General features: G+C 43.3%; 1 protein-coding gene across 3 annotated transcripts; it reads right to left on the bottom strand.

Moving 5' to 3' along the window:
* Window positions 1-22581: 22581 nt before the first annotated feature.
* LOC124039492 (hepatocyte nuclear factor 4-gamma-like) lies at window positions 22582-58564 on the bottom strand. Of its 3 annotated transcripts, none has more exons than XM_046355513.1 (10): window positions 58302-58564; window positions 41417-41582; window positions 41096-41190; window positions 31689-31795; window positions 31286-31441; window positions 29533-29620; window positions 25495-25647; window positions 24937-25173; window positions 24671-24790; window positions 22582-23511 (listed from the first exon to the last, which is right to left on the bottom strand). In XM_046355513.1, exons 2-10 carry the CDS (start codon window positions 41575-41577, stop codon window positions 23468-23470), a joined length of 1161 nt encoding a protein of 386 aa, XP_046211469.1. In that variant the 5' UTR covers window positions 41578-41582; window positions 58302-58564; the 3' UTR covers window positions 22582-23467. The 3 variants fall into 3 exon arrangements, with proteins under 3 accessions (XP_046211469.1, XP_046211468.1, XP_046211467.1); XM_046355512.1 differs by lacking the exon at window positions 58302-58564 and adding an exon at window positions 48803-49171 and having other exon boundaries at window positions 25579-25647; XM_046355511.1 differs by lacking the exon at window positions 58302-58564 and adding an exon at window positions 48803-49169.
* Between the last annotated feature and the right edge of the window lie 13525 nt (window positions 58565-72089).

Here is a 72089-nt window from a genome sequence, read left to right on the forward strand (position 1 = left end):
TGCTCCACATACAGTCTTCTCTTCTAAACTCATCCATACTGTGCTCCACATACAGTCTTCTCTTCTAAACTCATCCATACTGTGCTCCACATACAATCTAATTCGTGCTGGTTAAAAAAAATCTCCACAGGCACAATGAGCTGAGAATCCTCAAACTTGCACACCTTTGATATATTTAAACAGTTGCATATTATCAAGATATCAAAGTGTCACCATCTAAAAGGTAAATCAAATCAAATCAAATGTATTTATATAGCCCTTCATACATCAGCTGATATCTCAAAGTGCTGTACAGAAAACAATAGAAAACAATAGGCCTACAGCAAATGCAGCATATGACCTTCATTTTTGACATGCAAATTGCATTTTTCGGTAGTGCTCAAAGTCATTCTGTGACACCAGCATTTATTTTTTTACTAGAAGCAATGAGCCCAACCAGTCCTCCATTGCAACAAAATGAACAACAGTGTAGGCTACTAAACCGTTCGTTTTTGGATTACGCTCAGCTAAAATAATTAGGCTGATCTATATTTCCATATTTCCTGAGTCCTATTCTTGAAAATTAAAATGAATTGGAATGACTGGAAATCTGACAGACATAGTTTATAATTAATATAAAGGAACAGCCTAATGACTGGACATCTGACAGACATAGTTTATAATTAATATAAAGGAACAGCCTAATGACTGGACATCTGACAGACATAGTTTATAATTAATATAAAGGAACAGCCTAATGACTGGACATCTGACAGACATAGTTTATAATTAATATAAAGGAACAGCCTAATGACTGGACATCTGACAGACATAGTTTATAATTAATATAAAGGAACAGCCTAATGACTGGACATCTGACAGACATAGTTTATAATTAATATAAAGGAACAGCCTAATGACTGGACATCTGACAGACATAGTTTATAATTAATATAAAGGAACAGCCTAATGACTGGACATCTGACAGACATAGTTTATAATTAATATAAAGGAACAGCCTAATGACTGGACATCTGACAGACATAGTTTATAATTAATATAAAGGAACAGCCTAATGACTGGACATCTGACAGACATAGTTTATAATTAATATAAAGGAACAGCCTAATGACTGGACATCTGACAGACATAGTTTATAATTAATATAAAGGAACAGCCTAATGACTGGACATCTGACAGACATAGTTTATAATTAATATAAAAGAACAGCCTAATGACTGGACATCTGACAGACATAGTTTATAATTAATATAAAGGAACAGCCTAATGACTGGACATCTGACAGACATAGTTTATAATTAATATAAAGGAACAGCCTAATGACTGGACATCTGACAGACATAGTTTATAATTAATATAAAGGAACAGCCTAATGACTGGACATCTGACAGACATAGTTTATAATTCATGTAAAGGAACAGCCTAATGACTGGACATCTGACAGACATAGTTTATAATTAATATAAAGGAACAGCCTAATGACTGGAAATCTGACAGACATAGTTTATAATTAATATAAAGGAACAGCCTAATGACTGGACATCTGACAGACATAGTTTATAATTAATATAAAGGAACAGCCTAATGACTGGACATCTGACAGACATAGTTTATAATTAATATAAAGGAACAGCCTAATGACTGGACATCTGACAGACATAGTTTATAATTAATATAAAGGAACAGCCTAATGACTGGACATCTGACAGACATAGTTTATAATTAATATAAAGGAACAGCCTAATGACTGGACATCTGACAGACATAGTTTATAATTAATATAAAGGAACAGCCTAATGACTGGACATCTGACAGACATAGTTTATAATTAATATAAAGGAACAGCCTAATGACTGGACATCTGACAGACATAGTTTATAATTAATATAAAGGAACAGCCTAATGACTGGACATCTGACAGACATAGTTTATAATGAATATAAAGGAACAGCCTAATGACTGGACATCTGACAGACATAGTTTATAATTCATGTAAAGGAACAGCCTAATGACTGGACATCTGACAGACATAGTTTATAATTAATATAAAGGAACAGCCTAATGACTGGAAATCTGACAGACATAGTTTATAATTAATATAAAGGAACAGCCTAATGACTGGACATCTGACAGACATAGTTTATAATTAATATAAAGGAACAGCCTAATGACTGGACATCTGACAGACATAGTTTATAATTAATATAAAGGAACTGTCATGTTTGTCATTTATTGTCATGTCTTGTCCCTGTGCTCCCCATGCTATTCGTTTCCCTCTGCTGGTCTTGTTTGGTTCTATCCCTCTCTCTCCCCCTCCCTCTCTCACTCTCTCGCTCTCTCTTCTCTCTGTCGTTCCGTTCCTGCTCCCAGCTGTTCCTATTCCCCTAATCATCATTTAGTCTTCCCACACCTGTTCCCGATCCTTTCCCCTGATTAGAGTCCCTATTTATTCCTTTGTGATCCGTTCCTGTTCCGTCGGTTCCTTGTATTGTATTCACCATGCTGTGATTGCGTTTCGCCCTGTCCTGTCGTGTTTTTGCCGTGATTGTGTATCACCCTGTCCTGTCGTGTTTTGTGCCTTCATCAGACGCTGCGTGTGAGCAGGTGTCTCAGTCGACTACGGCCTGCGCCTACCCGAAGCGACCTGCAGTCTGTGGCCGCTTCTCCAGTTGTTTTCCCCTCTACAAATCTAGAGGATTTCTGTTATTCCGTTTTGGACTTTAATAAACTCTGTTTCTGTTAAGTCGCGTGTGGGTCCTCTTTCACCTGCATGACAGAAGGAACCGACCAAGGAATGGACCCAGCGACTTCAGACGCTCGTTACACTGCCGTCGAGATCCAAGGAGCCATGCTCGGCAGACACGAGCAGGAATTGTCTGCTGCTCGCCAGGCCGTGGAAAACCTGGCTGCTCAGGTTTCCGACCTCTCTGGACAGTTCCAGAGTCTACGTCTCGTGCCACCTGTTACTTCCTGGCCTGCCGAGCCTCCAGAACCTAGGGTTAATAACCCACCTTGCTACTCCGGGCAGCCCACTGAGTGCCGCTCCTTTCTCACGCAGTGTGAGATTGTGTTCTCTCTCCAACCCAACACATACTCTAGAGAGAGAGCTCGGGTTGCTTACGTCATTTCACTCCTTACTGGCCGGGCTCGAGAATGGGGCACAGCTATCTGGGAGGCAAGGGCTGTTTGCTCTAACGATTTCCAGAACTTTAAAGAGGAGATGATTCGGGTTTTTGACCGTTCAGTTTTTGGTGGGGAGGCTTCTAGGGCCCTGGCTTCCTTATGCCAAGGTGAACGGTCCATAACGGATTATTCCATTGAGTTTCGCACTCTTGCTGCCTCTAGTGAGTGGAACGAGCCGGCGCTGCTCGCTCGTTTTCTGGAGGGACTCCACGCTGTGGTTAAGGATGAGATTCTCTCCCGGGAGGTTCCTTCAGATGTGGACTCTTTGATTGCTCTCGCCATCCGCATAGAACGACGGGTAGATCTTCGTCACCGGGCTCGTGGAAGAGAGCTCGCATCAACGGTGTTTCCCTGCTCCGCATCGCAACCATCTCCCCCTCTGGCTTTGAGACTGAGCCCATGCAGCTGGGAGGGATTCGCATCTCGACTAAGGAGAGGGAACGGAGGATCACCAACCGCCTGTGCCTCTATTGTGGAGTTGCTGGACATTTTGTTAATTCATGTCCAGTAAAGCCAGAGCTCATCTGTAAGCGGAGGGCTACAGGTGAGCGCAACTACTCAAGTCTCTCCATCAAAGTCCTGTACTACTTTGTCGGTCCACCTACGCTGGACCGGTTCGGGTGCTACATGTAGTGCCTTGATAGACTCTGGGGCTGAGGGTTGTTTCATGGACGAAGCATGGGTTCGGAAACATGACATTCCTTTCAGAGAGTTAGATAAGCCTACGCCCATGTTCGCCTTAGATGGTAGTCATCTTCCCAGTATCAGATTTGAGACACTACCTTTAACCCTCACAGTATCTGGTAACCACAGTGAGACTATTTCTTTTTTGATTTTCCGTTCACCGTTTACACCTGTTGTTTTGGGTCATCCCTGGCTAGTATGTCATAATCCTTCTATTAATTGGTCTAGTAATTCTATCCTATCCTGGAACGTTTCTTGTCATGTGAAGTGTTTAATGTCTGCCATCCCTCCCGTTTCTTCTGTCCCTACTTCTCAGGAGGAACCTGGCGATTTGACAGGAGTGCCGGAGGAATATCATGATCTGCGCACGGTCTTCAGTCGGTCCCGAGCCAACTCCCTTCCTCCTCACCGGTCGTATGATTGTAGTATTGATCTCCTTCCGGGGACCACTCCTCCTCGAGGTAGACTATACTCTCTGTCGGCTCCCGAACGTAAGGCTCTCGAGGATTATTTGTCTGTGTCTCTTGACGCCGGTACCATAGTGCCTTCTTCCTCTCCGGCCGGGGCGGGGTTCTTTTTGTTAAGAAGAAGGACGGTACTCTGCGCCCCTGCGTGGATTATCGAGGGCTGAATGACATAACGGTTAAGAATCGTTATCCGCTTCCCCTTATGTCATCAGCCTTCGAGATTCTGCAGGGAGCCAGGTGCTTTACTAAGTTGGACCTTCGTAACGCTTACCATCTCGTGCGCATCAGAGAGGGGGACGAGTGGAAAACGGCGTTTAATACTCCGTTAGGGCATTTTGAGTACCGGGTTCTGCCGTTCGGTCTCGCCAATGCGCCAGCTGTTTTTCAGGCATTAGTTAATGATGTTCTGAGAGACATGCTGAACATTTTTGTTTTTGTCTATCTTGACGATATCCTGATTTTTTCTCCGTCACTCGAGATTCATGTTCAGCACGTTCGACGTGTTCTACAGCGCCTTTTAGAGAATTGTCTCTACGTAAAGGCTGAGAAGTGCTCTTTTCATGTCTCCTCCGTTACTTTTCTCGGTTCCGTTATTTCCGCTGAAGGCATTCAGATGGATTCCGCTAAGGTCCAAGCTGTCAGTGATTGGCCCGTTCCAAGGTCACGTGTCGAGTTGCAGCGCTTTTTAGGTTTCGCTAATTTCTATCGGCGTTTCATTCGTAATTTCGGTCAAGTTGCTGCCCTCTCACAGCTCTTACTTCTGTCAAGACGTGTTTTAAGTGGTCCGGTTCCGCCCAGGGAGCTTTTGATCTTCTAAAAGAACGTTTTACGTCCGCTCCTATCCTCGTTACTCCTGACGTCACTAGACAATTCATTGTCGAGGTTGACGCTTCAGAGGTAGGCGTGGGAGCCATTCTATCCCAGCGCTTCCAGTCTGACGATAAGGTTCATCCTTGCGCTTATTTTTCTCATCGCCTGTCGCCATCTGAGCGCAACTATGATGTGGGTAACCGTGAACTGCTCGCCATCCGCTTAGCCCTAGGCGAATGGCGACAGTGGTTGGAGGGGGCGACCGTTCCTTTTGTCGTTTGGACAGACCATAAGAACCTTGAGTACATCCGTTCTGCCAAACGACTTAATGCCCGTCAAGCTCGTTGGGCGTTGTTTTTCGCTCGTTTCGAGTTTGTGATTTCTTACCGTCCGGGTAGCAAGAACACCAAGCCTGATGCCTTATCCCGTCTGTTTAGTTCTTCTGTGGCTTCTACTGATCCCGAGGGGATTCTTCCTTATGGGCGTGTTGTCGGGTTAACAGTCTGGGGAATTGAAAGACAGGTTAAGCAAGCACTCACGCACACTGCGTCGCCGCGCGCTTGTCCTAGTAACCTCCTTTTCGTTCCTGTTTCCACTCGTCTGGCTGTTCTTCAGTGGGCTCACTCTGCCAAGTTAGCGGGTCATCCCGGTGTTCGAGGCACTCTTGCGTCTATTCGCCAGCGCTTTTGGTGGCCGACTCAGGAGCGTGACACGCGCCGTTTCGTGGCTGCTTGTTCGGACTGCGCGCAGACTAAGTCGGGTAACTCTCCTCCTGCCGGTCGTCTCAGACCGCTCCCCATTCCTTCTCGACCATGGTCTCACATTGCCTTAGACTTCATTACCGGTCTGCCTTTGTCTGCGGGGAAGACTGTGATTCTGACGGTTGTCGATAGGTTCTCTAAGGCGGCACATTTCATTCCCTCGCTAAACTTCCTTCCGCTAAGGAGACGGCACAAATCATTATTGAGAATGTATTCAGAATTCATGGCCTCCCGTTAGACGCCGTTTCAGACAGAGGTCCGCAATTCACGTCACAGTTTTGGAGGGAGTTCTGTCGTTTGATTGGTGCGTCCGTCAGTCTCTCTTCCGGGTTTCATCCCCAGTCTAACGGTCAAGCAGAGAGGGCCAATCAGACGATTGGTCGCATACTACGCAGCCTTTCTTTCAGAAACCCTGCGTCTTGGGCAGAACAGCTCCCCTGGGCAGAATACGCTCACAATTCGCTTCCTTCGTCTGCTACCGGGTTATCTCCGTTTCAGAGTAGTCTGGGTTACCAGCCTCCTCTGTTCTCATCCCAGCTTGCCGAGTCCAGCGTTCCCTCCGCTCAAGCGTTTGTCCAACGTTGTGAGCGCACCTGGAGGAGGGTGAGGTCTGCACTTTGCCGTTACAGGGCACAGACGGTGAGAGCCGCCAATAAACGCAGGATTAAGAGTCCAAGGTATTGTTGCGGCCAGAGAGTGTGGCTTTCCACTCGCAACCTTCCTCTTACGACAGCTTCTCGTAAGTTGACTCCGCGGTTCATTGGTCCGTTCCGTGTCTCCCAGGTCGTCAATCCTGTCGCTGTGCGACTGCTTCTTCCGCGACATCTTCGTCGCGTCCATCCTGTCTTCCATGTCTCCTGTGTTAAGCCCTTTCTTCGCACCCCCGTTCGTCTTCCCTCCCCCTCCCGTCCTTGTCGAGAGCGCACCTATTTACAAGGTACATAAAATTATGGACATGCGTTCTCGGGACGGGGTCACCAATACCTAGTGGATTGGGAGGGTTACGGTCCTGAGGAGAGGAGTTGGGTTCCGTCTCGGGACGTGCTGGACCGTTCGCTCATCGATGATTTCCTCCGTTGCCGCCAGGATTCCTCCTCGAGTGCGCCAGGAGGCGCTCGGTGAGTGGGGGGTACTGTCATGTTTGTCATTTATTGTCATGTCTTGTCCCTGTGCTCCCCATGCTATTCGTTTCCCTCTGCTGGTCTTGTTTGGTTCTATCCTCTCTCTCCCCCTCCCTCTCTCACTCTCTCGCTCTCTCTTCTCTCTGTCGTTCCGTTCCTGCTCCCAGCTGTTCCTATTCCCCTAATCATCATTTAGTCTTCCCACACCTGTTCCCGATCCTTTCCCCTGATTAGAGTCCCTATTTATTCCTTTGTGATCCGTTCCTGTTCCGTCGGTTCCTTGTATTGTATTCACCATGCTGTGATTGCGTTTCGCCCTGTCCTGTCGTGTTTTTGCCGTGATTGTGTATCACCCTGTCCTGTCGTGTTTTGTGCCTTCATCAGACGCTGCGTGTGAGCAGGTGTCTCAGTCGACTACGGCCTGCGCCTACCCGAAGCGACCTGCAGTCTGTGGCCGCTTCTCCAGTTGTTTTCCCCTCTACAAATCTAGAGGATTTCTGTTATTCCGTTTTGGACTTTAATAAACTCTGTTTCTGTTAAGTCGCGTGTGGGTCCTCTTTCACCTGCATGACAGGAACAGCCTAATGACTGGACATCTGACAGACGTAGTTTATAATTAATATAAAGGAACAGCCTAATGACTGGACATCTGACAGACGTAGTTTATAATTAATATAAAGGAATAGCCTAATGACTGGACATCTGACAGACATAGTTTATAATTAATATAAAGGAACAGCCTAATGACTGGACATCTGACAGACATAGTTTATAATTAATATAAAGGAACAGCCTAATGACTGGACATCTGACAGACATAGTTTATAATTAATATAAAGGAGCAGCCTAATGACTGGACATCTGACAGACATAGTTTATAATTCATGTAAAGGAACAGCCTAATGACTGGACATCTGACAGACATAGTTTATAATTAATATAAAGGAACAGCCTAATGACTGGACATCTGACAGACATAGTTTATAATTAATATAAGGAACAGCCTAATGACTGGACATCTGACAGACATAGTTTATAATTAATATAAAGGAACAGCCTAATGACTGGACATCTGACAGACATAGTTTATAATTATAAAGGAACAGCCTAATGACTGGACATCTGACAGACATAGTTTATAATTAATATAAAGGAACAGCCTAATGACTGGACATCTGACAGACATAGTTTATAATTAATATAAAGGAACAGCCTAATGACTGGACATCTGACAGACATAGTTTATAATTAATATAAAGGAACAGCCTAATGACTGGACATCTGACAGACATAGTTTATAATTAATATAAAGGAACAGCCTAATGACTGGACATCTGACAGACATAGTTTATAATTAATATAAAGGAACAGCCTAATGACTGGACATCTGACAGACATAGTTTATAATTAATATAAAGGAACAGCCTAATGACTGGACATCTGACAGACATAGTTTATAATTAATATAAAGGAACAGCCTAATGACTGGACATCTGACAGACATAGTTTATAATTAATATAAAGGAACAGCCTAATGACTGGACATCTGACAGACATAGTTTATAATTAGTTTATACATTAGTTTATAATAAAGGAACAGCCTAATGACTGGACATCTGACAGACATAGTTTATAATTAATATAAAGGAACAGCCTAATGACTGGACATCTGACAGACATAGTTTATAATTAATATAAAGGAACAGCCTAATGACTGGACATCTGACAGACATAGTTTATAATTAATATAAAGGAACAGCCTAATGACTGGACATCTGACAGACATAGTTTATAATTAATATAAAGGAACAGCCTAATGACTGGACATCTGACAGACATAGTTTATAATTAATATAAAGGAACAGCCTAATGACTGGACATCTGACAGACATAGTTTATAATTAATATAAAGGAACAGCCTAATGACTGGACATCTGACAGACATAGTTTATAATTAATATAAAGGAACAGCCTAATGACTGGACATCTGACAGACATAGTTTATAATTAATATAAAGGAACAGCCTAATGACTGGACATCTGACAGACATAGTTTATAATTAATATAAAGGAACAGCCTAATGACTGGACATCTGACAGACATAGTTTATAATTAATATAAAGGAACAGCCTAATGACTGGACATCTGACAGACATAGTTTATAATTAATATAAAGGAACAGCCTAATGACTGGACATCTGACAGACATAGTTTATAATTAATATAAAGGAACAGCCTAATGACTGGACATCTGACAGACATAGTTTATAATTAATATAAAGGAACAGCCTAATGACTGGACATCTGACAGACATAGTTTATAATTAATATAAAGGAACAGCCTAATGACTGGACATCTGACAGACATAGTTTATAATTAATATAAAGGAACAGCCTAATGACTGGACATCTGACAGACATAGTTTATAATTAATATAAAGGAACAGCCTAATGACTGGACATCTGACAGACATAGTTTATAATTAATATAAAGGAACAGCCTAATGACTGGACATCTGACAGACATAGTTTATAATTAATATAAAGGAACAGCCTAATGACTGGACATCTGACAGACATAGTTTATAATTAATATAAAGGAACAGCCTAATGACTGGACATCTGACAGACATAGTTTATAATTAATATAAAGGAACAGCCTAATGACTGGACATCTGACAGACATAGTTTATAATTAATATAAAGGAACAGCCTAATGACTGGACATCTGACAGACATAGTTTATAATAATTAATGACTGGACAAAGGTTTATAACAGAACCTAATGACTGGACATCTGACAGACATAGTTTATAATTAGTTAATGACTACATCTGACAGACATAGTTTATAATTAATATAAAGGAACAGCCTAATGACTGGACATCTGACAGACATAGTTTATAATTAATATAAAGGAACAGCCTAATGACTGGACATCTGACAGACATAGTTTATAATTAATATAAAGGAACAGCCTAATGACTGGACATCTGACAGACATAGTTTATAATTAATATAAAGGAACAGCCTAATGACTGGACATCTGACAGACATAGTTTATAATTAATATAAAGGAACAGCCTAATGACTGGACATCTGACAGACATAGTTTATAATTAATATAAAGGAACAGCCTAATGACTGGACATCTGACAGACATAGTTTATAATTAATATAAAGGAACAGCCTAATGACTGGACATCTGACAGACATAGTTTATAATTAATATAAAGGAACAGCCTAATGACTGGACATCTGACAGACATAGTTTATAATTAATATAAAGGAACAGCCTAATGACTGGACATCTGACAGACATAGTTTATAATTAATATAAAGGAACAGCCTAATGACTGGACATCTGACAGACATAGTTTATAATTAATATAAAGGAACAGCCTAATGACTGGACATCTGACAGACATAGTTTATAATTAATATAAAGGAACAGCCTAATGACTGGACATCTGACAGACATAGTTTATAATTAATATAAAGGAACAGCCTAATGACTGGACATCTGACAGACATAGTTTATAATTAATATAAAGGAACAGCCTAATGACTGGACATCTGACAGACATAGTTTATAATTAATATAAAGGAACAGCCTAATGACTGGACATCTGACAGACATAGTTTATAATTAATATAAAGGAACAGCCTAATGACTGGACATCTGACAGACATAGTTTATAATTAATATAAAGGAACAGCCTAATGAGACATCTGACAGAATGACTAAAGGAACAGCCTAATGACTGGACATCTGACAGACATAGTTTATAATTAATATAAAGGAACAGCCTAATGACTGGACATCTGACAGACATAGTTTATAATTAATATAAAGGAACAGCCTAATGACTGGACATCTGACAGACATAGTTTATAATTAATATAAAGGAACAGCCTAATGACTGGACATCTGACAGACATAGTTTATAATTAATATAAAGGAACAGCCTAATGACTGGACATCTGACAGACATAGTTTATAATTAATATAAAGGAACAGCCTAATGACTGGACATCTGACAGACATAGTTTATAATTAATATAAAGGAACAGCCTAATGACTGGACATCTGACAGACATAGTTTATAATTAATATAAAGGAACAGCCTAATGACTGGACATCTGACAGACATAGACTTTATAATTAATATAAAGGAACAGCCTAATGACTGGACATCTGACAGACATAGTTTATAATTAATATAAAGGAACAGCCTAATGACTGGACATCTGACAGACATAGTTTATAATTAATATAAAGGAACAGCCTAATGACTGGACATCTGACAGACATAGTTTATAATTAATATAAAGGAACAGCCTAATGACTGGACATCTGACAGACATAGTTTATAATTAATATAAAGGAACAGCCTAATGACTGGACATCTGACAGACATAGTTTATAATTCATGTAAAGGAACAGCCTAATGACTGGACATCTGACAGACATAGTTTATAATTAATATAAAGGAACAGCCTAATGACTGGACATCTGACAGACATAGTTTATAATTAATATAAAGGAACAGCCTAATGACTGGACATCTGACAGACATAGTTTATAATTAATATAAAGGAACAGCCTAATGACTGGACATCTGACAGACATAGTTTATAATTAATATAAAGGAACAGCCTAATGACTGGACATCTGACAGACATAGTTTATAATTAATATAAAGGAACAGCCTAATGACTGGACATCTGACAGACATAGTTTATAATTAATATAAAGGAACAGCCTAATGACTGGACATCTGACAGACATAGTTTATAATTAATATAAAGGAACAGCCTAATGACTGGACATCTGACAGACATAGTTTATAATTAATATAAAGGAACAGCCTAATGACTGGACATCTGACAGACATAGTTTATAATTAATATAAAGGAACAGCCTAATGACTGGACATCTGACAGACATAGTTTATCAAATCAAATCAAATCAAATCAAATCAAATTTATTTATATAGCCCTTCGTACATCAGCTGATATCTCAAAGTGCTGTACAGAAACCCAGCCTAAAACCCCAAACAGCAAACAATGCAGGTGTAAAAGCACGGTGGCTAGGAAAAACTCCCTAGAAAGGCCAAAACCTAGGAAGAAACCTAGAGAGGAACCGGGCTATGTGGGGTGGCCAGTCCTCTTCTGGCTGTGCCAGGTAGAGATTATAACAGAACATGACCAAGATGTTCAAATGTTCATAAATGACCAGCATGGTCAAATAATAATAAGGCAGAACAGTTGAAACTGGAGCAGCAGCACAGTCAGGTGGACTGGGGACAGCAAGGAGCCATCATGTCAGGTAGTCCTGGGGCACGGTCCTAGGGCTCAGGTCCTCCAAGAGAGAGAAAGAAAGAGAGAATTAGAGAGAGCATATGTGGGGTGGCCAGTCCTCTTCTGGCTGTGCCGGGTGGAGATTATAACAGAACATGGCCAAGATGTTCAAATGGTTGAATAATAGTAAGGCAGAACAGTTGAAACTGGAGCAGGAGCATGGCCAGGTGGACTGGGGACAGCAAGGAGTCCTCATGTCAGATAGTCCTGGGACATGGTCCTAGGGCCCAGGCCAGTTGAAACTGGAGCAGCAGCATGGCCAGGTGGACTGGGGACAGCAAGGAGTCATCATGTCAGGTAGTCCTGGGGCATGGTCCTAGGGCTCAGGTCCTCCGAGAGAGAGAAAGAAAGAGAGAAGGAGAGAATTAGAGAACGCACACTTAGATTTACACAGGACACCGAATAGGACAGGAGAAGTACTCCAGATAAACAAACTGACCCTAGCCCCCCGACACATAAACTACTGCAGCATAAATACTGGAGGCTGAGACAGGAGGGGTCAGGAGACACTGTGGCCCCATCCGAGGACACCCCGGACAGGGCCAAACAGGAAGGATATAACCCCACCCACTTTGCCAAAGCACAGCCCCCACACCACTAGAGGGAAATCTTCAACCACCAACTTACCATCCTGAGACAAGGCCGAGTATAGCCCACAATGATCTCCGACACGGTACAACCCAAGGGGGGAGGAACCCAGACAGGCCGACCACAACAGTGAATCAACCCACCCAGGTGACGCACCCCCCCAGGGACGGCACGAGAGAGCCCCAGCAAGCCAGTGACTCAGCCCCCGTAACAGGGTTAGAGGCAGAGAATCCCAGTGGAAAAAGGGGAACCGGCCAGGCAGAGACAGCAAGGGCGGTTCGTTGCTCCAGAGCCTTTCCGTTCACCTTCCCACTCCTGGGCCAGACTACACTCAATCATATGACCCACTGAAGAGATGAGTCTTCAGTAAAGACTTAAAGGTTGAGACCGAGTTTGCGTCTCTGACATGGGTAGGCAGACCGTTCCATAAAAATGGAGCTCTATAGGAGAAAGCCCTGCCTCCAGCTGTTTGCTTAGAAATTCTAGGGACAATTAGGAGGCCTGCGTCTTGTGACCGTAGCGTACGTGTAGGTATGTACGGCAGGACCAAATCAGAGAGGTAGGTAGGAGCAAGCCCATGTAATGCTTTGTAGGTTAGCAGTAAAACCTTGAAATCAGCCCTTGCTTTGACAGGAAGCCAGTGTAGTGAGGCTAGCACTGGAGTAATATGATCAAATTTTTTGGTTCTAGTCAGGATTCTAGCAGCCGTATTTAGCACTAACTGAAGTTTATTTAGTGCTTTATCCGGGTAGCCGGAAAATAGAGCATTGCAGTAGTCTAACCTAGAAGTGACAAAAGCATGGATTAATTTTTCTGCATCATTTTTGGACAGAAAGTTTCTGATTTTTGCAATGTTACGTAGATGGAAAAAAGCTGTCCTCGAAATGGTCTTGATATGTTCTTCAAAAGAGAGATCAGGGTCCAGAGTAACGCCGAGGTCCTTCACAGTTTTATTTGAGACGACTGTACAACCATTAAGATTAATTGTCAGATTCAACAGAAGATCTCTTTGTTTCTTGGGACCTAGAACAAGCATCTCTGTTTTGTCCGAGTTTAATAGTAGAAAGTTTGCAGCCATCCACTTCCTTATGTCTGAAACACATGCTTCTAGCGAGGGCAATTTTGGTGCTTCACCATGTTTCATTGAAATGTACAGCTGTGTGTCATCCGCATAGCAGTGAAAGTTTACATTATGTTTTCGAATAACATCCCCAAGAGGTAAAATATATAGTGAAAACAATAGTGGTCCTAAAACAGAACCTTGAGGAACACCGAAATGTACAGTTGATTTGTCAGAGGACAAACCATTCACAGAGACAAACTGATATCTTTCCGACAGATAAGACCTAAACCAGGCCAGAACATGTCCGTGTAGACCAATTTGGGTTTCCAATCTCTCCAAAAGAATGTGGTGATCGATGGTATCAAAAGCAGCACTAAGGTCTAGGAGCACGAGGACAGATGCAGAGCCTCGGTCCGATGCCATCAAAATGTCATTTACCACCTTCACAAGTGCCGTCTCAGTGCTATGATGGGGTCTAAAACCAGACTGAAGCATTTCGTATACATTGTTTGTCTTCAGGAAGGCAGTGAGTTGCTGCGCAACAGCCTTCTCTAAAATCTTTGAGAGGAATGGAAGATTCGATATAGGCCGATAGTTTTTATATTTTCTGGGTCAAGGTTTGGCTTTTTCAAGAGAGGCTTTATTACTGCCACTTTTAGTGAGTTTGGTACACATCCAGTGGATAGAGAGCCGTTTATTATGTTCAACATAGGAGGGCCAAGCACAGGAAGCAGCTCTTTCAGTAGTTTAGTTGGAATAGGGTCCAGTATACAGCTTGAAGGTTTAGAGGCCATGATTATTTTCATCATTGTGTCAAGAGATATAGTACTAAAACACTTGAGCGTCTCTCTTGATCCTAGGTCCTGGCAGAGTTGTGCAGACTCAGGACAACTGAGGTTTGGAGGAATACGCAGGTTTAAAGAGGAGTCCGTAATTTGCTTTCTAATAATCATAATCTTTTCCTCAAAGTAGTTCATGAATTTATCACTGCTAAAGTGCAAGTCATCCTCTCTTGGGGAATGCTGCTTTTTAGTTAGCTTTGCCACAGTATCAAAAAGGAATTTCGGATTGTTCTTATTTTCCTCAATTAAGTTAGAAAAATAGGACGATCGAGCAGCAGTAAGGGCTCTTCGGTACTGCACGGTACCATCCTTCCAAGCTAGTCGGAAGACTTCCAGTTTGGTGTGGCGCCATTTCCATTCCAATTTTCTGGAAGCTTGCTTCAGAGCTCGGGTATTTTCTGTGTACCAGGGAGCTAGTTTCTTATGAGACATGTTTTTAGTTTTTAGGGGTGCAACTGCATCTAGGGTATTGCGCAAGGTTAAACTGAGATCCTCAGTTAGGTGGTTAACGGATTTTTGTCCTCTGGCGTCCTTGGGTAGGCAGAGGGAGTCTGGAAGGGCATCAAGGAATCTTTGTGTTGTCTGTGAATTTATAGCACGACTTTTGATGTTCCTTGGTTGGGGTCTGAGCAGATTATTTGTTGCAATTGCAAACGTAATAAAATGGTGGTCTGATAGTCCAGGATTATGAGGAAAAACATTAAGATCCACAACATTTATTCCATGGGACAAAACTAGGTCCAGCGTATGACTGTGAGAGTGAGTGGGTCCAGAGACATGTTGGACAAAACCCACTGAGTCGATGATGGCTCCAAAAGCCTTTTGGAGTGGGTCTGTGGACTTTTCCATGTGAATATTAAAGTCACCAAAGATTAGAATATTATCTGCAATGACTACAAGGTCTGATAGGAATTCAGGGAACTCAGTGAGAAACGCTGTATATGGCCCAGGAGGCCTGTAAACAGTAGCTATAAAAAGTGATTGAGTAGGCTGCATAGATTTCATGACTAGAAGCTCAAAAGACGAAAAACGTCATTTTTTTTTTGTAAATTGAAATTTGCTATCGTAAATGTTAGCAACACCTCCGCCTTTGCGGGATGCACGGGGATATGGTCACTAGTGTAGCCAGGAGGTGAGGCCTCATTTAACACAGTAAATTCATCAGGCTTAAGCCATGTTTCAGTCAGGCCAATCACATCAAGATTATGATCAGTGATTAGTTCATTGACTATAATTGCCTTTGAAGTAAGGGATCTAACATTAAGTAGCCCTATTTTGAGATGTGAGGTATCATGATCTCTTTCAGTAATGACAGGAATGGAGGTGGTCTTTATCCTAGTGAGATTGCTAAGGCGAACACCGCCATGTTTAGTTTTGCCCAACCCAGGTCGAGGCACAGACACGGTCTCAATGGTGATAGCTGAGCTGACTACACTAACTATGCTAGTGGCAGACTCCACTATGCTGGCAGGCTGGCTAATAGCCTGCTGCCTGGCCTGCACCCTATTTCATTGTGGAGCTAGAGGAGTTAGAGCCCTGTCTATGTTGGCAGATAAGATGAGAGCACCCCTCCAGCTAGGATGGAGTCCGTCACTCCTCAGCAGGTCAGGCTTGGTCCTGTTTGTGGGCGAGTCCCAGAAAGAGGGCCAATTATCTACAAATTCTATCTTTTGGGAGGGGCAGAAAACAGTTTTCAACCAGCGATTGAGTTGTGAGACTCTGCTGTAGAGCTCATCACTCCCCTAACTGGGAGGGGCCAGAGACAATTACTCGATGCCGACACATCTTTCTAGCTGATATGCACGCAGAAGCTATGTTGCGCTTGGTGATCTCTGACTGTTTCATCCTAACATCGTTGGTGCCGACGTGGATAACAATATCTCTATACTCTCTACACTCGCCAGTTTTAGCTTTAGCCAGCACCATCTTCAGATTAGCCTTAACGTCGGTAGCCCTGCCCCGGGTAAACAGTGTATGATCGCTGGATGATTCGCTTTAAGTCTAATACTGCGGGTAATGGAGTCGCCAATGACTAGAGTTTTCAATTTGTCAGAGCTAATGGTGGGAAGCTTCGGCGTCTCAGACCCCGTAACGGGAGGAGTAGAGACCAGAGAAGACTCGGCCTCTGACACCGACCCGCTGCTTAATGGGGAGAACCGGTTGAAAGTTTCTGTCTGCTGAATGAGCGACACCGGTTGAGCGTTCCTACAGCATTTCCTTCCAGAAACCGTGAGAAAGTTGTCCGGCTGCGGGGACTGTGCCAGGGGATTTATACTACTATCTGTACTTACTGGTGGCACAGACGCTGTTTCATCCTTTCCTACACTGAAATTACCCTTGCCTAACGATTGCGTCTGAAGCTGGGCTTGCAGTACAGCTATCCTCGCCGTAAGGCGAGCACAGCGGCTGCAATTAGAAGGCATCATGTTAATGTTACTACTTAGCTTCGGCTGTTGGAGGTCCTGACGAATCGTGTCCAGATAAAGCGTCCGGAGTGAAAAAGTCGAGGAAAAAATAAATATATGAACGGTAATTAAAAAGTGAAACCCGTAAAGTTGTCAGGTAGCAAAATAGGTTGGCAACAAAACGCACAGCAATTCGAAAACAAGCCTGCAAGTTGTGACCGGAAATGACGGAGTATGCATTAAACGGATAATTATATTTCATGTAAATTTATAATTCATGTAAAGGAACAGCCTAATGACTGGACATCTGACAGACATAGTTTATAATTCATGTAAAGGAACAGCCTAATGACTGGACATCTGACAGACATAGTTTATAATTCATGTAAAGGAACAGCCTAATGACTGGACATCTGACAGACATAGTTTATAATTCATGTAAAGGAACAGCCTAATGACTGGACATCTGACAGACATAGTTTATAATCTGAACAGCCTAATGACTGGACATCTAGACATAGTTTATAATTAATATAAAGGAACAGCCTAATGACTGGACATCTGACAGACATAGTTTATAATTAATATAAAGGAACAGCCTAATGACTGGACATCTGACAGACATAGTTTATAATTAATATAAAGGAACAGCCTAATGACTGGACATCTGACAGACATAGTTTATAATTCATGTAAAGGAACAGACTAATGACTGGACATCTGACAGACATAGTTTATAATTCATGTAAAGGAACAGCCTAATCGTTGTATTATCTGTATTGAAGTAGAAAGCAATGGGTAAGAAGAAGCCTTCATAACCCATAAACTAAAATGCAACATTTATGGCCAGGTATGTAAACTCTAGCATTGATTTATCCCGCAATCATTTTGATCAATTGGTAATATTCATTGTGGTCTTATTCTAATGCCTCTTAAGGGGAAAGTACTCTAAAAGTAACTAAAAGTAATCAGATTATGCTACTGAGTTTGGGAAATCCAAATGTTACTTACTGAAACTGTAATGGATTACATTTGGAAAGTAAGCTACCCAAGACTGAGTGTAAACATAACACACTAAAACATTCAGTATGGGTAGGGTTTATATGGAGGCACATTTATTTCTAGACTATTTTTGTTTTTTTCTCATTTTCTTTTAGATGAGGGGGCAAAATGAGCTTTCACTCAACTCACATCAACAAACAGAGCATAACCCAGACCAATCCAGGCATGGGCACACACCACATAACCCAGACCAATCCAGCCCTGGACACACACCATATAACCCAGACCAATCCAGGCATGGACACACACCACATAACCCAGACCATGGACACACACCACATAACCCAGACCAATCCAGCCATGGACACACACCACATAACCCAGACCAATCCAGGCATGGACACACACCACATAACCCAGACCATGGACACACACCATATAACCCAGACCAATCCAGCCATGGACACACACCACATAACCCAGACCATGGACACACACCACATAACCCAGACCAATCCAGCCATGGACACACACCACATAACCCAGACCATGGGCACACACCACATAACCCAGACCATGGACACACACACCACATAACCCAGACCATGGACACACACCATATAACCCAGACCATGGACACACACCACATAACCCAGACCAATCCAGCATGGGCACACACCACATAACCCAGACCATGGACACACACCACATAACCCAGACCATGGGCACACACCACATAACCCAGACCATGGACACACACCACATAACCCAGACCATGGACACACACCACATAACCCAGACCATGGGCACACACCACATAACCCAGACCATGGACACACACCACATAACCCAGACCATGGACACACACCACATAACCCAGACCATGGGCACACACCACATAACCCAGACCATGGACACACACCACATAACCCAGACCATGGACACACACCACATAACCCAGACCAATCCAGCATGGGCACACACCACATAACCCAGACCATGGACACACACCACATAACCCAGACCATGGGCACACACCACATAACCCAGACCATGGACACACACCACATAACCCAGACCATGGACACACACCACATAACCCAGACCATGGGCACACACCACATAACCCAGACCATGGACACACACCACATAACCCAGACCATGGACACACACCACATAACCCAGACCATGGGCACACACCACATAACCCAGACCATGGACACACACCACATAACCCAGACCATGGACACACACCACATAACCCAGACCAATCCAGCATGGGCACACACCACATAACCCAGACCATGGACACACACCACATAACCCAGACCATGGGCACACACCACATAACCCAGACCATGGACACACACCACATAACCCAGACCATGGGCACACACCACATAACCCAGACCATGGGCACACACCACATAACCCAGACCATGGACACACACCACATAACCCAGACCATGGGCACACACCACATAACCCAGACCATGGACACACACCACATAACCCAGACCATGGGCACACACCACATAACCCAGACCATGGGCACACACCACATAACCCAGACCATGGACACACACCACATAACCCAGACCATGGGCACACACCACATAACCCAGACCATGGGCACACACCACATAACCCAGACCAATCCAGCATGGACACACACCACATAACCCAGACCATGGACACACACCATATAACCCAGACCATGGACACACACCACATAACCCAGACCAATCCAGCATGGGCACACACCACATAACCCAGACCATGGACACACACCACATAACCCAGACCATGGGCACACACCACATAACCCAGACCATGGGCACACACCACATAACCCAGACCAATAAAACATTTATAAGAATAGTCGGGGAAAGGTCATGGAGCAAATGAAATATGGAACCTATCTATACAATTAATTAATAACAAATATCTCACATACTTTCTCATTCTCTCTGAACATATTGACACCTTGGCCATCTAGTGATTACAGAATTGATTTTTCTAAACAAACCACATGGGGGTGCCAGTACCCTTCATTTCTCTGCTGTGGGACAAGTGGTTGCTGGGTTCGTTCTATTACCTCTGTAAAGGTTTTCCTCCTCTTCCTCTGAAGAGGTGTAGCAAGGATCGGAACAAGATGCGGCGTGGTAAGTGTCCATGGTTTTTAATAAGAAAAAACTCAACATGAACACAAATACAAAATAATAAACGTGAACAAAACCGAAACGGTACCGTGTGGCGAACAAACACAAACACAGACACAGAAACAATCACCCACAAAACAACAGTGAAACCCAGGCTACTTAAGTATGATTCTCAATCAGAGACAACTAACGACACCTGCCTCGGATTGAGAACCATACTAGGCCGAACACAGAAAACCAACCTAGAAACACAAAACATAGAATGCCCACTCAACCCACGTCCTGACCAACTAAAACTAACAAACAACACAAGAACTAGGGTCAGAACGTGCCCCCCCCCCCCCCCCCCCAAGGTGCAGACTCCGGCCGCAAAACCTGAACCTATAGGGGAGGGTCTGGGTGGGCATCTGTCCTCGGTGGCGGCCCTGGCACTGGGCGTAGTCCACCATAGTCTTAGTCCACCTCTGTGGCCTCCTAGGAACGGCGACCCTTTCCGCCGACCCTGACCTAGAAACCCTAATAAATTGGCCCACAGGACTGAGGGACACCCCTGGACTTAACAAATTCCTCCGGACTGAGGGGCAGCTCAGGACTGAGGGGTAGCTCAGGACTGAGGGGTAGCTCAGGACGGAGAGGTAGCTCCGGACTGAGAGGTAGCTCAGGCTGGTTGACGGCTCTGGCAGCTCCTGGTTGGTTGACGGCTCTGGCAGCTCCTGGCTTGTTGACGGCTCTGGCAGCTCCTAGCTGGTAGCAGCTCTGGCAGCTCTTGGCTGACTGACGGCTCTGGCAGCTCCTGGCTGGCTGACTGCTCTGGCAGCTCCTGGCTGGCTGACGGCTCTGGCGGCCCCTGGCTGACTGGTGGATCTGGCAGCTCTTGGCTGACTGACGGCTCTGGCAGCTCTTGGCTGGCTGACGGCTCTGACAGCTCCTGGCTGGCTGACGGCTCTGGCGGCTCCTGGCTGGCAGACGGCTCTGGCGGCTCAACACAGACTGGCGGCTCTAGCAGCACTGGACAGGCGGGAGACTCTAGCAGCTCTGGACAGGCGGGAGACTCTAGAAGCTCTGGACAGGCGGGAGACTCTAGCAGCTCTGGACAGGCGGGAGACTCTAGCAGCTCTGGACAGATGGGAGACTCTAGCAGCTCTGGACAGGCGGGAGACTCTAGCAGCTCTGGAGAGACGGGAGCACCTGTAGCCAAAGGACGGAGAGACAGCCTGGTGCGGGGGGCTGCCACCGGAGGGCTGGTGCTGGAGGTGGCACTGGATGGACCGGACCGCGAAGGCGTACTGGAGATCTTGAGAGCAGGGCTGGCACCAGACGACTAGCACGCACTTCAGGACGAGTATGGAGAGCTGACCCAGGTGCCATCAAATCCCCGACACGCTCCGTCGGGCGAATGTCGTGCCTCATGCACCAACACAGCACCTCCCTCATAACTCTCTCCTCCAATTTCCCCATTAACTCCTTCACTGTCTCTGCTTCGCTCACCTCCAACACCGCCCTGACCGGCTCTGGTTCCATCCTTGGCTCCTTACGGTAAACAAGGGGAGTTGGCTTAGGTCTGACTCCTGACTCTGCCACAATACATTTTTGGGGCTGCCTCTCAGGCTTCCAGCCTCGCTGCCGTGCCAGCTCCTCGTGATGCCGCCTCTCTGCTTTCGCAGCCTCCAGCTCTGCTTTGAGTCGGCGATATTCCCCCTTCCTTTTCCATCCAAATCGTCCTCCCATGTCCATGAGTCTTGTGATGCTGGCCGCTGCTGCTGCTGCTGCTGCTGCTTCTCCTGCTGAACTTTGGGGCGGCGATTTTCCCCTGGCTTTGCCCAGGGTCCTCTCCCGTCTAGGATTTCCTCCCACGTCCAGGAGTCTTGGGTCTTCGGCCGCTGTTGCTGCTGCCTGTTACCGCGCCGCTTGGTCCTTGGGTGGTGGGTGATTCTGTAAAGGTTTTCCTCCTCTTCCTCTGAAGAGGTATAGCAAGGATTGGACCAAGATGCGGCGTGGTAAGTGTCCATGGTTTTTATATGAAAAAACTCAACATGAACACAAATACAAAACAATAAACGTGAACAAAACCGAAACAGTACCGTGTGGCGAACAATGAAAACAAACAAAAGCACAAGAACTAGGGTCAGAACGTGACAAACTCTGTATTTTTTCATAACTATGTCCATGTTCTTGCAAAAGCAGACAAAAGCAGAGGTTACAATTCAATGAAAATAGTGTTCTGTTATAATCACAATACACAGCTTACATTGTCTAAAGTGTATACACCATTTGACAGTCTAAAGAAGTTCAAGAAGATTCATTTGACAAATGCAACTGAATTTAATCACCAAATTTGACAGTTTTCATATAATAGCATATCATAACAGTAATCTCAAAAGACTTAAACCCACTGCAGAGTTGATTAAGAACTAAATATACAGTTAGTTATATTATTGACAAATACATTATGCTCCAGTAAAGCACCACACCACAAGCAACATGGCAACACGTGAACATCATGTGTTCCACACACAGTCCTAATCACTTTGAGAAACACATAGTATATATAATGTACACGGTGATAGAAAATCTCTCACTCCATCTTCAATGATGAGCCTATGGAAAGCTTAAATACATACAGTCATTTACACCATAATAACAGAGGCTCAGAGACTAGGAATAATCAAATGATTTATGGATGCGACAATTTACACAGATTATTCAATTTGTAGACTACCGAACTGGAGTGAAAACCTATGGCACTAAACAGGGTTGAAAACATCAAATATTTGACACCTTTACACACATAGGGCAAACTCAGGTTTTGACACTACTAGTGAATGCATGATTTACGAGTTACACATGGAATGTATATCTCAAATGAGTATTTTGCCCATCGAACAGACTTTCTGTAGTTTTTTGTAGTTGTTATTCGCGGGTCGGGTGCTGTACACTCAGGAGGAGGGGGAGGGATATGTCTTTGTGGGAGGCAGAGCCGGCAGGAAGGAGGGGCTTGAAGTTGACTTGATCATCTACGGACCCTGAGGAGGAGATGGGATAGGAGTGTCTGGAGACGCTGTGAAGAGAGAAGAGGGAAAGAAAGGGGGAGATGGGGGGAGACGGGGGAGAGAGAGAGAGATGAGCCACACCAGAGGGACAGAGGGAGAGATAGATGAGCCACACCAGAAAGAGAGAGAGAGAGAGAGAGATGAGCCACACCAGAGGGACAGAGAGGGACAGAACGAGACAGAGAGGCAGAGAAAGAGAGAGAAATGAGCCACACCAGAAAGAGAGAGAGAGAGAGAGAGAGAGAGAGAGAGAGAGAGAGAGAGAGAGAGAGAGAGAGAGAGAGAGAGAGAGAGAGAGAGAGAGAGAGAGATGAGCCACACCAGAGGGACAGAGAGGGACAGAACGAGAGAGAGAGAGAGAGAAGAGAGAGAGAAGATGAGAGAGAGAGAGAGAGAGAGAGAGAGAGAGAGAGAGAGAGAGAGAGAGAGATGAGCCACAGAGAGAGAGAGAAGAGAGAGAGAGAGAGAGAGAGAGAGAGAGAGAGAGAGAGAGAGAGAGAGAGAGAGAGAGAGAGAGAGAGAGAGAGAGAGAGAGAGAGAGAGAGAGAGAGAGAGATGAGCCACACCAGAGGGAGAGAGGGACAGAACGAGACAGAGAGACAGAGAAAGAGAGAGAGATGTGCCACACCAGAGGGACAGAGAGAGACAGAGAGAGAGAGTGAGACAGAGAAAGAGAGAGAGAGAGAGATGAGCCACACCAGAGGGACAGAGGGACAGAGAGAGAGAGAAAGAGGGAGAGATGAGCCACACGAGAGGGACAGAGAGGGACAGAGAGACAGAGAAAGAGAGAGAGATGAGCCACACGAGAGGGACAGAGAGGGACAGAGAGACAGAGAAAGAGCGAGAGAGAGAGATGAGCCACACCAGAGGGACAGAGAGGGACAGAGAGAGACAGAGAGACAGAGAAAGAGAGAGAGATGAGCCACACCAGAGGGACAGAGAGGGTAATATGGAGCAGTCATGGTTTCTTGCCAGTGAATGCCCATGAATCTTGCCTATCTGAAGAACAACTTCATGCATGCGTGTGTGTGTGTGTGTGTGTGTGTGTGTGTGTGTGTGTGTGTGTGTGTGTGTGTGTGTGTGTGTGTGTGTGTGTGTGTGTGTGTGTGTGTGTGTGTGTGTGTGTGTGTGTGTGTGTGTGTGTGTGTGTGTGTGTGTGTATCTTACCTATCTGAGAAGTGTGTGTAGCAGGCATGGCGCTGATGACCAGTGTCTGTCCAGTCAAAGGGTCCTGGGCTAACTGGGTGTGGCCTGGTTGGTGCAGGTGGGTGGGCTCTGATGCCAGACCTGGAGACAGGCAGACAAACCAGACAATCAGGACACAGGATAATATATTTACCATTAAATGTACACACTACTACTCACCTCCAAGTAGCGTCATAACATCTATATTTCTTAATAATATTATTAATATGATGTTATTATACAGCCACCTCCCAGCAGCATCTCCTGCAGTAGGTTGTCTATCTTGGCCAGACCACAGAGTTTAACAAACTGCAGTTGTTCTATCATCTGCCAGGTGATGGACTGTAGAGTAGGCAGCAGTAGCAGCAGCTCTCCGAACCTCCCTCTGGAGTCATACTGGCGGTCGTTAATATAGTCCTCTAGACTCATCTGGACCTGCAGACGCATCGCCTTGATCTTAGGCGGGTCACGCAGAGACTTGGCATCTGGACAGAAGGAGAGATGGACGGATGAAGGGATGGATGGAGAGGGAGAAAATGCATTGATGAATGATATGAAATGAATGTGTGAAGACTTTTGGTGTCCGGGTGGAACAAAAAGAACAGAGAACAGTCACGTGTCAATGATTAACAAAACCATTCAAATTAACTTTGTTCAGTTGAATAAATTAAGCTATTGTCTAGTGTGTGTGGTGTCTGTGATGTGTATGTATGGGTGTGTGTGGTGTGTGTGGGTGTGTGGTGTGTAAAAGTGTGAAAATACAGTATGGAAGGTTGCCTGGTTCGAGAAACGTTCAAGTGCTTTACCAGGGTCAAAGAAGACGAGTGCCTTGAGAGCAGCATACTCATTGTCGTCTATCTGGATGTCCTGGAAGGGCAGGACCAGCTCACCTAGAATACGGTTAGCTACGCGGCCGATCTCTGGCTCCGCACTGCTGCCATGGATCACACACCCATTACCTGGAGAGGGAGAGGGAGCTGTGTGTGTTTTGGGAGGGGGGTTGAGTGTGTGTTTTCCACGTGTTATAAGGGATGTACTGTTTGTGTGTGTCTGTTAGTGATTCGATTTTTTTGTTTACTTTTTGGTTGACAGCTAGTCTTTCTAGGGTCCGACACATAACGAATAAAACATTACAGACAAAAGCCTATACAATTTACATACAGTACATTTAAAAACATTAACATGTAGTGTGTGTGTGTGTGTGTGTGTGTGTTTGTGTTTGTGTGTGCATCTACACATACTGTACGTGTCAGTACATACACACAACCAGTAGGTCACATGTTAGTACATACACACAACCAGTAGGTCACATGTCAGTACATACACACAACCAGTAGGTCACATGTCAGTACATACACACAACCAGTAGGTCACATGTCAGTACATACACACAACCAGTAGGTCACATGTCAGTACATACACACAACCAGTAGGTCACATGTCAGTACATACACACAAACAGTAGGTCACATGTCAGTACATACACACAACCAGTAGGTCACATGTCAGTACATACACACAAACAGTAGGTCACATGTCAGTACATACACACAAACAGTAGGTCACATGTCAGTACATACACACAAACAGTAGGTCACATGTCAGTACATACACACAAACAGTAGGTCACATGTCAGTACATACACACAACCAGTAGGTCACATGTCAGTACATACACACAACCAGTAGGTCACATGTCAGTACATACACACAACCAGTAGGTCACATGTCAGTACATACACACAACCAGTAGGTCACATGTCAGTACATACACACAAACAGTAGGTCACATGTCAGTACATACACACAACCAGTAGGTCACATGTCAGTACATACACACAAACAGTAGGTCACATGTCAGTACATACACACAAACAGTAGGTCACATGTCAGTACATACACACAAACAGTAGGTCACATGTCAGTACATACACACAAACAGTAGGTCACATGTCAGTACATACACACAACCAGTAGGTCACATGTCAGTACATACACACAACCAGTAGGTCACATGTCAGTACATACACACAACCAGTAGGTCACATGGGGTAGAACGTTGTGCCGTGAGGTGTTGCTTTGTCTGTTTTTTTAAACAGGTTTGTAGTTCACTTGTGCTCAATGAAATGGAAGGGAGTTCCATGCACTCATGACTCTGTATAATACTGTACGTTTCCTTCACCTGGTAACTGTGAAAGACCCTTGTCTGGTGGGATAAGTGTGTGTGTCAGTGCTGTGTATAAGTTGACTGTACAAACAATTTGGAATTTCCAACACATTAATGTATATAATATATGTATGTTTCTTATAAAAAGTAGAAGTGATGCAGTCAGTCTTTCCTCAACTCTCAGCCAAGAGAGACTGGCAGCATAGTATTTATATCAGCCCTCTGATTACAATGAAGAGCAAGAGCACTCTGTTCAGGGCCAGCTGCAGCTTAACTAGGTCTTTCTTTGCAGCACTTGACCACATGACTGGACAATAATCAAGATAATATAAAACTAGGGCCTGCAGGACTTGTTTTGTGGAGTGTGATGTCAAAAAAGCAGAGCATCATCTCTTTAATACAGACAGACCTCTCCCTTTATTACAGACAGACCTCTCTCTTTAATACAGACAGACCTCTCCCTTTATTACAGACAGACCTCTCCCTTTATTACAGACAGACCTCTCCCTTTATTACAGACAGACCTCTCCCTTTATTACAGACAGACCTCTCCCTTTATTACAGACATACCTCTCCCTTTATTACAGACAGACCTCTCCCTTTCTTACAGACAGACCTCTCCCTTTATTACAGACAGACCTCTCCCTTTATTACAGACAGACCTCTCCCTTTATTACAGACAGACCTCTCCCTTTATTACAGACAGACCTCTCCCTTTCTTACAGACAGACCTCTCCCTTTATTACAGACAGACCTCTCCCTTTATTACAGACAGACCTCTCCCTTTATTACAGACAGACCTCTCCCTTTATTACAGACAGACCTCTCCCTTTCTTACAGACAGACCTCTCCTTTTATTACAGACAGACCTCTCCCTTTATTACAGACAGACCTCTCCCTTTATTACAGACAGACCTCTCTCTTTAATACAGACAGACCTCTCCCTCTATTACAGACAGACCTCTCCCTTTATTACAGACAGACCTCTCCCTTTATTACAGACAGACCTCTCCCTTTATTACAGACAGACCTCTCCCTTTAATAAGACAGACCTCTCACTTTATTACAGACAGACCTCTCCCTTTATTACAGACAGACCTCTCCCTTTATTACAGACAGACCTCTCCCTTTCTTACAGACAGACCTCTCCCTTTATTACAGACAGACCTCTCCCTTTATTACAGACAGACCTCTCCCTTTATTACAGACAGACCTCTCTCTTTATTACGGACAGACCTCTCCCTTTATTACAGACAGACCTCTCCCTTTATTACAGACAGACCTCTCCCTTTATTACAGACAGACCTCTCCCTTTATTACAGACAGACCTCTCCCTTTATTACAGACAGACCTCTCCCTTTATTACAGACAGACCTCTCCCTTTATTACAGACAGACCTCTCCCTTTATTACAGACAGACCTCTCCCTTTATTACAGACAGACCTCTCCCTTTATTACAGACAGACCTCTCCCTTTATTACAGACAGACCTCTCCCTTTATTACAGACAGACCTCTCCCTTTATTACAGACAGACCTCTCCCTTTATTACAGACAGACCTCTCCCTTTATTACAGACAGACCTCTCCCTTTATTACAGACAGACCTCTCCCTTTATTACAGACAGACCTCTCCCTTTATTACAGACAGACCTCTCCCTTTCTTACAGACAGACCTCTCCCTTTATTACAGACAGACCTCTCCCTTTATTACAGACAGACCTCTCCCTTTATTACAGACAGACCTCTCCCTTTATTACAGACAGACCTCTCCCTTTATTACAGACAGACCTCTCCCTTTCTTACAGACAGACCTCTCCCTTTATTACAGACAGACCTCTCCCTTTATTACAGACAGACCTCTCCCTTTATTACAGACAGACCTCTCCCTTTATTACAGACAGACCTCTCCCTTTATTACAGACAGACTCTCTCTTTCCTTTATTACAGACAGACCTCTCCCTTTATTACAGACAGACCTCTCCCTTTATTACAGACAGACCTCTCCCTTTATTACAGACAGACCTCTCCCTTTATTACAGACAGACCTCTCCCTTTATTACAGACAGACCTCTCCCTTTATTACAGACATACCTCTCCCTTTATTACAGACAGACCTCTCCCTTTATTACAGACAGACCTCTCCCTTTATTACAGACAGACCTCTCCCTCTATTACAGACAGACCTCTCCCTTTATTACAGACAGACCTCTCCCTTTATTACAGACAGACCTCTCCCTTTATTACAGACAGATCTCTCCCTTTATTACGGTCATTTGTGTCAGTGCAGTACATTTTGAGTGTCCTTCTCTATAAGCATGCTAAAACATTTGTGTCAGTGCATTAAATTGAGTCTGTTATTAATTTGTACAACGTGTGTGTGTTAGTACCTGCATTGTGTGTATGTACCACCACTTACTAACTCGTTATCTGGATAGTTTTACCATCTACAAATCATCTGTAGGGGCAATCCATTTCTTCTATGTATTTTCATCTCTGATAAGAAGTGTTTAAGTCAGAGGCCTCCATAGATAAAGCCTTGGTCAATGATTATCAGGGTATATTACAGTCTTGCAGGGCAACGACCTGTTATACTCAAAACAAGCTTGGCAAAGCAGTATGGCAGGTTTTGACGGGGTGTTACTGAGGCATAAATGAGAGGTGATTGGTCAGTTCTTACCAAGAAGCAGGACGTCCTTATAAGGCATTGACCTCTTGGCGACCCCAAGTAGAAGGTGTTCCCCTGCATGAGCTCTGAGCAGACTCACCTGGACAAACACACACACACACACACACACGAAACAAAACACACACACAGCATGAGAAACAAGGACACGAGTGACCAAACACCGGCTACAAAATCTCAGCCTCATTTGACTCTAAACCATTAGCTACGGACTGAAGCCAGAAACATTACTGTGTGTTTCTGGAAGGTCACAGGCACATTCAAAAGGCTTTAGTTGAGGCGTGGCAAAACTTTGACAACCACTGTTTTGTTTCAGTCCAGTGCCAGTCACTTCTTGGTAGTCATGTAGTTGTCTTAGCCTAGTCAGGTTGTGTACCTGGTCAGTCACTTCTTGGTAGTCATGTAGTTGTCTTAGCCTAGTCAGGTTGTGTACCTGGTCAGTCACTTCTTGGTAGTCATGTAGTTGTCCTAGCCTAGTCAGGTTGTGTACCTGGTCAGTCACTTCTTGGTAGTCATGTAGTTGTCTTAGCCTAGTCAGGTTGTGTACCTGGTCAGTCACTTCTTGGTAGTCATGTAGTTGTCCTAGCCTAGTCAGGTTGTGTACCTGGTCAGTCACTTCTTGGTAGTCATGTAGTTTGTCCTCAGCCTAGTCAGGTTGTGTCACCTGGTCAGTCACTTCTTGGTAGTCATGTAGTTGTCTTAGCCTAGTCAGGTTGTGTACCTGGTCAGTCACTTCTTGGTAGTCATGTAGTTGTCCTAGCCTAGTCAGGTTGTGTACCTGGTCAGTCACTTCTTGGTAGTCATGTAGTTGTCCTAGCCTAGTCAGGTTGTGTACCTGGTCAGTCACTTCTTGGTAGTCATGTAGTTGTCCTAGCCTAGTCAGGTTGTGTACCTGGTCAGTCACTTCTTGGTAGTCATGTAGTTGTCCTAGCCTAGTCAGGTTGTGTACCTGGTCAGTCACTTCTTGGTAGTCATGTAGTTGTCTTAGCCTAGTCAGGTTGTGTACCTGGTCAGTCACTTCTTGGTAGTCATGTAGTTGTCCTAGCCTAGTCAGGTTGTGTACCTGGTCAGTCACTTCTTGGTAGTCATGTAGTTGTCTTAGCCTAGTCAGGTTGTGTACCTGGTCAGTCACTTCTTGGTAGTCATGTAGTTGTCCTAGCCTAGTCAGGTTGTGTACCTGGTCAGTCACTTCTTGGTAGTCATGTAGTTGTCCTAGCCTAGTCAGGTTGTGTACCTGGTCAGTCACTTCTTGGTAGTCATGTAGTTGTCTTAGCCTAGTCAGGTTGTGTACCTGGTCAGTCACTTCTTGGTAGTCATGTAGTTGTCCTAGCCTAGTCAGGTTGTGTACCTGGTCAGTCACTTCTTGGTAGTCATGTAGTTGTCTTAGCCTAGTCAGGTTGTGTACCTGGTCAGTCACTTCTTGGTAGTCATGTAGTTGTCCTAGCCTAGTCAGGTTGTGTACCAGGTCAGTCACTTCTTGGTAGTCATGTAGTTGTCTTAGCCTAGTCAGGTTGTGTACCTGGTCAGTCACTTCTTGGTAGTCATGTAGTTGTCTTAGCCTAGTCAGGTTGTGTACCTGGTCAGTCACTTCTTGGTAGTCATGTAGTTGTCTTAGCCTAGTCAAGTTGTGTACCTGGTCAGTCACTTCTTGGTAGTCATGTAGTTGTCTTAGCCTAGTCAGGTTGTGTACCAGGTCAGTCACTTCTTGGTAGTCATGTAGTTGTCCTAGCCTAGTCAGGTTGTGTACCTGGTCGTCCAGGGACAGCTCTCCGAAGGCAGGAATGTACTTGGCCCATTCCACCAACACAAGCAGCTGTTGTCTCATGGAGTCACAGACATCCCCCACACCAGCTGACTTCTGTTCTGACACATCTACTGCACCCCTGGGACTGGATACATTGATCTAGAGAGAGAAGGAAGCTGTCATTCAGATGAATGGAGACTCTCATGATGATTTTAACCACCTTCTACATGATTGCTTAGAGCAATTGTATTTGTCCTCTGTGTGTGTGTGTGTGTGTGTGTGTGTGTGTGTGTGTGTGTGTGTGTGTGTGTGTGTGTGTGTGTGTGTGTGTGTGTGTGTGTGTGTGTGTGTGTGTGTGTGTGTGTGTGTGTGTGTGTGTGTGTGTGTGTGTGTGTGTGTGTGTTACATGTTGAGACAGGGACTCCGCCTGGGCAAGAACAGTGATAGGTAGGAGATCCTGATTGTCCTGAATGCTTCTTCTGGAGCTGATACGATCTCTTTCATTCTGAACCGCTGAAATACACACACACACACGCACACACACACACACACACACACACACACACACACACACACACACACACACACACACACACACACACACACACACACACACACACACACACACACACACACACACACACACACACACACACACACACACACACACACACACACACACATCAGATGAGATATATCACTATGATATTACTGTGTTAACATTTCCCACAGCTAGGGTGTAAGACTAACAACCACATGGATCTGGATAGATTCAAGTCCCCCCTGAATTTGCTGATACCATCCTAGAAAAAGAGCTGTGTAGAGAGGTGAAGTCAAACGTTAACCAATAGCAGCCTTGAACAACATGTCATTAAACCCTATGCCAAGGTTATAGGGCCCATAAACACACACACGCACACACACACAATCCTTCTCTGATACACCTCATAAACACAGCGTTCTCTGAATAATTACTTCTGGTTAATAACATAGTTAGCTTCAGCCTCCCAGCCACCCAGCATCCATCAGCAGCATACCACCCTGCATACCACTGCTAGCTTGCTTCTGAAGCTAAGCAGGGTTGGTCTTGGTCAGTTCCTGGATGGGAGACCAGATGCTGCTGGAAGTGGTGTTGGAGGGCCAGTAGGAGGTACTCTTTCCTCTGGTCTAAAAAAAATAATATCCCAATGTCCCAGGGCAGTGATTGGGGACACTGCCCTGTATTGGGTGCTGCCTTTTGGATGGGACGTTAAACGGGTGTCCTGACTCTCTGAGGTCATTAAAGATCCCATGGCACTTATCGTAAGAGTAGGGGTGTTAACCCCGGTGTCCTGGCTAAATTCCCAATCTGGCCCTCGAACCATCACGGTCACCTAATAATCCCCAGTTTACAATTGGCTCATTCATCCCCTGTAACTATTCCCCAGGTCGTTGCTGCAAATGAGAATGTGTTCTCAGTCAACTTACCTGGTAAAATAATGGATGAATAAATACAAATAAATACATTTCAGCCTCATAGCCACCCAGAGTTACTTTCAGCCTCACAGCCTCCTAGAGTAGGTTTAATAAGACTCCCAACCAAGCAGCATCCATAGTTTCAACCTCCCAGCCACTCGTATCCATAGTTCCAGCCACTCATATCCATAGTTTAAGCCTCCCATCCACCCAGTAACCATAGTTTCAGCATCCAAGCCAACCAACATCCATAGTTTCAGCGACCCAGAATCCATATTTCAGCCACAGAATATCCACAGTTCCAGTCACCCAGCATTCAAAGTTTCAGCCTCCCAGCCACCCAGCATCCATAGTTTCAACTTCCCAACCACCAAGTATCTATAGTTTCAGCCTCCCAGTCACCAAGCATCCATCATTTCAGCCTTCCAGCCACCCAATATCCATCGTTTCAGTTTACCAGCCACCAAAGCATCCATAGTTTCAACATCCACCACCCAGTAGCCTCCCAGCCACCCAGTTTCCTTCATATCAACCTCCCAGCTACCCAATATCCATAGTGTCAGCCTCCCAGCCACCCAGCAGCCATAACTTCAACCTCCCAGACACAAAGTATCCATAGTTTCAGCCTCCCACTCTCCCAGTATCCATAGCTTCAGCCTCCCAGTCACGGAGCATTCATAGTTTCATTATCAAATCCACCCAGTATCCAAAATGTAAGCTTCCCAGTCACCAAGCATCCACAGTTTCAACCTTCCAGCATCCCAGAATTCATAGTTTCAGCCTCCCAGCATCCATAGTGTCAGCTTCCCAGCCACCAGCATTCAGTTTCAGCCTCCAATCCACCCAATATCCATAGTTTAAGCATCCCAGTCACCCTGCACTCACAGTATCAGCCTTCCAGCCACCCAGCATCCATAGTTTCGGCCATCCAGTATCCATAGTTTAAGCTTCCCAGTCACCCAGCATCCATAGTTTCAACCTCCCAGCCACCCTGTATCCATAATGTCAGCCTCCCAGCCACCCGGTATCCATAATGTCAGCCTCCCAGCCACCCTGTATCCATAATGTCAGCCTCCCAGCCACCCTGTATCCATAATGTCAGCCTCCCATCGACGCAGTATCCATAATTTCAACCTCCCATCCACCCAGTATCCATAGTTTCAGACTCCCAGCCATCCAGCATTCCTAGTTTCAGCCTCCCATCCACCCAGTATCCATAGTTTCAGCCATCCAGCCACCCAATATCCATAGTGTCAGCCTCCCAGCCACCCAGTATCCATAGTTTCAGCCTCCCAGCCATCCAGCATTCCTAGTTTCAGCCTCCCATCCACCCAGTATCCATAGTTTAAGCCTCCCAGCCACCCAGTATGCATAGTTTCATCCTTCAAATATCCATCATTTCAGCCTCCCAGCCACGAAGCATCCATAGTTTTAGCCTTCCAGCCACCCATCATCCATAGTTTCAGCCACCCAGAATCCATATTGTCAGCCTCCCAGCCACCCTGTATCCATAGTTTCAGGCTCCCAGCAACCCAGCATCCAAATATTCAGCCTACCAGCCACCCAGCCTCCATAGTTTCAGCCTCCCAGTATCCATTTTGTCAGCCTCCCAGCCCACCAGCATCCATAGATTCAACCTCCCAGCTACCCAGTATGCATAGTTTCAGCCTCTCAGCAACCCAGAATACATAGTTTCAGCCTCTCAGCAACCCAGAATACACAGTTTCAGCCTCTCAGCAACCCAGAATACATAGTTTCAGCCTCTCAGCAACCCAGAATACACAGTTTCAGCCTCCCAGTATCCATCGTTTTAGCTTCCCAGCCACCCAGCATCCATACGTTCAACATCCAAGCCACCCAGAATACATAGGTTCAGCCTTCCAACCACCCAATATGCATATTCCAACCACCCAATATCCAGCCTCTCAGCAGCCAGTATCCATATTTTCAGCCACGCAGTATCCATAGTTTATACATCCCAGCTACCCAGCATCCATAGTTTCAGCCTCTCAGCAACCCATATCCATAGTTTCAGCCTCCCAACCACCCAGAATCCATAGTTTCAGCCTCCCAGACACCCAGTATCCATAGTTCAGCCTCCCAACCACCCAGAATCCATAGTTTCAGCCTCCCAGACACCCAGTATCCATAGTTTCAGCCTCCCAACCACCCAGAATCCATAGTTTCAGCCTCCAGAATCCATAGTGTCAGCCTCCCAGACACCCAGCATCCATAGTTTCAGCCTCCCAGCCACACAGCATCCATAGATTCAACCTCCCAGCCACCCCAGCATCCACAGTTTCAGCTTCTCAGCAATCCAGTATCCATAGTTCAGCATCCCATAGTTCAGCATCCCTTGTCCATAGTTTCAGCCTCTCAGCCACCCAGATTCCATAGTTTAAGCCACCCAGCATCCGTAGTTTCAGGCTCCAAGCAACCCGGTATACACATTGTCAGCCTCCCAGTATCCCAGCTACACAGTATACATAGTCTCAGCCTCCCAGCCACCCAGTATCCATAGTTTCAACCTCCCAGCTACCCAGTATCCATAGTTTCAGCTTCCCAGTATCCATCATTTCACCCTCCCAGCCACCCAGCATCCATAGTTTCAACATCACAGCCACGCAGTATACATAGTTTCAGCCTCTCTCCCAGCCTCCCAGCAACCCAGAATACATCGTTTCAGCCTCCAGGGATCCATTGTTTTAGCTTCCCAGCCACCCAGCATCCATAGGTTCAACATCCCAGCCACCCAGTATACATAGTTTCTGCCTCCCAGCCACCCAGCATCCATAGTTCCAGCCAGTATCCATATTTTCAGCCTCCCAGTATCCATCGTTTTAGCCTCCTAGCCTCCCATCATCCATAGTTTATACCTCCCAGCCACCCATCATCCATAGTTTATACCTCATAGCCACCCAGCATCCATAGTTTATACCTCCCAGCCACCCATCATCCATAGTTTATACCTCCCAGCCACCCATCATCCATAGTTTATACCTCCCAGCCACCCATCATCCATAGTTTATACCTCCCAAACACCCAGCATCCATAGTTCCAGCCTCCCATCCACCCAGAAGCCATAGTTTATACCTCCCAGCCACCCATCATCCATAGTTTATACCTCCCAGCCACCCATCATCCATAGTTTATACCTCCCAGCCACCCATCATCCATAGTTTATACCTCCCAGCCACCCATCATCCATAGTTTATACCTCCCAACCACCCAGAAGCCACAGTTTCAGCTTCCCAACCACCCAGCATCCATAGTTTCAGCCTCCCAACCACCCAGAAGCCATAGTTTCAAACTCCCATCCACCCAGCATCCATAGATTCAGCCTCCCAACCACCCAGCATCCATAGTTTCAGCTTCCCAGTATCCATCATTTCACCCTCCCAGCCACCCAGCATCCATAGTTTCAACATCACAGCCACGCAGTATACATAGTTTCAGCCTCTCTCCCAGCCTCCCAGCAACCCAGAATACATCATTTCAGCCTCCAGGGATCCATTGTTTTAGCTTCCCAGCAACCCAGCATCCATAGGTTCAACATCCCAGCCACCCAGTATACATAGTTTCTGCCTCCCAGCCACCCAGCATCCATAGTTCCAGCCAGTATCCATATTTTCAGCCTCCCAGTATCCATCGTTTTAGCCTCCTAGCCTCCCATCATCCATAGTTTATACCTCCCAGCCACCCATCATCCATAGTTTATACCTCATAGCCACCCAGCATCCATAGTTTATACCTCCCAGCCACCCATCATCCATAGTTTATACATCCCAGCCACCCATCATCCATAGTTTATACCTCCCAGCCACCCATCATCCATAGTTTATACCTCCCAGCCACCCAGCATCCATAGTTCCAGCCTCCCATCCACCCAGAAGCCATAGTTTATACCTCCCAGCCACCCATCATCCATAGTTTATACCTCCCAGCCACCCATCATCCATAGTTTATACCTCCCAGCCACCCATCATCCATAGTTTATACCTCCCAGCCACCCATCATCCATAGTTTATACCTCCCAACCACCCAGAAGCCACAGTTTCAGCTTCCCAACCACCCAGCATCCATAGTTTCAGCCTCCCAACCACCCAGAAGCCATAGTTTCAAACTCCCATCCACCCAGCATCCATAGATTCAGCCTCCCAACCACCCAGCATCCATAGTTTCAGCCTCCCAACCACCCAGAAGCCATAGTTTCAAACTCCCATCCACGCGCCATTCATAGTTTCAGTCTCCCAGCCACCCAGAAGCCATAGTTTCATCCACCCAGGATTCATAGTTTCAGCCTCCCAACCACCCAGAAGCCATAGTTTCAGCCACCCAGGATTCATAGTTTCAGCCTCCCAACCACCCAGAAGCTATAGTTTCAGCCACGAAGGATCCATAGTTTCATCCACCCAGCATTGACAGATTTAGCCTCCTCCCAGCCACCCAGCATCCTTACAGTGGTTCCTCCTTTAAAAGTTGTGTTATACTGCAGCACACCTTGTAGGCTGCTGCAGCATTCTGTGGCATATTATTTTATTTGTCAGCCATTGATTCTGTTAATAGGTTAAACATTTCACTTTAAATTCCACGTATCCTGAAAATGACATCTGCTGCTTTAGATCGAACTGTCATATCTCAGTTATTGTTTTCATAGATACAAAAAATAAGCTATTTTCTTTACTTTCAGAGTGCGAGCTGATCAAGGGGTCTGTCAGGATTTGGCCAGAGTTGTTTTTGGTCACTAGATGCCCCCATTGTGCCTTTTGACCTTTTGTTTTCCCTTGATCCCCATTATTATTTGCACCTGTGCCTCGTTTCCCCTGATTGTATTTAAACCCTTTGTTTTCCTCAGTTCTTTGCTCTGTGTTTGTATGTTAGCACCCAGCCCTAGTACTCTGTGAACTCTTGTTGATCCCGGTGGACTCTCTTGTGGAATTTTGTTTTTTGTTCTTGTTTGTTTGTTTTTGAGTATCTTTTGAGGCTTTTTTGTGCTATACCTTCCACCTTGTGGATTTACCTTTTTTATCTTGGAGGATTACCTTTGTTCTTGTGGAATTCCTTTTGAGGTTGTGGAGTTACATGTTTTCCTGAAGAACTTCACTTTTTACCTCATTAAATACACCGTCTCAAGTACTGCTGTGTCTGCCTCATCTTCTGGGTTCTGCTGACTATTCGTGGCTCAGTTGGTTTAGTGACTGTTTCTCACTCCGGAGACCTGGGTTCGCAACCGGGTCCTGACAGGGTCAAAACTTTAGATATTGCCAGGTGTATGTTCACTGTCTGAGGAACAGGCCATGGAAGCTTTATTTCTGGCAAAAGTGTCCATAACCAGAAGTAAACTGTTCAGTGTTCTTTTTCTCTCTTCCTCTCCGCCTGTCTTGTTGTACATGGAACTTGTCTCACATTCATTCATTAAAAAACCCTTAAGATGTCAGCTGCTAATTTTCAGATTTACACCACAAACACTCAGCCATTTTCACTGAACTATCAAGCCCCTGTTGCTACCAAGTCATGATTTCCCTGGGGGTTGGCCTTGCAATAACCAAGTGGTGAGACACAACGCCCTCTATGTTTAAATGCTTCAGGTACACTCAGATAGGTGTCTACATCACATACAGTCAGTACCCACTCACAGAGGCACACACAACTTGCATTTCTATAAACTCTGACCAAACACTGTGTTCATTCTTCATGGAGGAAGACCACAGGACCACAGAGATTAGGTCTAAAGAGATGCCTTACATTGACACACAGATAGAGATGTAGTAGTCCCAGCGTTAATGATCTAAGGTCAGTGTTGCATTTCACCTCCTGATGATTATGATTACTGACTGTGTTAGAATAAAAAATATAAAAAGCTTAATTATGCCCTCTCTCTATCCATCTGTCTCTTGTCTGCAGGTATGTTTTGATGTGAGAGAGGATGCCAACCCCCAGTCCCGTCATCGCCACCTCACCCGCTACTAAGATAACCTGCGGGCCAACTGGGAGCCCCGGGCTGGTTAGGAGACACCACTAGAGACACTATTATGTAATTGTGATGAACTGAGAGAATAGGGTAGCACTGTGATTCATTAATCGTATGCTGTCTTCCCTGCTCCTCTGTTTTACCTCTTTCCTTTTCTGTCTTCTACTCCTCTCTCCCCACCTCCTCTTGTGTTTATAATGCACACCATATGTGCATTGAAGTACAGATTGAACTTGTATTTATAATATAATATTACAATTATAATATTTATAATGCATGTATTATGTATTTATAACACTTGGATAATGAACTCCTTTCAATAAAGCGTTTCACATTCTCCACTGGTTGGAATTAAGTATCGCATTGAAATACTATCCTGTGTCCTCAGATTAATACAGATGAAGGGAGTTAGATATGTATAGGAAATGTAGTGTACTGTTTTTATCTGTATGTATGAATTACAAATCAGCCTTTACTTAAACCATGTTTCTAGTCTTTTGCATATTTACAATGTGTAATCATTGATGTCCCAGGAGCAGGAGTGGTAAACCCTGTTGAAGTGTATAATTGTAATACATACTGTACATGCAGACACAGCATCATTCAAAGAATGGAGTTTGATTCACCTGGTATTGGATATGACTGAAAAAAGAATGTCTCACAGAGATTCATACCTGAACCGCACCTTTATTTGCCAAGGAAGAGTACATGATCAGTGAATATATTCAATGTACAGGCTACACTGTGGGGGATCTCATGCGTGGTAATAACTACAGTACATGTATATAGGACTTGCATCTTTGGCAAAATAAAGTTATTATATTTACTCAATCCATAGGCTTCATTAATGTCAATCAGACTTGAAGTCGATACATCAACTATGATTGCTGAGGTTCATATGTTCTGAACTAATATTCATACCAAACGTTTTTGGGTCCATACACAGATCAGCTACATACTGTAGCTCGCTACACATCCATAGGCATAGAGTTATTGTAATCCTCCACTACACAATAAGAAAATAAATAGTTAGTTAGCTTAGTTACTTCAGATGCATTGCATGGCAAATATCAGCAAGGCAAGCTAACACAATTGTACATTCAATTTGCAGTAAATGCTTTAGCTAGCTAGATTCTTTACATCCACTATTTTAGAAGACGACAGCCTGGTTTGCTGGTTTTCTCAGGAGTCCCTAAAACATTAAACAACACAAATTACAATTTCATACTCATGTCATAACACTAGCTAGCTAGCTGGCTAATGTTAGCTAGTCAGCTAACTTGCTAAATAGCGATTTTTGTAAATTAACTTAATGAAAAGAAATATGCACAATCGTTTGTCTCTACATTAACTTACATATTCCTCTCAATTCTACATTTTTTGCTTGACTTGTTATGGCATTATAATTACTTACATTTGCTTCCACCATAATGTTTTGTCAGCCATCTTCGCTGAAGAAAGTCACCAGCGATGGATGGCTCACATCAAATTTGTCATTGGAACCACTCGATATGATTGGTCATATGAAATCCTTGGGACCCAAATGCATAACGAGTGCTCTAACTCCCCCTTGCGGTGGTCTGGAACAATGAAGCCATGACGCTGGATACCTCTAAGTCCCGCGGTGTAAGTTTGCAACTTTTAAAGGAGGAACCACTGTAGTTTCAGCTTCCCAGCCACCTAGTATACATAGTTTCAGCCTCCCAGTATCTATCGTTTCAGCCACCCAGTCACCCAGTATCTTTAGATTCAGCCTCCCAGCCACCCAGCATCCATAGTTTCAGCCTCCCAGCCACCCAGAATCCATAGTGTCAGCCTCCCAGCCACCCAGCATCCATAGTTTCAGCCTCCCAACCACCCAGCATCCATAATGTCAGCCTCCCAGCCACCCAGCATCCATAGTGTCAGCCTCCCAGCCACCCAACATCCATAGTTTCAGCCTCCCAACCACCCAGCATCCATAGTTTCAGCCTACCAACCACCCAGCATCCATAGTTTCAGCCTCCCAACCACCCAGCATCCATAGTTTCAGCCTCCCAACCACCCAGCATCCATAGTTTCAGCCTCCTAACCACCCAGCAACCATAGTTTCAGCCTCCCAGTATCCATAGTTTCAGCCACCCAGTATCCATAGTTTCAGCCTCCCAACCACCCAGCATCCATAGTTTCAGCCACCCAGTATCCATAGTGTCAGCCTCCCAGCCACCCAGCATCCATAGTTTCAGCCTCCCAGTATCCATAGTTTCAGCCTCCCAGTATCCATAGATTCAGCCTCCCAGCCCTGATTCCCTCCTCACACTGACTGCTTCACTTTTCCTCTTGTAATATGTTGAATTTACAAGTACAGAGTTAGTGCTGGGCTGGAACAAAAGTCTGTATTGGCCAACCTTCTTTCTTCATGCCAGCTCTGAAACACTGGTGGAGCCTGCAGAACCGACACTGATTCCTCTTGTCCTTGTCGACCACACACTGACGGTTAAACCTGGAGACGCACAGACAGATACACATACAGGATCCCTGTCAATATCTGAATACTATGGGCCTTCCTTGTAGTTCTGTACATTCCAGCATTACCAACTAGTGACTTCTCTACTTGCAGCAGCGTAAGGATTACTGTGACGTTAACATCTCATATTATGTCTGTTGTTATCATAGACATAGGCTCTGGTGAATGCAGCTGTATGCTGAACACACACACACACACCTACCTGCAGGAGTAGATGTGGTTCTTGCGTATGGAACGTCTGAAGAACCCTTTACATCCGTCACAGCTGGAGGCTCCATAGTGTTTCCCTGTAGCTTTGTCTCCACAGATAGCACAGTTACCGTTCACTACATCTGCCTGGGACAGGCCCGGCTCCGCTGGCATACTGTCTAGAACACACACATTACCCAAAGATTGGGTTAGTCTGCTGAGCTTAAGTCTAGGTGTTAGTGCAGGGGAGCTAATGCACATTTTATGGTCACAGTAAAGGTTGCACGCACGAGCGCACGAGCGCATACATTTACATTACATTTACATTTAAGTCATTTAGCAGACGCTCTTATCCAGAGCGACTTACAAATTGGTGCATTCACCTTATGACATCCGCACATCCTTCTGGCATCAGAAAAACCTCTTCAGTTCAAATAGGGAAATCAGTCGTTTTGTGCATGGGAAATCAAGGCGTCTTGGCAGAGGAAGAGAAGGACAGGGACTCTATAGCTTTGTGCTAGCTGACTGCTATCGGCCTATTACAATATGGGGGGGACAGTGGAAACTAGTTTAGGACAGCTTTGGGTGCTTTCATCTGGTTTATTTGTTGAAATTGTGGTGTTGAGGTTGTGCCTAGTGGTTAGTGGTTATGTTTTTATTCTTCTTGTTTTATTTGTCATGTACATTTATCTTCCTGTTTGTGTGTGTCACGCCTTGGTCTTAGTATTTTGTGTTTTCTTTAATTATTTGTTCAGGCCAGGGTGTGACATGGGGTTATTGTATTGTCGTATTGGGGTTTTTGTAGGCATTGGGATTGTGGTTGATTAGGGGTGTGTCTAGTATAGGCTTGGCTGCCTGAGGCGGTTCTCAATCAGAGTCAGGTGATTCTTGTTGTCTCTGATGGGGAACCGTATTTAGGTAGCCGGGGTTTCACTGTGTATTTCGTGGGTGATTGTTCCTGTCTCTGTGTAGTGTTCACCAGATAGGCTGTAATTAGGTTTTCACATTCCGTTTGTTGTTTTGTATTTGTATAAGTTATTTCATGTATCGCGATTCATTTATTAAAGACATGAGTAACCACCACGCTGCATTTCAGTCCGACTCTCTTTCGACAAACGAAGAACGCCGTTACAGTGTGAAAATGTTTGTACTCGGGGCACTATTGGGAATGACACTCTGGTCTCCCTAAATAAATACAAGTTCATACAAAATGTGAGATAAATATGAAAGACAGCAATCATTTTAAACCACATTCCAAAACCATGTTATCTAGGTTTTTTTGTATCTACATGGCATCATGTCAAATCAAATCCAAGTTTATTTGTCACGTTCGCCGAATACAACAGTGAAATGCTTACTTACAGGCTCTAAACAATAGTGCAAAAAAAGGTATTATGTGAACAATAGGTAAGTAAAGAAATATAACAACAGTAAAAAGACAGGCTATGTACAGTAGCGAGGCTATAAAAGAAGTGAGGCTACATACTGACACCGGGTGGTCAGGCTGATTGAGGTAGTATGTCCATGTAGATATGGTTAGTGGCTATGCATATATGAGATACGAAGTCAAGAGAAGGGGCCTCAAAACTCTAGAACCAGGCCAAGTCACAACCCCTGCAGACCCAGACTGAGAACAAGAACCAGTATATTGAGACAAAGACCAAGGCCACATGTGGTCTGAAGTGTTCTCAAGACCAAACCCATCAGATCACATTACAACAAAGATAACAAACTCAGGAATATATCTAATCTAAAGTCATTTGTCCATTCATATCTCTACTCACACCAGACATATTCCTGCATACACCAACCATGTCCAAGGTGGAAGAATACATCTTGACAATGCCAAAGAGAATAAAGTAAATGTTTGACCAACTTCCCTTTAATATTCCTTTTATCAGTCGTGTTGAGATGACATCAGTGGATGTCCCAACTTCTTTTCATACTGCAGGCCCACAATAAACCTGCCTTTATGACGCACTGCAGATCCCTATCGAAACAGACCTCTTATCATTCATGGATTATGAATGAATGGATAAATACAATATTCAACTATTCAAGTGCATTAGGGATTGTGAGTGTATAAGCAGAATGACACATGACAATCATCAATGTTATTCAGACAGGTGAAGCTGCTCTAATTTAGCCCCATGGAGCTGAATGGCAAAAATAATTGTGTGCATATTTTGGCAATTTGATTGTGTTCTCCACACCACATTTTAAGCCATCAGTGTGCATTACAGAGCAATTATCTATGGAAATACAGCCATGGAGCTGGTTGGCGGCCATATTGGAAAACTGCCGCCCTAGAAAATCAAATCACATAGTATTTATCACATGCTTCTTAAACAACAGGTGCAAATGCTTACTTAATTAATGCTTACATTACAACAATGCAGAGAGACGAATTATGAGGAATAAATACACAATGAAAAATTATAAGTTGGCTATTTACACAAGGTACCAATACCGAGTCGATGTGCATAGGTACGAGGTAATTGAGGTAATATGTACGTGTAGTTAGAGGTAAAGTCACTATACACAGATAATAAACAGAGAGTAGCAGTGGCGTATAAATGGGAGTGGGGGGGTCAATGCAAATAGTCTGAGTAGCCATTTGATTAGCTGTTCAGGAGTCTTATGGCTTTGGGTAGAAGCTCTTAAGAAGCCTTTTGGACCTAGACTTGGCGCTCCGGTACCGCTTGCTGTGCGGTAGCAGAGAGAACAGTCTATGACTAGGGTGGCTGGAATCTTTGGCAATTTGTAAACACAGCCTGGTATAGAGGTCCTGGATGGCAGGAAGCTTGGCCCCCGGGATGTACTAGGCTGTACACACTACCCTCTATAGTGCCCTAAGGTCAAGAGGCCAAGCAGTTGCCATACCAGGTGGTGATGCAACCAGTCAGGATCCTCTCAATGGTGCAGCTATAGAACATTTTGAAGATCTGAGGACTCATGACAAATCTTGTCACTTTCCTGAGGGGGAATAGGCAATTTCGTACCCTATTCACGACTGTCTTGGTGTGTTTGGACCATGATAGTTTGTTGGTGATGTGGACACCAAGGAACATGAAGCTCTTAACCTGCTCTACTTCACCCCGGATGATGAGAATGGGGCGTGCTCAGCCCTCCTTTTCCTGTAGTCCATGATCATCTCCTTTTGTCTTGATCACATTGCGGGAGTGTTTGTTATCCTTGCACCACACTGCCAGCTCTCTGACCTGCTCCCTATAGGCTGTCTCATTGTTGTCGGTGATCAGGCCTGTTGTGTAATCGGCAGTCCTGTAGCTTAGCATCTGCGTCATCTGACCACTTCCGTATTGAGCGAGTCACTTGTACTCCTTGCTTTAGTTTTGCTTCTAACCAGGAATGAGGAGGGTAGAGTTATGGTCAAATATTTGCCAAATGGAGGGCGAGGGAGAGCTTTGTATGCGTCTGTGTGTGGAGTAAAGGTGGTCTAGAGATATATTCCCTCTGGTTGCACATGTAACATGCTGGTAGAAATTAGAAAAAATTGATTTTAGCTTCCCTGCATTAAAGACCTCGGTCACTTGGAGCGCCGCCTCTGGATGAGCATTGTCTTCTTTGCTTTTGGCCTTATACAACTCTTTGAGTGTGGTCTTAGTGTCATTGGTTTGTTGTGGTAAATAGACAGCTACAGAAACATATAGATGAAAACTCTCTTGGTAAATAGTGTGGTCTACAGCTTATCATGAGATAATCTACATCAGGTGAGCAAAACCTCGAGGCTTCCTTAATATTAAATTTCTTGCACCAGCTGTTATTGACAAATAGACACAGACTGCCACCCCTTGTCTTACAGCTGATCTATCTTGCCGATGTACGGAAAACCCAGCCAGCTGTATGTTATCCATGTCGTCGTTCAGCCACGACTCGCTGAAACATAAGATATTATAATTTTTATGTCCCATTGGTTGGATAGTCTTGATCAGAGCTCATTCAGTTTATTATCCAATGATTGCACGTTGGCTAATAGGACTGATGGTAGAGGCGGATTACCCACTTTCCGTCGGAAAGGCAAGGCACCCCGACCTACGTCCCCAATATTTTAGTTTCTTGTTCATGCGAATTTGAGCTTTGTCCGGTGTCTGAATTCAATCCTTTGCGTCTGACTCGTTAAAGCAAAAATCTTCATCCAGTACGAGGCCTACCACCGTTGTGCCATCAGCAAACTTAATGATGGTGTTGGAGTCGTGCGCTGTCGCGCAGTCGTGGGAGAACATGGAGTACGGGAAGGGACTAAACATGCACCCCTGAGGGGCATCCGTGTTGAGGGTCAGCGTGGCAGATGTGTTGTTGCATACTCTCACCACCCTAGGGGTGGCCCATCAGTAATTCCAGAATCTAGTTGTAGAGGTAAGGGTTTAGTCCCAGGTTCCTGAACTTAGTGATGAGCTTGGAGGAACAATGAGCTGAGGTCAATTAACTGCATTCTCATATAAGTGTTCCTCTTGTCCAGGTGGTAAAGGGCAGGGTGGAGTGTAAAAGAAAGTGCATGGATCTGTTGAGGTCGTATGTGAATTTGAGTGGATGCAGGGTGTCTGGGATGATGGAGTTGATGTGAGCCATGACCAGTCTTTCAAAGCATTTCATGGCTAGAGATACAATTTAAGTCGGAAGTTTACATACACCTTAGCCAAATACATTTAAACTCAGTTTTTCACAATTTCTGACATTTTATCCTAGTAATAATTCCCTGTCTTAGATCAGTTAGGATCACCACTATATTTTAAGAACGTGAAATGTCATAATAATAGTAGAGACAATTATTTATTTCAGCTTTTATTTCTTTCACCGCATTTCCAGTGGGTCGGTGTAACGGCTGTTTGAAGAAGAGGACTAAGGTGCAGCGTGGTACGTGTTCATGATGTTTAATAAAACTGAACACTAGAACAAAAAAACAACAAAGCGGAACAAACGAAACACAGGTGGGAAGAGGCTACCGAAGTATGGTTCTCAATCAGAGACAACGACTGACAGCTGCCCCTGATTGAGAACCACGCCTGGCCAAACACAGAAATAGAAAACATAGAATGCCCACCCCAACTCTAGCCCCCTGACCAAACCAAAATAGAGACAAAAAGGATCTCTAAGGTCAGGGTGTGACAGTCAGAAGTTTACATGATTTATTTTAGCTTTTATTTATTTCATCACATGGGTCAGAAGTTTACATACACTCAATTAGTATTTGGTAGCATTGCCATTAACATTTTTTCCTGGTTAAAATGTTTTGTGTAGCCTTTCACAAGTTTCCTAAAAATAATTTGGGTGAATTTTGTCCCATTCCTCCTGACAAAGCTGAAGCTGGTGTAACTGAGTCAGGTTTGTAGGCCTCCTTGGTCACACATACTTTTTCAGTTCTGCCCACAAATGTTCTATGTGATTGAGGTCAGGGCATTGTGATGACCACTCCAATACCTTGAATTTGTTGTCCTTAAGCTATTTTTCCACAATGTTGGAAGTCTGATTGGGGTCATTGTCCATTTGGAAGACCCATTTGCGACCAAGCTTTAACTTCCTGACTGATGTCTTGAGATTTTGCTTCAACATATGCACATCATTTTCCAACATCATGATGCCATCTATTTTGTGAAGCGCACCAGTCCCTCCTGCAGCAAAGGACCCCCACAACATGAAGCTGCCACCCCCCGTGCTTCACAGTTGGGATGGTGTTCTTCGGCTTGCAAGCCTCCCCCTTTTTCCTCCAAACCTAACGATGGTCATTATGGCCAAACAGTTCTATTTTTGTTCCATCAGACCAGAGTACATTTATCCAAAAAGTACGGTCTTTGTCCCCATGTGCAGTTGCAAACCGTAGTCTGGCTTTTTCATGGAGGTTTTTGAGTAGTGGCTTCTTCCTTGCTGAGTGGCCTTTCAGGTTATGTCAAGATAGGACTCGTTTTACTGTGGATATAGATATTTGTGTACCAACAAGGTCCTTTGCTGTTGTTCTGGGATTGATTTGCCCTTTTCGCACCAAAGTACATTAATCTCTAGGAGACAGAACACATTTCCTTCCTGAGCAGTATGACACCTGCGTGGTCCCATGGTGTTTATACTTGCGTACTATTGTTTGTACAGATGAACGTGGTACCTTCAGGCATTTGGAAATTGATTCCAAGGATGAACCAGACTTGTGAAGGTCTACAATATTTTTTTCTAAGGTCTTGGCTGATTTCTTTTGATTTTCCCATGATGTCAAACAAAGAGGCACTTATTACACCTCCAATTGACTCAAATTATGAATTGACTCAAATCAGTAACTTCTAAAGCCATGACATCATTTTCTGGAATTTTCCAAGGTGTTTAAAAGCACAGTCAACTTAGTGTATGCAAACTTCTGACCCACTGAAATTATGATACAGTGAATTATAAGTGAAATAATCTGTCTGTTGTTAGATTAGTTGTGTAGAAATTAGTTGTGTCGTGCACACAGTAGTTGTCCTAACCGACTTTCCAAAACTATAGTTTGTTAACAAAAAATTTGTAGAATTGTTGAAAACGAGTTTTAATGACTCCATCTTAAGACTATTTAAACTTCTGACTTCAACTGTACACCTGTTCTGAAAGGCCCCAGAGTCTGCAACACCACTAAGCAACAAGCACCAGTGGAGATTGGACTATCTGTCCACAGAGCTGGGTTTTACAGAAGAGTGGCCAGAAAAGAGCCATTGCTTAAAGAAAAAAATAAGCAACATGGTGTTCGCCAAACGGCACGAGGGAGACTCCCCAAATCACTGTGTTTAACTTGTGTAAAAAGATACTTTGAAAGTGAAAATATTCCAATTTTACTGCCATTTCTGTTGATGTTTTTTCATCATTGTTGTGCTCATCAAGGTAAACACAAAGACTATTTGGTTTTTGTTGTTGACCAAATTTGCTCCTCTAAAACCAATAGAAAAATGTTAAGCTATTTGAAGCCATGTAGACCCAACACAAGGGAAGCCATGACCCAAAATGCATTATCACCATCGACCTTTAAGGCCGACGCAAGCGTTTGCTGAAATGGCACTATATCAGGTTTTGTTCAGCTAGACAAATTATGCAGGTGTGCCAATTTTTACGCTTTTATACCAAATTGAACAATTTGGTCTTTTTTTGGGAGCTTATCTACTGAACTAAATGTACAATATCACATTAGAATGTTTATATTCAAGCTTACAAGGAAAAAGGTCAAGTTGACTTTCGGCTTTTTACTGAAGTCAGAATTCAGATATTGTATTTCTACTAATCATTTATTGACTGCTGGTAGAGGGATCAGGATGAAGCATAGCTGATGTTACATTTCAGAAGACACAAAATGACCACACAGATATGTTGCTAGCACCTGTTAACTTGTCATTTTAGCAGACCGTGTGTGTGTGTCCAGTCCACTCACCTCCCCCACCATAGAGGATGTCAGCGTGTTCGAAGCCCAGGCTGCTGTACGTTGGGTCCAGTCCCTCACTGTAGTTGGCTACATCCATGTCCAACAAGGATTTACTCACTGACACAGACGGATACTTCAACCCTCACTTTCTATCCCTCTGTCACTGTCCCTCTCTCTCCCTCTTTCTCTCTCGAACTCTTTTCCTCTGCCTCCCTTTTCTCTGTCTCCCTTTAATTTGTTCTAATGTATTTTCCTGGCACTATTTCTATTCCTTTACCACTTCCTGTCTGCCTCGGTCTCCCTGCCCTTCTCTTCCTCTCTCTTTTTCGTATTCCTCTGTCACATTCAGTTCTTCCACCGTCTGGAGTGTAGAAGGTAAACTAAATTTGTTGGGGCCCTGGCAAAGCCATTTGATCACAGGGATGGGGCTTTTCTGAGGCATATTGGCAAGTTTGACAGGGTGGAGACGATGTCATTAAGAGGGTGTGTGGGCATGTGTGTTAGTGTGTGTCGACAGTATGCTGTGGCCTACAGTGTCTGCCTAATCAAATCAATAGTCAAGCAATACAACAGCCTCTACCATGATCACATCTAATCTTCAGGGAGGCAGAGCACAGAGAAAAACACCACGGAAAACTTCCATTGATTAATCAGACTCTCTAAGTGAAGCTCCATTGACTCCCATTAACTTCCGTCTATGGAAGCCACTGATCAAATCCTTCTGTACAGACAACACATAGTTTTCCCCCTACTCCTACTACCAGTCACATAGTTTCACTGCACTAAATACAGTGCCTTGCAAAAACATTTACCCCCCCCTCGCATTTTTACAATTTTGTTGCATTACAATCTGCAATTTAAATACATTTTTATTTGATTTTCATGTAATGGACATACACAAAATAAATTGGTGAAGTTAAATAAAAATTTAAAATAAAATAAACTGAAAGGTGGTGATGGGTGCATATGTGTTCAGCCCCTTTGCTGTGAAGCCCCTAAATAAGATCTGGTGCAACCAATTACCTTCAGAAGTCACATAACTAGATCAAGTCCACCTGTGTGCAATATAAGTGTCACATGATCTCAATATATGGTACATTTGTTCTGAAAGGCCCCAGAGTCTGCAACATCACCAAGCAAGGGGCACCACCAAGCAAGCGGCACCATGAAGACCAAGGAGCTCTCCAAACAGGCCAGGGACAAAGTTGTGGAGAAGTACAGATCAAGGTTGGGTTATAAAAATATATCAGAAACTTTGAACATCCCACGGAGCACCGTTAAATCCATTGTAAAAAAAATGGAAAGTATATGGCACCAGAACAAACCTGCCAAGAGAGGGCCGCCCACCCAAACTCACAGACCAGGCAAGGGAGGGGGGGACATTAATCAGAGGCAACAAAGATATCAAAGATAACCCTGAAGGAGCTGCAAAGCTCCACAGCAGAGATTGGAGTATCTGTCCATAGAACCACTTTAAGCCATACACTCCACAGAGCTGGGCTTTACGGAAGAGTGGCCAGAAAACAAAGCCTTTGCTTAAGAAAAAAATAAGTAAATACGTTTGGTGTTAGCAAAAAGGCATGTGGGAGATTCCCCAAACATATGAAAGAAGGTTCTCTGGTCAGATGAGACAAAAATTGAGCACCCAATACATCTCATCACCCGAGAACACCATCCCACCATGTTTTTCATCGGCAGGGACTGGGAAACTGGTCAGAATTGAAGGAATGATGGATGGCGCTAAATACAGGGAAATTCTTGAGAGAAACCGGTTTCAGTCTTCCAGAGATTTGAGACTGGGACGGAGGTTCACCTTCCAGCAGGACAATAACCCTAAGCATACGGCTAAAGCAACACTCGAGTGGTTTAAAGGGAAACATTTAAATACCTTGGAAATGCCTAGTCAAAACCCAGACCTCAATCCAATTGAGAATCTGTGGTATGACTTAAAGATGTCTGTACACCAGAGGAACCCATCTAACTTGAAGGAGCTGGAGCAGTTTTCCATTGAAGAATGGGCAGAAATCACAGGGGCTAGATATGCCAAGCTTATAGAGACATACCCCAAGAGATTTGCAGCTGTAATTGCTGCAAAAGGTGGAACTACAAAGTATTGACTTTGGGGGGGTGAATAATTATGCAAGTTTTCTGTTTTTTTTTGTCTTATTTCCTGTTTGTTCCACAATAAAAAAATATTTTGCATCTTCAAAGTGGTACAGTGTTGTTTAAATCAAATGATACAAACCCCCCCCAAGATCTATTTTAATTCCAGGTTGTAAGGCAACAAAATATGAAAAATGCCAAGGAGGTGAATACTTTCGCAATCCACTGTAGTTGTTAGAGAATATATGCAATCTGATTGAGGTACTATAATGGACATAAAATAATTGAATGACCTGCATCATTCAGTTTATGAGTGGGGCAAAAGGCATGAGGGTAGTGAGTAAAGTGTAGAGATATATAGCTGGTTGCTGTGCAATTAGTTAAGAGCGAGTGAGAGAGAGCGTGAGTGTGAGAGAGAGAGAGAGAGAGAGAGAGAGAGAGAATGAGAGAGTGTGAAAGAGAGAGAGAGCGAGAGAGAGAGAGCGAATGTGAGAGAGAGAGAGTGAGAGAGAGAGACAAAGAGAGAGAGAGCGAGAGATAGAGCGAGAGCGAATGAGAGAGAGAGAGAGAGAGAAAGATAGAGAAAGAGATAGAGCGAGAGAGAGAGCGAATGAGAGAGTGAGAGCGAGAGAGAGAGCGAATGAGAGAGTGAGAGCGAAAGAGAGAGCGAATGAGAGAGTGAGAAAGATAGAGAGAAAGAGAGATAGAGCGAGAGAGAGAGAGAGAGAGCGAATGAGAGTGTGAGAGAGAGAGAGAGAGAGAGAGAGAGAGAGAGAGTGTACACTGACCCAATTTTCCCTCAGATTACACAGATCCACAAATAATTCGAAAACAAACCCAATTTTGATAAACTCCCATTTCTATTGGGTGAAAAAATACCACAGTTGTTATGCAGGTGAATGAGGACCCAAAAGCGACTTGGCGAAAACAGAGTTTTTAATCCAGTAAGAAACTTTACAAAACAAAAGGCATAATACTACTCGTAAAGACGAGAACAGACTGGAGACTTGATCGAGAACTGCAGGTTGCCTCGGGAAGGCACTTGAACCTAGCAGACTCAGACACCTGCTCACCACGCAGCATCTGAGGGAAACACGACACGACAGGGCAAAACATAGACACAGCACGGTGAATTATAGATGAGGATCCGACAGGGCAGGAACGGAAAACAAGGAGAGAAATAGGGACTCTAATCAGGGAAAAGGATCGGGAACAGGTGTGGGAAGACTAAATGATTGATTAGGGGAATAGGAACAGCTGGGAGCAGGAACGGAACGATAGAGAGAAGAGAGAGCGAGAGAGTGAGAGAGGGAGGGGGAGAGAGAGGGATAGAAAGAGGGAAAGAACCTAATAAGACCAGCAGAGGGAAACGAATAGAAGGGGAAGCACAGGGACAAGACATGATAATTAATGACAAAACATGACAACAGTGTACCGTCACAGCAGCAAGATTTGTGACCTGTTGCCACAAGAAAAGGGCAATCAGTGAATATAAACCAGTATTATGTTTATTTTCCCTTTTGAATTTTAACTATTTGCACCTCATTACAACACCTTATATAAACATAATATGTCATTTGAAATGTCTTTATTCTTCTGTGAGTGTAATGTTTACTGTTAATTTTATTGTTTATTTCACTTTTGTTTATTATCTACTTCACTTGCTTTGGCAATGTTAACCAACATATGTTTCCCATGTCAATAAAGAGAGAGTCTGTGTGTGTGTGTTCGAGTGTGTGTGTGTGTGTGTGTGTGTGTGTGTGTGTGTGTGTGTGTGTGTGTGTGTGTGTGTGTGTGTGTGTGTGTGTGTGTGTGTGTGTGTGTGTGTGTGTGTGTGTGTGTGTGTGTGTGTGTGTGTGTGTGTGTGTGTGTGTGTGTGTGTGTGTGTGTGTGTGTGTGTGTGTGAGCGAGAGAGAGAGAGTGCGAGAGAGAGAGAGAGTGCGAGAGAGAGAGAGTGCGAGAGAGAGAGAGAGAGAGAGAGGAATTGAGAGAGATAGAGATAGAGAGAGAGAGCGAGAGAGAGAGAGTGCGAGAGAGAGAGAGGAAGAGAGAGAGAGAGAGGGAGAGAGAGAGAGATAGAGAGAGAGAGAGAGAGAGAGAGAGAGAGAGCGAGAGAGAGAGAGAGGAAGAGATAGAGAGAGAGGAAGAGAGAGAGAGAGAGAGAGAGGAAGGGATAGAGATAGAGAGAGAGAGAAAGAGGGGACATTGACCATGAGCCAAATTATGATTTTTCAAAAGACAAATCATAAGGAAATAAATATCACTTAAAATCTTAAAACTTCACTATCCAACCAGTCCTTGTGTATAGCTTAACACTATTACAGTGAAATATGGGGACTACTATTACAGTGAAATATGGGGACTACTATTACAGTGAAATATGGGGACCACTATTACAGTGAAATATGGGGACCACTATTACAGTGAAATATGGGGACCACTATTACAGTGAAATATGGGGACCACTATTACAGTGAAATATGGGGACTACTATTACAGTGAAATATGGGGACTACTATTACAGTGAAATATGGGGACCACTATTACAGTGAAATATGGGGACCACTATTACAGTGAAATATGGGGACCACTATTACAGTGAAATATGGGGACTACTATTACAGTGAAATATGGGGACCACTATTACAGTGAAAATATACATCATGGGACAAAACACCCACAGAAGAACATTTGCATACAGGGCTGAACTAGGAAGACTTCCTCTTCTACTGCCCTTTGAAAGAAAGTTGTGCAAATTCAGGGTGCACCTAGCCCAATCACATGAAGGATCATACAAAAACAGACCATTTATATTCAACAGTCTCTGCCCAGAGAGTGACCCCTCAACAAAACCGGCCCAAAAACAAAACATTGACCGGAATGATCTGGTCACATTCAGGTTGTCTATCTATCTATCTATCTATCTATCTATCTATCTATCTATCTATCTATCTATCTATCTATCTATCTGTCTGTCTGTCTGTCTGTCTATCTGTCTGTCTGTCTGTCTGTCTGTCTGTCTGTCTGTCTGTCTGTCTGTCTGTCTGTCTGTCTGTCTGTCTGTCTGTCTGTCTGTCTGTCTGTCTGTCTGTCTGTCTGTCTGTCTGTCTGTCTGTCTGTCTGTCTGTCTGTCTGTCTGTCTGTCTGTCTGTCTGTCTGTCTGTCTGTCTGTAGCCCTAATGGACAGTAACGATAAGACCTTCCTACATGGATGGTGACACCTTTAAACAATAGAGATGCAGCAATAACGCCACAATCCTGAGTCTGGATTTCAGCCCATCTGCAGCCCGATGTCCATTGGTTGGGTATAATGCTACTTTAAAGCCATTGGTCTAATATAAGGAAGTCATGCACAATGAGGTTGACTACAGCCATGAGCAAACAAATGTTTTATGTATGAGGAAGTTCTCACACAATTGTTGAATTCATGCAAGTAGCTTAAAGTAAGCTATGGTGTAGCCCACCTACCACATTACCTGCATAATCGCATTTGTGGTCACTTTTGATAATGTTGTTTACCCGCTGATGGAACATTCACGCTTATAGCCAATAGCCTACTAGAAAAAATACAACAATTTATAGCCTACTGCCGTGTGCACACTGCTGCTCTTATAATGTGAACAAATACCCTAATAGTTTATCAACATTTTAAGTTTAAACATTCAGATCTGTTGCATCAGCCTCATTTTGTAAAAAAAAAAAAAAATGATGATAGTGGTTGTATTAATTTGGGATCTATCGCGTCCCACAAGTATCCCAGACTATGTTTGGAATATGTATTTATTGCACAGAATAGAAGAGGTAAACTTTTGTACTAAGGGGGATAGTAGATTGATATAGGCTAGTGCTTTTGCTGTTCGTTAGGCCTACTCAGTGAAGGGGAGGCTCTCCCATAGGCACCACTGCAACAGCAGCTGGGCCTATTCTACCCTCTGATCATGACTGTCATTAACATTACATTACACATAAAGGTAGTTGGAAGAAGGCATCTTCTGTATGGGGGGGGGGGTTAACAATAGCCGCAGCGCTCGGCCTGAACATTAACACGCATTGCTTGTGGTACTGTTTTGGAAGCATAACATTTAACATAAGGATCTTATCTTTCATATCGACGAGAAATCAGTTTCAAAAAGACTAAGGTTAAATTGATACACACCTTTATAGGGTTAGGGTTCCAACACGGCCCTATCTAAATGTTACAGAGCTTGTTTACGGAAAACAGACAGAAGACAGTCGACTACCTGAGCTAATTAGGAATACCACCCCTACCTTGTCACAACACAACTGATTGGGATGATTAAGGATGATGCAGAATATAGTCCCACTGCAGGAACATCAATCAGCGGAAATTTCAGAGCGCCACCTATAGTTTTCGTTAAAACTCAAAATTTAATTAAAACACACATTCAATGTATTGAATTAAAGCTGCACTCGTTGTGAATCTAGGCACCAAGTCAGATTTGTAAAATGCTTTTCGGCGAAAGCATGATAAGCTATTATCTGATAGCATACACCCCCCAAAGTATCAGGAAGTCACATAAACAACAGATTTTGCGGTAGCCGGCGCTACACAAAACGCAGAAATAAAATATAAAACATTCATTACCTTTGACGAGATTCTTTGTTGGCACTCCTATATGTCCCATAAACATCACAATTGGGTCTTTTTTTCGATTAAATCGGTCCATATATACCCAAAATGTCCATTTATGAACACCGTGAAATCCATGGGAAAATGCACATTTCCCAACGCAACGTAATTTTTTTAAATTCATAAAGTTGCCTAGAAACTTTGACAAAACACTTCAACCTACTTCTGTAATCCAAGTTTAGGTATTAGTAAACGTTAATAAACGATCAAATTGATCATGGAGCGATCTGTATTCAGTAGCTGAAAATGAAGTCCATTTTGAGAACGACAAGTTTCCTGGGAGCGCAGTTCAAAAAATGGCGTCCTTGTCAGTGATCTAACCAAGGATAAAGGGACCTGGAAAACAGTACACTGGCGACATCGTGTGGAATCTGTAGGAATTGCAAACACTGTTCCAACATTTACGACATGCCTTAAACAATACGTATACTGGCGGATTGATTTTTTCTCAGTCAAAAAAGTAACCAGGTTTTCTGGCGAGTTTGACCACGGAACTCGTTCTGTTATAGTCACAGACACCATTGAACTAGTTCTAGAAACTTCAGAGTGTTGTCTATGCACACATACTAATCATATGCATATACTATATTCCTGGTATGAGTAGCAGGGCGTTGAAATGTTGCGAGATTTCTTACAAAAAGCTGCGAAAATTCGCATCATCCTTATGAGGTTTTAACAAGGAACACCTGTTAATTGAAATGCATTCCAGGTGACTACCTCATAAAGCTGGTTGAGATAATGCCAAGAGTGTGCAAAGCTGTCATCAAGGCAAAGGGTGGCTACTTTGAAGAATCTCAAATATAGAAAAAATGTTAATCTGTTAAACACTTTTTTGCATAATACTTATTTTCCACCATCTTTTACAAATAAATTCATTAAAAATCCTACAATGTGATTTTCCGGATTTCTTTTTCTCATTTTGTCTGTCATAGTTGAAGTGTAACTATGATGAAAATTACAGGCCTCTCTCATCTTTTTAAGTGGAAGAACATGCACAATTGGTGGCTGACTAAATACTTTTTTGCCCTACTGTATATCCCTCATCCTGACTCGTCTCCCAATCCCTGCTGATGAAAAACATCCCCACAGCATGATGCTGCCACCACCATGTTTCACCGTAGAGATGGTGCCAGGTTTCCTCCGGACGTGACGCTTCGCATTCAGGCCAAAGACTTCAATCTTGATTTTATCAAACCAGAGAATCTTGTTTCTCATGGACTGAGAGTCCTTTAGGTGCCTTTTGGTAAACTCCAAGCGAGCTGTCAAGGCCTGATTGGTGGAGTGCTGCAGAGATGGTTGTCCTTCTGGAAGGTTTTCCCATCTCCACAGAGGAACACTGGAGATCTGTCAGAGTAACCATCGGGTTCTTGGTCACCTCCCTGACCAAGGCCCTTCTCTCCTGATTGCTCAGTTTGGCCGGGTGGCCAGCTCTAGAAAGAGTCTTGGTGGATCAAAACTTTTTCCATTGAAGAATGATGGAGGCCACTGTGTTCTTGGGGACCTTCAATGCTGAAAAACATTTTTGGTACCCTTCCCCAGATCTGTGCCCCGACACAATCCTGTCTCAGACCTCTACGGACTATGTCTTTGACCTCATGGCTTGGTTTTTGCTCTGACATGCACTGTCAACTGTGGGACTTAATAAAGACAGGTGGGTGCCTTTCCAAATCATGTCCAATCAATTGAATTTACCACAGGTGTACTCCAATCAAGTTGTAGAAACATCTCAAGGATGATCAATGGAAACAGGATGCACCTGAGCTCAATTTCGGGCCTCATAGAAAAGGGTCTGAATACTTGGAGTATGTAAACAAGGTATTTCAGTTTTTTTTTCTTATACATTTGCAAAAATTCAAAAAACGTATTTTTGCTTTGTCCTTGTGAGAAATTGTGTGTTGATTGATGAGGGGAAAAAACAATTGAATCCATTTTAGAATAAGGCTGTAACGTAACAAAATGTGGAAGTCAAGGGGTCTGAATACTTTCCGAATGCCCTGTATATGACAGACATTTGTTGGTCTGAGCCTCTGCAGTCACCGGAAGAGCGCATATTAATCCCCTTCAGATTGAGTTGACATTTTAAAGCTGCAATATTAAACTTTTTGGGAGCCCAAGTCTAAGAAGTGGCAGATCTGTTCTGTGTGCGCTATTTATATGCTTCCCATTCTTAAGATGTATTATTTTACTTTAGTTTTTGTACCCCTGTTTCAAACAGCTGAAAATACAATATTTTTGCTTATAGAAAATACATTTCACAGAGGTTTAAATGGTACATATATTATCTACACTATATTTGCATGTTTTGTCACAAACTGAAATTAAACTATCAGAATAGTAGCAACCAGGAAATGGTTGAGCAATTTCTGCATAGCGCATCTTTAAAACGGTTACAGTAAGAGTTAAGGTTAGGGTTGGGTAAGGGTTATGGTTAGGGTAAGAGTAGGGGTTAAAGTTAGGGTAGGGTTAGGGTTAGGGTTAGGGTTAGGGTTAGGGTTAGGGTTAGGGTTAGGTAAGGGTTATGGTTAGGGTAAGGGTAGGGGTTAAAGTTAGGCTTGAGGGTAGGGGTTAAAGTTAGGGTAGGGGTAGGGGTTAAAGTTAGGGTTTAGGGTAGGGACGTCCCAAGGATCCCTGATAACACGACTAATTCATTGTGGTCAAACGAAAGACCAAAATGAACGAGTCACAGAACCATATAAGATTTAGGCAACAAACATCATATGTTAATTATTTATTATTTCAAAGGAGACCGCTTACCTTTCTCTTGGTCCGTCAGCGATGTGCATTAATCCAACAGGACGCTAGTCCACCTGTAAACTAGTCCACCTGTAAACTAGTCCACCTGTAAACTAGTCCACCTGTAAACTAGTCCACCTGTAAACTAGCCACCAGTTTTGCCACTTGTCCCCCTTGTCACCACACGAAATGAGAGAGTTGTGGGCGAGGAGTTGCAACAACACACAGAGGGTTGGAAAGGGAAGCTATAGGCCTGTAATTCATTGAGCGACACATTGGATGGTGCTGGCTTCGGTTGTCATTAGATCGATTTACTAAACAAACTGAAAGTAGGGTGGGGACGTTAAACAGTAACTAGCCTCCATAAAACTGAGAGGGGAAATAATATAGGTGTGTGTGTGGTCAGTCTTGCCTACGCTGTCGAGACGGGGGTAAAGGGTGAGGAGGAGGTAATGTTTCACAGAATAATAGTAGAACAGTAACATTTTAGCCATTTATTTATTTATTACAATATTTACATACTCTGTAGCCTTACACAAAGTTTTTTCAAAGATTGAAATCGACATATTGAGAGAAATGTCATTGGCACAGCTTACTGTATTTTAAATTCCAATATGAGAGCAAATACATTTTAGTCCAGTATAGTCAAACTGCAATAGACCTACAGTACAGTAGATTATGTTGTGTAGCTATATAAACAAGCAGATGGTGCTAAAGTACTGTTTAAAAGGGAAGCAATATTACAGCGAGGTTTTTGCTCTGACTTCATAGTTTAGGTCATGTGAGAAGAGGTCACACATATAGCAGTGTCCCCTCCCTAGGAAAGTAAACATGTCGAGACATCTGAGGGCCGTGAGACTGAGGAACACCTCGTTAGTGTGCCTCAGCTGCTGCAGGTGTTCCAGGTAGTAAATCCTGAGCATGTGATAGGGCATTTCTCACACCAGCAGCACCACAGCAAAACACAGGCTCTTCAGCTGAGCCCAGAATTCCTGGTGAAGCATACAGTCTGGCTCGTACTTCCTGGTCAGAAGGCTCGTGAAGTGACACTGCAGTGCCGTCTGCACACAGGCCACGATAACGATCACAGAGCTCATGATGTAGTTCAGCTTTTTCACGCCAGAGTGATTTTTTCAGGTGGCTGCCGAACTGGAAACAGTGAGAGTCATTGGAGGCCATTTTGCTTGTGTGGTTGTTGTTGGTGTCTTCATGGACTTCCTCGCCGTAGTTGAAATAGAGGATTGGGAAAATGACCACAAAGGTCACCACCCACACCGCCACGCTGGCGATTGAAGCAACTTACTGGAAAAGAGAAAAGAAGAGAAGAGAACTTCAGTGATTTTGTGAGAAATTGATATTTGCCTTTCCCATTCTATATGCCATGACACACATTGAGAGGTGTATGGTCCAACCCTCTAACCTCTACTTCTAGAACACTGTCAACTACAAGTATAACATGGACGGTTAACTACCTGTAGAACAGTCTATATCTAAGTAATATAATAAAACAATTCCCATAAAAAATCCATCAGTTTAAATTAGAGATATACATTTGTTTTGCCTGGGCTGCGTGTCAATCCACCGCATCCGCCCTTGTCGAATGGAGGTGGTTTTGGACTCATCTGAAGGTAACCCATACTAACGAATGGAGGTAGTTTTGGACTCGTATGAAGGTAACCCATACTAACGAATGGAGGTAGTTTTGGACTCGTCTGAAGGTAACCCATACTAACGAGTGGAGGTAGTTTTGGACTCGTCTGAAGCTAACCCATACTAACGAGTGGAGGTAGTTTTGGACTCGTCTGAAGCTAACCCATACTAACGAATGGAGGTAGTTTTGGACTCGTCTGAAGGTAACCCATACTAACGAATGGAGGTAGTTTTGGACTCGTCTGAAGCTAACCCATACTAACGAGTGGAGGTAGTTTTGGACTCGTATGAAGGTAACCCATACTAACGAGTGGAGGTAGTTTTGGACTCGTCTGAAGGTAACCCATACTAACGAATGGAGGTAGTTTTGGACTCGTCTGAAGGTAACCCATACTAACGAATGGAGGTAGTTTTGTGCCAACAAAAATAAAGGGTCAAATATGTTTACAAAAAAACTTAAATATTTCCTGAGACTTCTTATATCTCCTAAATATAGGACAGCCACTTCAAAACCGTATTCCTTATGATTATTCATTTCCATGAACATGGTTATGCCTAAGCATTAGATCAGAACCTTGATACTGTTTGATGTCTAAGTTTGAACATTAGTAATGAAGATTAGGCTATTTAGTTTGTCCCGTTAACCAGATATAGACAGAGCCTTGGTAGATCCAAACTTCTTCCATTTAACAATGTTCTTGGGGGCGACCTTCAATGATGCAGAAATATGTTGGTACCCTTCCCCAGATCTGCGCCTCGACACACTCCTGTCTCGTAGCTCTATGGAGAATTTCTTCGATCACATGACCTTGGTTTTTGCTCTGACATGCACTGTCAACTGTGGGATCTTATATAGACAGGTGTGTGCCTTTCCAAATAATGTCCAATTAATTTAATTTACCACAGGTGGACTCTAATCATATTGTAGAAAAATCTAAAGGATGATCAATTGAAACAGGATGCACCTGAGCTATATTTCGAGTCTCATAGCAAAGAGTCTGAATACTTATGTACAATGCCTTGCAAAAGTATTCATCCCCCTTGGCGTTATTCCAGTTTTGTTGCATTACAAACTGTAATTTAAATAGATTTTTCTTTGGATTTCATGTAATGGACAAACACAAAATAGTCTAAATTGTTGAAGTTATAAAATGATAAAATTCGAAAAAATGTACAACTGAAAAGTGGTGGGTGCATATGTACAGTGCCTTGCGAAAGTATTCGGCCCCCTTGAACTTTGCGACCTTTTGCCACATTTCAGGCTTCAAACATAAAGGTATAAAACTTTATTTTTTTGTGAAGAATCAACAACAAGTGGGATACAATCATGAAGTGGAACGACATTTATTGGATATTTCAAACTTTTTTAACAAATCAAAAACTGAACAATTGGGCGTGCAAAATTATTCAGCCCCCTTAAGTTAATACTTTGTAGCGCCACCTTTTGCTGCAATTACAGCTGTAAGTCGCTTGGGGTATGTCTCTATCAGTTTTGCACATCGAGAGACTGGATGGCGCTAAATACAGGGAAAATCTTGAGTGAAACCTGTTTCAGTCTTCCAGAGATTTGAGACTGGGACGGAGGTTCACCTTCCAGCAGGACAATGACGCTAAGTATACTGCTAAAGCAACACTGAAGTGGTTAAAGGAGAAACAGTTAAATGTCTTGGAAATGCCTGGTCAAAGCCCAGACCTCAATCCTAATGATAATCTGTGGTAAGATTTAAAGATGTCTGTACACCAGAGGAACCCATCTAACTTGAAGGAGCTGGAGCAGTTTTGCCTTGAAGAATGGGAAAAGATCCCAGTGGCTAGATTTGCCAAGCTTATTGAGACATACCCCAAGAGACTTGCAGCTGTAATTGCTGCAAAAGGTGGCTCTATAAAGTATTGACTTTGTGGAGATGAATAGTTATACACACTCAAGTTTTCTTTTTTCTGTCTTATTTCTTGTTTGCTTCACGGGGGTAGGCATGTTCTGGAGATCAAATGATACAACCCCCCCAAAATGTATTTTAATTCCAGGTTGTAAGGCAACAAAATCTGAAAAATGCCATGGGGGTGAATACTTTCACAAGACACTGTAAAGAAGGTATTTCTGTTATTTTGTTTTTAATACTTTTGAAAACATTTCTAAAAACGTGTTTTTGCTTATTCATTATTATTCATTATGTGGTACTGTGTGTGTATTGATGATGAAAAACATGTATATAATCCATTTTAGAATAAGGCTGTAATGTAACCAAATGAAGAAAAGTCAAGCGGTCTGAATACTTTCTGAAGTTGCTGAATGCACGCAGGCAAACTAGATCATGCTGCAGGCATGTTTACAACTGATCATTTGTCACGCCCTGGCCTTAGTTATCTTTGTTTTCTTTATTATTTTGGTTAGGTCAGGGTGTGACGTGGGATTTATGTGTTTTACGTGGTCTAGGGGTTTTATATGTTTATGGGGCTGTGACCTTTCTAGGTAGTTTTGTATGTCTATGGTTGCCTAGATTGGTTCTCAATTAGAGGCAGCTGTCTGTCCTTGTCTCTGATTGGGAACTGTCTTCTGTCTTTGTGTCATTGCACCAGATAGGACAGTTTCGGTTTTCACATTTATTGTGTTGTATTTTGTAGTGTTCTCGTTATTCGTCTATATTAAAGATGTTGAACACAAACCACGCTGCATTTTGGTCCTCCTCTCCTTCAGCGGAAGAAAACCGTTACATCATTGATGGCATGGTGCAAGAATGAATGCAATTAATTGATCATTGAATGCTATGATGGTCACCGCCAGTGGTGTAATGAAGGGTATACGCAAGTATATAGCGTATAACCACTTATTTTGCAGTGGGCATTGTATATACTTCTACTACTTCTTATTACCCACTGATAAGTATCAAAGTAGTGGTATTGGAAGTAAAGGCCGCATAAATTAACAGGGTTGATGGAACAGATCGGAATGTTGATAAAAATATTATTTCTTAACTTTTTAGGTGCAGAAATGTATACACAAGAGTAGGCCTACGCTTCAATGTTTCTCAATGCAATTTGTGCGAAAACACAGTTCTAAAATGAGCACCGCACAGGTAAGTGGGTTTCTGGACAGAGATGGAAACATCTGCTAGAAAGAGGGGGGATTTAAAGATGCAACATATATCAATGCTTGCTAATATGATTAGGATAATGCCTTTGGCTGCTAGACAATTAATCAAAGTGGAAAGAAAACCAATAGAACAGGGGAATGCATCTGGATACGTCTTTATACTGTATATAAAAATCCACTGTTTCTATGGTGGGATTGTGGCTATAGGCTACTTTGAATCAAGGTAAGACATACCTCATAATATGAAGTAAAACGTCCAGGTTTCAAACAATTCAGGAACAGGAAAAACATAGTGATGCTAATGACAGACCTAACCGTCTTCTGGTAGATGGAAAGACTGGGCAGCGAGCCCAAAAACCTTCTCTAGCAATAAACTAGCTATAAAGTAGCCTATTTCTTCCTGTCAGAATGATATCATGATTATTTGCATCAATCCAGCAGCCATTTGTTTTGCAAACTCCATCTCATGTGCTACACAAACACTGCTAGCCAACCAACAGTGCTAGGTGCCTGAAAAGTTGAACTAAAGGGTAACTACATTTCAAAATCAAAATGCCCATTTTATTTTTCATTGATTTAATCCATTTTAGAATAAGGCTGTAACATAACAAAATGTGGTTATTTTGAATGGCTCTGAATATTTTCCAAATGCAGTGTATTGGCAAGGGCCTGAGGGCTAGGCCTGAGACTAGGCCTGAGACTAGGCCTGAGACTAGGCCTGGGACAACAGGTTATCAACATATTCAAATAATGATTGACATTTTCCTAAAAAAATATATTTTGAATTTATTCTTACTATTTCATCCTTCCACAAGATATAGTCCCGACACAAATCAAGGGTTGCTACCCAAGCCAGCTGGTCCTTCGTTGCCAGAGACACGACCCGTTCGTTAAGTCTTTTTGTTCTAAATCTATCCCTTGCTTGGTAGCTAGCCAGCTTTTGTTAACACAGTCACATCAGACAGTGCAGCCAGAATAATGGCAAAGTAGCTGGATTTGCATTTGTTTAAGCTGTTTTCTCGTGACATTTATTTGGATAACAATGGGCTAATGATGAGTGATTTCGCCTGGCATAGAAAATGTGCTCTCTCTTCAGGACACTGTTGTTCAGAGGAGCTCGTCTGTATATATCCATACAGATTATGCTGATTCATGATTTCGACTGGCTGAGAAAAGCTGCCTGCTTGTCTGTCTCCTCCCGACTCCCACCCCTCACCTTCATTACTATGGGACAGCTGGAGATCGAATTTCAATATTGAAACAATGTTGCAAATGTCAGAGCGCCAGACAGCAAGTTTTATACAAATCTCTGCTATTGAAAACCAATTGCTAGTCTAAAAGAAATGGGAGATGATGTCTAGATGCTTTTTACAGTGGAGATCAAGTTGATAAATGGTCTGTCTGGGCTGATGAGACAGTAGATTGTGCATGGAACAGAGTAAGTAGGCATTTCAACATCATAGCTTTAGCCGGTGGTAACTTGTGGAATAGACACCGGCTGGAATTGGGTTTTCACCAATCAGTATCCAGTAATATACCGACCAATTGTATAACTGCCTGTAGAACACGGCTAACTACCTGTAGAACACAGTTAACTACCTCCAGAAGGTGGTTAACTACCTGTAGAACACAGCTAACTAACTCTAGAAGGTGGCTAACTATCTGTAGAACACAGTTAACTACCTCTAGAAGGTGGTTACTTACCTTTAGAACATAATTTTTATGTTACCTTTATTTAACTAGGTAATGGTAATGGAAAAAAGCTGTCCTTGAAACAGTCTTGATATGTTCGTCAAAAGAGAGATCAGGGTCCAGAGTAACGCCGAGGACCTTCACAGTTTTATTTGAGACGACTGTACAACCATCAAGATTAATTGTCAGATTCAACAGAAGATCTCTTTGTTCCTTGGGACCTAGAACAAGCATCACTGTTTTGTCTGAGTTTAAAAGTAGAACGTTTGCAGCCATCCACTTCCTTACGTCTGAAACACAGGCTTCTAGCAATGGCAATTTTGGGGCTTCACCATGTTTCATTAAAATGTACAGCTGTCATCCGCATAGCAGTGAAAGTTAACATTATGTTTTCGAATTACATCCGCCAAAAATTTAATGTATAGTGAAAACAATAGTGGTCCTAAAATGGAACCTTGAGGAACACCGAAATTTACAGTTGATTTGTCAGAGGACAAACCATTCACAGAGACCAATTGATATCTTTCCGACAGATAAGATCCAAACCAGGCCAGAACTTGTCCGTGGAGACCAATTTGGGTTTCCAATCTCTCCAAAAGAATGTGGTGATGGTATCACCGATGGTATCAAAAGCAGCACTAAGGTCTAGGAGCACAAGGACAGATGCAGAGCCTCTGTCTAACGCCATTAAAAGGTATTTTACCACCTTCACAAGTGCAGTCTCAGTGCTATGATGGGGTCTAAAACCAGACTGAAGCATTTCATATATGTTGTTTGTCTTCAAGAAGGCAGTTAGTTGCTGCACAACAGCTTTTTCTACAATTTTGGAGACGAAAGGAAGATTCGATATAGGCCGATAGTTTAAAAAAAATATTTTCTTGGTCAAGGTTTGGCTTTTTCAAGAGGCTTTATTACTGCCACTTTTAGTAAGTTTGGTACACATAGAGATGGAAAGAGAGACGTTTATTATGTTCAACATAGGAGGGCCAAGCACAGGAAGCAGCACTTTCAGTAGTTTAGTAGTTCATCCACCTCTGGCCTGCTCGCCTCCCTACCACTGAGGAAGTACAGCTCCCGCTCAGCCCAGTCAAAACTGTTCGCTGCCCTGGCACCCCAATGGTGGAACAAACTCCCTCACGACGCCAGGACAGCGGAGTCAATCACCACCTTCCGGAGACACCTGAAACCCCACCTCTTTAAGGAATACCTAGGATAGGATAAGTAATCCCTCTCACCCCACCCCCCCTAAGTTTTAGATGCACTATTGTTAAGTGACTGTCCCACTGGATGTCATAAGGTGAATGCACCAATTTGTAAGTCGCTCTGGATAAGAGCATCTGCTAAATGACTTAAATGTAATGTAATGTAATGTAAATGAATAGGGTCCAGTATGCAGCTTGAAGGTTTAGAGGACATTATTTTTTTCATCATTGTGTCAAGAGATATAGTACTAAAACACTTGTGTGTCTCTCTTGATCCTAGGTCCTAGCAGAGTTGTGCAGACTCAGGACAACTGAGCTTTGGAGGAATACGCAGATTTAAAGAGGAGTCCGTAATTTGCTTTCTAATGATCATGATCTTTTCCTCAAAGAAGGTCATTAATTTACTACTGATGAAATGAAAGCCACCCTCTCTTGGGGAATGCTGCTGTTTTAGGTTGCTTTGCGACAGTATCAAAAATAAATTTTGGATTGTTCTTATTTTCCTCAATTAAGTTGGAAAAATAGGATGATTGAGCAGCAGTGAGGGCTCTTCGATACTGCACGGTACTGTCTTTCCAATCTAGTCGGAAGACTTCCAATTTGGTGTGGCGCCATTTCCGTTACAATTTTCTGAAAGCTTGATTCAGAGCTCGGAGTATTTTCTGTATACGAGGGAGATTGTTTCTTATGACAAATGATTTTAGTTTTTAGGGGTGCAACTGTATCTAGGGTATTGAGCAAGGATAAATTGAGTTCCTCAGTTAGGTGGTTAACTGATTTTTGTCCTCTGACATCCTTTGGTAGGCAGAGGGAGTCTGGAATGGCATCAAGGAATCTTTGGGTTGTCTGAGAATTTATAGCATAGCCTCCACCTCCTGCTTCACAGCCTTCCTTCAGGCCTCAGGGACCTGATATGATGAGCTCCCGGAGCGCTTGCTTCTGAGCTGGTCCAAGGGTCCTCATTGCTCAGAACCACCACTGGTCCAGTCAACGTCCTGGTTTTGACCACAAAAAGGCCAGGGCTGTCTTCACCTGTCACCTCATCAATAGGTTCACGTTGTAAATCTGTTCCGGGCTCCCCGGCTGATGGAAAACCCACATGGAACTCTTGGTTTGGGCACGCTGGGCCTTCTCCATATGTTCCCTTACCATATGGCTGTCATCTTCTCCCTCATCATCACATCGGCTGGGCGTCCCACACCTACTTGGCGAGATCCAGTAGGCCGGGTGGTCCCCACCCGTCTCCCCCTGTTGGCTTGTCCTCAGTACGCCGACAACGATGAGGCCATCTATAGGGAAGAGGTCAGAGGCCTGGCAGTGTGGTGCCAGGACAACTACCTCTCCCTCAACATTAGCAAGATGAAGGACAGGAAACGGAGGGACGAACGCTCCCATTCACATCAATGGGGCTGTAGTGGAGCGGGTCGAAAGCTTTAAGTTCCTCCGTGTCCACATCACTAAAGAATTAACATGGTCCACACACAGTTGTGAAGAGGGCCCGACAGGGCCTCTTCCCCCTCAGGAGGCTGAAAATATTTGTAATGGGCCCTCAGATCCTCAAAAAGTTCCACAGCTGCAACATTGAGAGCATCTGACCGGCTGCATCCCCGCTTGTTACGGCAACTGCAAGGCACTCGAACACAAGGCACTACAGAGGGTGTTGAATAGAGCCCAGGACCTCTATACCAGCCAGTGTCAGAGGAAAGCCCAAAAGTCTGTCAAAGAGTCCAGCCACCCAATCCATAGACTGTTCCCTATGCTGCTGCACAGCAAGCGGTACCAGTGCACCAAGCCTGGAACAAACAAGACCCTGAACAGCTTCTATCCTCAAGCCATAAGACTGCTAAACAAGAGCTAAATATCTAATCAAATGGGCTACCCGGACTGCCTGCATGACCATTTTTTGCACTAACTCTCCTGCACTGACTATGCACACACACTGAATTCTACTCACACACACTACATTTGGTCACACACACATAGCATGCCCGCACATGCACACTGACTCCACACCACAGGAGGTTGATGGCATCTTAATTGGGGAGGACATGCTCGTGGTAATGGCTGGAGCGGAATAGTTGAAATGGAATCAGATACATGGTTTCTATGTGCTTTATGTCATTCCATTCGCTCTGTTCCAGTCACTATTATGAGCCTTCCTCCCCTCAGCGGCCTCCACTGAACCACTCACACACACTTTCACACTCACCACATACTCTGCTGCTACTGTTTATTATCTATCCTGTTGCCTATTCACTTTACCCCTACCTACATGTGCATATCTACCTCAATGACCTCGTACCCCTGCATATAGCATGCTATTTTTTACTCGTTATTGTTATTCACTGTGTATTTATTTCTCATGTCCCTATTTTATATTTATTTTGTTATCTTTAACCCTGCATAGTTGGAAAAGGACCCGTAAGTTAACTTTTAACTGTTAGTCTACACCTGTTGTCTACGTGACAAATACTATTGAGAATTGATGAGTTGACTATCACCAGGATTAAACTAGCATCACCTAACAGGTCATTAACAGGTTATTAACAGGTTATTAACAGGTTATTAACAGGTCATTAACAGGTTATTAACAGGTTATTAACAGGTCATTAACAGGTCATTAACAGGTCATTAACAGGTTATTAACAGGTTATTAACAGGGCATTAACATGTTATTAACAGGTTATTAACATGTCATTAACATATCGTTAACATATCATTAACATATCATTAACAGGTCATTAACAGGTTATTAACAGGGCATTAACAGGGCATTAACAGGTTATTAACAGGTTATTAACATGTCATTAACATATTGTTAACATATCATTAACAGATCATTAACAGGTTATTAACAGGTTATTAACAGGTCATTAACAGATAATTAACATAACATTAAAATGTCATTGGCAGATCATTAACAGTCCATTAACATATTGTTAACATATCATTAACATATCATTAACAGGTTATTAACAGGTCATTAACAGATATTTAACATAACATTAAAAGGTCATTGACAGATCATTAACAGGGCATTAACTGGCCATTAGCTGGTCATTAACAGAACATTAACAGGTCGTTAACAGGTCATTAACATGTCATTGACAGATCATTAACATGTCATTGACAGATCATTAACATGTCATTGACAGATCATTAACATGTCATTGACAGATCATTAACAGATAATTAACATGTCATTAACAGATCATTAACAGGTCATTAACAGATCATTAACATGTCATTGACAGATCATTAACATGTCATTGACAGATCATTAACATGTCATTGACAGATCATTAACAGATCATTAACATGTCATTAACAGATCATTAACAGGTCATTAACAGATCATTAACATGTCATTGACAGATCATTAACATGTCATTAACAGATCGTTAACGTGTCATTAACATACCATTAACGTGTCATTAACATATCATTAACATGTCATTAACAGATCATTAACCGGTTATTAACAGACATAGCAGTGTCACCTGGGAAAAAGAGAAGTTGGATCTTCTGATGTCATCCAGCTTCAGTTGTCTGAAGTCAAGGGTGGACAGCTGAAAGACAATGACATACATTCATTTCATAATGATAATAAAGCCACATTGATGCAGTGTAACACTGCACCGTAAAAGGCTAGACCAGACATTCTACACCAATGGGGTTTTTCCCTACACTCAGAGGATAAACCATGGCATTATGCCGAGCAGAGGAACTAGTGGTTACCTTGTTTACCAGGAAGTAGCTGTATTAGATGGGGTGATTAACATGGTACTGACACTTGATAATGTGGCAGTGCATAGAGGTTGTTGTGCACAGTATAGTCACATTTCTGTTTGCAATGATTCTGAAAGGACAAGATGGCGCTGACAGAGAGGGCTGCCTCACTTCTAGTCCTTTGGAAACTTTGCAGTATTTAGATTTTTCATGTATTGTTTCTTACATTGTTAGCCCAGAAAATCTTCAGTGTTTATTACATACAGCCGGGAAGAACTATTGGATACTTTTACAAGTATTTCGCTACAATCGCAATACCATCTGCTAACCATGTGTATGTGACCAATAACATCTGCTAACCATGTGTATGTGACCAATAACATCTGCTAACCATGTGTATGTGACCAATAACATCTGCTAACCATGTGTATGTGACCAATAACATCTGCTAACCATGTGTATGTGACCAATAACATCTGCTAACCATGTGTATGTGACCAATAACATCTGCTAACCATGTGTATGTGACCAATAACATCTGCTAACCATGTGTATGTGACCATTAACATCTGCTAACCATGTGTATGTGACCAATAACATCTGCTAACCATGTGTATGTGACCAATAACATCTGCTAACCATGTGTATGTGACCAATAACATCTGCTAACCATGTGTATGTGATCATTAACATCTGCTAACCATGTGTATGTGACCAATAACATCTGCTAACCATGTGTATGTGACCAATAACATCTGCTAACCATGTGTATGTGACCAATAACATCTGCTAACCATGTGTATGTGACCAATAACATCTGCTAACCATGTGTATGTGACCAATAACATCTGCTAACCATGTGTATGTGATCATTAACATCTGCTAACCATGCGTATGTGACCATTAACATCGCTAACCATGTGTATGTGACCAATAAAATCTGCTAACCATGTGTATGTGACCAATAACATCTGGTAACCATGTGTATGTGACCATTAACATCTGCTAACCATGTGTATGTGACCAATAACATCTGCAACCATGTGTATGTGACCAATAACATTTGATTTGATTTGATATACATGTAGATTCACGTTTATGTTTCAGGCATATTTCAGTCATTTAGCAGTCAGTCTTATCCAGATCAACTTGCAATAGGAACATTCAAGTAAAGTGAAGAACAAAACAGTACTAAACAGTCAACAGTGTAAAGGTAAGTATCTCCTGTCTCCCAGAGATGCCCTGAGAGTCCATGGCTTCCTGCTTTATGTTGATCCACAGCCTCAGACCGGACTCACACACACACAGGCACATGTACACGCAAACCATACACAGTTTTAGTATGGTGCTTTACTTGATACTGGATCTTTGAAAAGCGTTTATGGCTAGCTATGGACCTAGCTAGAGAACATATTGACGTCTGGAGTATGTAGAACGTAAGGGTTAGTGTGTAGAGTAAATCTCTTTCCCAGTACTCAGTGGTAGGTAGGTGGCTGAGAGACAGTGGTGTAAAGTACTTAAGTATTGCTTTAAAGTATTTTTACTTAAGTACATTTTGGGTATATGTACTCTACTATTGATATTTTTGACAATTTTTACTTTTACTTCAATGTATTCCTAAATATAATGATGTACTTTTTACCCCATACATTTTCCCTGACACCCAAAAGTACTCGTTACATTTTGAACGCTTAGCAGAACAGGAAAATTGTTAAATAAACATACCTATCAAGAGAACATCCCTGGTCATCCCTTCTTCCTCAGATCTGGTGGACTCACTAAACAGAGAACATCCCTGGTCATCCCTTCTTCCTCAGATCTGGTGGACTCACTAAACAGAGAACATCCCTGGTCATCCCTTCTTCCTCAGATCTGGTGGACTCACTAAACAGAGAACATCCCTGGTCATCCCTTCTTCCTCAGATCTGGTGGACTCACTAAACAGAGAACATCCCTGGTCATCCCTTCTTCCTCAGATCTGGTGGACTCACTAAACAGAGAACATCCCTGGTCATCCCTTCTTCTTCCGATCGGGTGGACTCACTAAACAGAGAACATCCCTGGTCATCCCTTCTTCCTCTGATCTGGTGGACTCACTAAACAGAGAACATCCCTGGTCATCCCTTCTTCTTCCGATCTGGTGGACTCACTAAACAGAGAACATCCCTGGTCATCCCTTCTCCCTCTGATCTGGAGGACTCACTAAACCCAAATGCTTAATTTGTAAATCATGTCTGAGTGTTGGCTATCCATACATTTTAAAAACAATAAATGATGCCGCCTGGTTTCCTTAAAATAAGAAATTTGAAATTATATGTACTTTTCCTTTTCATACTGAAGTATTTTTTAGCTTTTACATTTAATGTTGATACTTAAGTATATTTAAAACCAAATACTTGTAGACTTTTACTCAAGTAGTATTGTACTGGGTGACTTTAACTTTTA

This window comes from Oncorhynchus gorbuscha, linkage group LG07 (genome assembly GCF_021184085.1).
Source record: "Oncorhynchus gorbuscha isolate QuinsamMale2020 ecotype Even-year linkage group LG07, OgorEven_v1.0, whole genome shotgun sequence".
In the NCBI taxonomy this organism is placed as follows: Eukaryota; Metazoa; Chordata; class Actinopteri; order Salmoniformes; family Salmonidae; genus Oncorhynchus; species Oncorhynchus gorbuscha.

What these genes read in the sequence shown, in the direction of transcription:
- LOC124039492 (XM_046355511.1), bottom strand. Translation starts at nt 48,890, where the DNA reads ATGGATGTAGCCAACTACAGTGAGGGACTGGACCCAACGTACAGCAGC. An exon ending in CATCCTCTATGGTGGGGGAG is followed by an intron (nt 41,583 to 48,802) that starts GTGAGTGGACTG and finishes TGTGTGTTCTAG; the next exon opens with ACAGTATGCCAGCGGAGCCG. An exon ending in AGCTGTCCCTGGACGACCAG is followed by an intron (nt 29,621 to 31,285) that starts GTACACAACCTG and finishes GTGTTTGTCCAG; the next exon opens with GTGAGTCTGCTCAGAGCTCA.